The sequence below is a fragment of the Symphodus melops genome (assembly GCF_947650265.1).
Source record: "Symphodus melops genome assembly, chromosome: 13".
NCBI lineage: Eukaryota > Metazoa > Chordata > Actinopteri > Labriformes > Labridae > Symphodus > Symphodus melops.
In genome coordinates, this window is record NC_136703.1 from 16329318 (window position 1) to 16400102 (window position 70785).

The 70785-nt window shown below is 38.5% G+C and overlaps 6 protein-coding genes across 7 annotated transcripts; 3 read left to right on the plus strand and 3 right to left on the minus strand.

The window, feature by feature from the left end:
• Positions 1–4032: 4032 nt before the first annotated feature.
• On the plus strand, positions 4033–18268 carry LOC306834245 (deoxynucleoside triphosphate triphosphohydrolase SAMHD1-like; the record flags this gene model as incomplete). The annotated part of the gene is made up of 16 exons (XM_079360081.1): positions 4033–4070; positions 4415–4439; positions 4567–4582; positions 4735–4978; positions 5189–5304; positions 5977–6076; positions 10495–10714; positions 12616–12716; positions 12911–13022; positions 13114–13205; positions 13328–13437; positions 14048–14199; positions 14812–14907; positions 15043–15147; positions 15272–15378; positions 16814–18268. The coding sequence occupies 16 exons, from the start codon at positions 4033–4035 to the stop codon at positions 16857–16859; spliced, it is 1680 nt and encodes a 559-aa protein (XP_079216207.1). The 3' UTR covers positions 16860–18268.
• A 1831-nt stretch (positions 18269–20099) lies between these two features.
• On the plus strand, positions 20100–30647 carry samhd1 (SAM domain and HD domain 1). Its single transcript, XM_079360619.1, has 16 exons — positions 20100–20485; positions 20607–20673; positions 20819–20885; positions 21371–21531; positions 23195–23310; positions 23491–23561; positions 24798–24956; positions 25706–25806; positions 26148–26256; positions 26355–26446; positions 26533–26648; positions 27813–27952; positions 28213–28308; positions 28411–28515; positions 28714–28851; positions 29715–30647. Exons 1-16 carry the CDS (start codon positions 20305–20307, stop codon positions 29859–29861), a joined length of 1866 nt encoding a protein of 621 aa, XP_079216745.1. The 5' UTR covers positions 20100–20304; the 3' UTR covers positions 29862–30647.
• A 466-nt stretch (positions 30648–31113) lies between these two features.
• Positions 31114–43034, minus strand: LOC306834590 (NLR family CARD domain-containing protein 3-like). The gene is made up of 14 exons (XM_079360612.1): positions 43011–43034; positions 41797–41879; positions 40733–40852; positions 40274–40411; positions 39486–39623; positions 38757–38992; positions 36831–38619; positions 35650–35826; positions 35353–35529; positions 34612–34785; positions 33328–33501; positions 32559–32732; positions 31844–32017; positions 31114–31640 (listed from the first exon to the last, which is right to left on the minus strand). Exons 3-14 carry the CDS (start codon positions 40849–40851, stop codon positions 31622–31624), a joined length of 3489 nt encoding a protein of 1162 aa, XP_079216738.1. The 5' UTR covers position 40852; positions 41797–41879; positions 43011–43034; the 3' UTR covers positions 31114–31621.
• Positions 43035–43453: 419 nt separating this feature from the next.
• Positions 43454–45021, plus strand: mrps25 (mitochondrial ribosomal protein S25). Its single transcript, XM_079359634.1, has 4 exons — positions 43454–43720; positions 44011–44117; positions 44205–44292; positions 44723–45021. The coding sequence occupies exons 1-4, from the start codon at positions 43587–43589 to the stop codon at positions 44910–44912; spliced, it is 519 nt and encodes a 172-aa protein (XP_079215760.1). The 5' UTR covers positions 43454–43586; the 3' UTR covers positions 44913–45021.
• A 240-nt stretch (positions 45022–45261) lies between these two features.
• On the minus strand, positions 45262–52265 carry rbsn (rabenosyn, RAB effector). 2 transcript variants are annotated; one of them, XM_079359632.1, is made up of 12 exons: positions 52063–52265; positions 50976–51279; positions 50515–50649; positions 50268–50368; positions 50140–50185; positions 49887–50048; positions 49479–49756; positions 49319–49389; positions 49124–49210; positions 48931–49033; positions 48637–48741; positions 45262–48543 (listed from the first exon to the last, which is right to left on the minus strand). In XM_079359632.1, exons 2-12 carry the CDS (start codon positions 51136–51138, stop codon positions 47437–47439), a joined length of 2358 nt encoding a protein of 785 aa, XP_079215758.1. In that variant the 5' UTR covers positions 51139–51279; positions 52063–52265; the 3' UTR covers positions 45262–47436. The 2 variants fall into 2 exon arrangements, with proteins under 2 accessions (XP_079215758.1, XP_079215759.1); XM_079359633.1 differs by lacking the exon at positions 50976–51279.
• Positions 52266–55248: 2983 nt separating this feature from the next.
• trh (thyrotropin-releasing hormone) lies at positions 55249–57659 on the minus strand. The gene is made up of 3 exons (XM_079360322.1): positions 57518–57659; positions 56936–57143; positions 55249–56482 (listed from the first exon to the last, which is right to left on the minus strand). The coding sequence occupies exons 2-3, from the start codon at positions 57123–57125 to the stop codon at positions 55863–55865; spliced, it is 810 nt and encodes a 269-aa protein (XP_079216448.1). The 5' UTR covers positions 57126–57143; positions 57518–57659; the 3' UTR covers positions 55249–55862.
• Positions 57660–70785: the final 13126 nt, after the last annotated feature.

The following is a 70785-nucleotide window of genomic DNA, read 5'->3' on the forward strand; positions in this document are numbered from 1 at the left end:
GCTTGGTCTGGGCCGAGTGTGAATCTCGTCAGGAGGACCAATAACTGCCTTTCATAAAGATATCGCTGCTGCCTTGAACTAGAACATCACTATTGGTTATTAGGAGCGGTTAAAGAAATACACAGTTTTCAGTTTATCTTTAAAGTTATTGAGTTATTACAGTTTTGAAGTCATTCCCCTCTATGGTCAGATCATAGGCTGTTAATACTGGAAAGGCCTCCTTCGCAGCCGTTACCTGAAGGGGACTCTCCTTGGGTCTCTCACACCCTAGTGGGTCCTAACCACTTTAAAGCGGAGTGTCCCTCCCCAGTCTTCCCTCTCTGGTATTGGAACAATGGGGACAAAAAGCTTCTTACTTTAGTCTTCTATCCCTTTGGTCCGTCGTGGTCCAACAAGAAGAAAATATAAGATCTAAAAGGAAAAGAGTTTTTGTTGGAAAGTCCTTACAATGGAAGGTTTCCTTTTATTTTATAATAATACAATTGATTAAACACAGAGATTACAAAATAATACAAATCCTACAAAAGAGTGCTATTCTCACAGTGAGTGACTAGAGCTAAATAAAAGAAAATATAAGTCAGTTGATCACAGGTGCAGAACAAAAGTCAAGTCCCAAAAAGGAAGACCAAACCACCGAGAAGCTTGTGCTTCCCTCCTATATACTATGGTTGACTTTACATTTACGTCATGAAAATTTCAATATTCATTTTGGGTTACGTCAAAAATAATGTAGCAAAAACAAGACATATGGTTATGTGTGGGTTTCTCATGCAGCTGCAGGACACTCCCTTATCTCTAACAAGGCACTTGTACGCACCCCACTATGTGGGCAGTCCAGTACCCCCAATAAGATTTGCAGCCTGCACTCCCACAAGCGGTTTTATGACCGCCAACTATTCTAAAACATAATAATATGACACTCCTTACAATGTTATAAGTACACATTATGCATGTAATACATATCATTTTTTATGATAAGGTTTATAAAAGTAAAAAGATGACTATTGTGATTAGCTAAATTCAGCCTGAACTCAGCTTGAGTGAAAATTCTCCTGTGAGGGGGTAAAAGTGTCAGCCGAGCTTTCAGCTGTTGACGATGAGCAGTCTCCCTTGCTTCAGTGTGGTGTGGTGAGGTGAATCATCTGAGACCTTTCAACATATCTCAATACCCTGGCAGTGCAAGGCAAGGCCAGTTTACTTATATAGCACATTTCAACAACAAGGCAATTCAAAGTGCTTCACACGAGACATCAAAAGCATCATGACAGAGAAAAGAAAAGAAACATTAAAATAGAAAATGTAGAAAACTGAAATTATTAAAACGTAAAAATATGTTCATGTGAAAATAATTCAAATAAGATTAATTTTAGGAAAAATACAAAAAGAATTAAAAGTTACAGTGCAGAGTGTAAGATTAGAATCTTTGTTTAAATAGTTTAGGTAAAGGCAGCTGTAAACAGGTGTGTCTTTAAACTGGATTTATAAGAGCTGAAAGTTTCAGATGACCTGCAGTTTTCTGGGAGTTTGTTCCAGATATAAGGAGCATAGATACTGACGGCTGCTTTTCTTCTATAGTTCACTTATTCCAGTAAACTGAATATTTACGTACTGTTAAGATGACAGAACGACATGAATAAGAGATTTTTACAGGGTTCTGCAGAATAACATGAGATTGTTGGTGTGAAGACTATTTTAATCAATCATATTATTTCTTCAACTCCAGTAATACCATGAAAACTGTAAAGGCTAGAAAAAGGTCATGAGGACAGCTTACTTTGTCCACTTTAATATCCAAAATAAACATGTTTATTCTCCCCTCCTTCAATACTTATATTTTAAGCGTGCATTAAAAAGTGTGCTCTGATGTACTTAACTGTGAACATTTGTGATGGCTCCGTGCATAGATAGCGTTATGTTTGTTTGTTTGTTTTTTGTTATAGTATTCTGCACTCACTTTTTGTGAACCAGGACCCCCAATTCATAATGTATTACTGAGTGTAGGAGGTACTGTTTTGGCAGTGCTTATTTCAGGTACAGATTGATGAGGAATAGGACGTCTGAGTTTGAGATTTGATTTGATTTTTGGATAGAGGATTATCGAAAGGGGACTTATTTTGTAAAATTCACAGTATTGATCTGAGGCATATTTAAGCTCAGTTTTGAATCACCTAATTTCATGTTCTTGAATTAACTGGATGCTGGCAGATAGATTTGAGACAGAGCCAGGCTCCAGGTATCAATGGTCTTATCTTACACGATGGTAGAAAGAAATTTAACTTGATCTATTTCTTCTTCCAGCTGGACAAATACTGACACTTTGTCTGACGTGTCAAAGCATTATATGCCAGCTACTTCTCTGGACAAACCAACAACACAGTGTCAGTGAATGAACTTTCACAATCCAACATTAGGTGGAGTGTTCTTTACTGCTGCTCTGTGTTTTTGAAGGACAGGTGTGTCCACTCCTATGTTTTTTTTATTGTGTTCAGTCAGATGTCTAATGATTCTAATTGTATGTTTCAAGTTGAACTTGTTTACCTTCAGCTTTATAAGGTGCACTATAAAATGTGGGTGGAGAAATGTGAAAGTTGTAGAAGTGAAACAATTCAATGCTATATTTTCTGAACTAAATCCAGAACTTTACTCAAAGAAAAAAAGGGTCTCTTGAGCACTTTATAGAGCTTCAAAGCTACCGGAGTGACAGTGTCACTATGACGGGTGCCCCACCATAACTTCTCACGTAGCATTTTATCTTCAAACAGTGTTACAGGGACCACATTTAAGGACAATTTGTGTGTAGAGTTATGAACATATACCAATGAATCTGTACACTTCTCCAACTTTCCAAAAAAAAAAAAATGGATCCCAGGAACACTTTATAGAGCTTCAAAGTCAAGAAAAGAGTCAAGTCTCCTTCTTCTAGTGATACGAGTTTTGTTTGTGGCACCATAGAGTCCTGTCATTTCAGACTTTCAGTAGGTAAGGAGCCTCAATAAAACTTTTCTTCAAAATGTTTTTTGGGCCTTTTTGTCTTTATTAGATAGGACCACAGAAGAGAAACAGGAAATGTTGGGAGAAGAGAGTAGGGGGTGAAATACAGCAAAGGGCATCGGTCACATTGAAAACCCACGACTGCTGCGATGAGAACTATAGTCTCTGTACATGAAATGTGGGACATAGCCGCCAGGCCATAGAAGAGTGGTACAACAATCACATTACACAACTACAAAATACTTTTCAGTTTAAGTTTTACTTCTCTTTACCTTGAAGTGTAGGTTTAGGTTAGCATGAGACTATCTGAATCTATAAAGGCTATTTTTAGATTGTTTTCTAAATGGTTCACCAAACTGCAGTAGATGTTCACTGCTCGCATTTGACTTTTTTATTTTGGAGTAATTATTTCCACACGAATGTAAGCCTACATTTTGGTAGTGTGGGCTTACATTCGTCCTGGTAGCGTAGTTCACTTATTCCAGTAAACTGAATATTCTTGTAGATATTTTTACAGGGTTCTACAGAATAACATGAGATTTATGGGATGAAGACTATTTTTGATCAATCATATTTTTTCTTCAACTCCAGTAATACCATGAAAACTGTAAATGGCTAGAAAAAGGTCACGAGGACAGCTTACTTTGTCCACTTAAATATCCAAATTAAACATGTTTCGTCTCCTGGTTCAATTTAAAAAAAAGGAATAAGAACACACGTTTTGTTTTGAAATAAGTCAAATCTCTCCAACAAACCAGGCCATGGAGTTTTGTGTTCAAATGTCATTCATTTCATTTCTGTGAGACAGTGTTAGTCAAGATAAGATACAGGCACAAAAAAAATCTGTCATAATCCTTTATCAAAAATCTAAATGTTTCTCCAGCAATAACTTCTAATATTGATTTATTTCTAAGATCATGTAATTTCTTCACTTCCTTATTATGTTTTGATTTGTTAACATGCTTTAAGAAATTCTGATGCATTTTCAGTTTTGTTTTCTGAAACGTTTGTTATTCAGATCAATTACAGAAGAGGATCACTATGAGGGCGGTGACCAATGACATAGGTGTGGTGGAGATGTCAGATATTTTCAAACCCTAAGCGTCATATAAAAAAGCCTTAAGCAGCTATTTAAATGACATTTACCAGATCGTCATCAGAAACATTAGCTTGACGTAAATACAACATCTAACAGCTTTAAGACAATAAAGACGGCATAGATCGATTTTTTTCTTTAAGTCAAAGGGAGCTGAGGAAACTTGTTTGTACCTACGAAAAGGACTTGGACGATTAGAGGAAAATTTAGAGGTTTGTTTTCTAGTTATAGTCGTTTGCACTGTTATTTTAAATTATTTTGCCCTTTAACTTGAGTAAAACTGAGGTTACTTAATAAATGACTGTTTTTAACTTCTTCCTCTTTTAGCAAGTCGGAGCAAAATGGCAAATGCGTGAGTATCTCTCTCTTTGTTCAACCAGTTTTCAATATCCCAACATTATACAAATGTTTTTTTAAGTTGGAAGTTTCAAGTTTCACTTGTTCATACTGTGAATGTTCTTTTTCTTTAAATTCTACAGACCAATCACCACCAAGGTAAAATATTTTACACACTTTACTAAACATCACAGCACATTTCTGCGGCTGGTGAGAATAAACAGAACAATGAAGGCTTATAGAATACACACCACACAAACACACCTCCACAAAGTTAATATCTGTGTCTATGTATTATCCATTGCCCTCAGGCAAACTTGAGCTGGTCTTCCAGGTGTTGTTTTGTTCGAGGCATTTCATTGTTCTTAGCTTTTGCTTGTTTGTTTTCTTCCAGGTGTTTAATGATCCCATCCATGGTAGCATTGAGTTACCCCCACTCCTCATCAAGATCATTGACACTCCTCAGTTCCAGAGACTTCGCTTCATAAAGCAGCTTGGAGGTGTCTACTTTGTTTATCCAGGAGCGTCTCACAACCGCTTTGAACACTCGATCGGGCAAGTCAGCAAGTTTTCAGATTTCAGCTCACAGGGGACCTCAGTCCAAATAAGGAGAAGACTCATGGTGGTTTTAATTAAAGCCCTTTGTAAACAGTGCATTTCTTAGTATGGATCTAATACAAACTATGATAAAACATATTTTCACATTTGTAGCTTTCTATTGAGATAATTGTGTTACAACTTAAAAAATATTTCTCTGGTGTAAAGGGTGGCATACTTAGCAGGAGAGCTGGCTACAGCTCTAAAGACAAGGCAGCCGGAGCTCGACATCACTGACAGAGACATCCTGTGTGTTCAGATTGCTGGCCTCTGTCATGACCTGGGTGAGTAATGCACCCCTTTTCAATATTATACTAACGTTTTCTGAATTTTAATTATTGGGTATGTAAAGAGTGAATTAAAGGTGAATTTAAAAAAAAAAGAAAAAAATGTATATACTTTATTAATCCCACGAGGGGAAATTCGGTTTTTCACTCTGCATTAATGGAGAGGTCTCAGAGTGAGGGGGCTGCCCACAGCGAGCGCTCCAGAGCAGTTTTTGGGGTTCGGTGCCTTGCTCAGGGACACCTCAGCAGTGCTCAGGAAATGGACTGGCACCTCTCCAGCTACCAGACCAGTTTCCGGACTTGGTCCGTGCCGGGACTTGAATCGGCGACCCTCCGGTTCCCAACCCAAGTCCCTACAGACTGAGCTACTGCCACCCTTGATGCAGAAATAACCTTTCCATCTTTCAAATAAACAATAGCTGCTTCATAAATAAATGAAATATTTGAAGGTGGTGTGGTAGTAGCTCAGTCTGTAAAGGGACTGTGATAAGAACTTTTAAAAATACTTCCAAATGAATGTCTTTCTTGTAAGAAATACCATCAAGCTGAGATTCAGGAATAATATTTCCTAAACTCAAACAGCTTTATTAAAACATATTAAAAAATGACAGGCTGTATAAGCTGCACAGTATCAGTGAATTACTCATCTATGTATCCATCTATTTCAAGGTCATGGACCCTTTTCCCATCTGTATGATGACATGTTCCTCCCCAAAGCATGGGAATTGGAATTGAAGAAACTGGAGGAACAGAAGAAACTGGAGGAACAGAAGAAACTGGAGGAACAGAAGAAACTGGAGGAACCGAAGAAACTGGAGGAACAGAAGAAACTGGAGGAACCGAAGAAACTGGAGGAACAGAAGAAACTGGAGGAACCGAAGAAACTGGAGGAACAGAAGAAACTGGAGGAACCGAAGAAACTGGAGGAACAGAAGAAACTGGAGGAACCGAAGAAACTGGAGGAACAGAAGAAACTGGAGGAACTGAAGAAATGGAAGGTAAGAAGAAATATTTTTGTTGTATCAAACAAATGAGATACTGAGTAACAGTGAAACTGAAGCACATGTACACTTTACACTGACTTTGTTCCTTTAAAACACAATCCAGCATGTTCTTTTTTTGTTTGCCTCCTCAAATAAAATATGACAACACACATTTCCTAGATTGTTAAACTGCTTCCTCAATAAAAATGAACTAGTTTGTGTTGCTAAATGACCCAAACACTTTACTCTTTGGTTTTATTATGGCAACTTTTTATCTGACATGTTACTGCTTTACAGAAGCTCCATGAAATTTAATATTATTTATAAATATATATTTTTTTTACATTTATTTAATGTTTGTTTTATGACCCTTAATCCTGGTGATTCCGAGATATAGATACACCAAAGCAAAATAATAATTGAATTCATGGTTAATGAGAAATATTTCTTCAGGCAGGGACATCTTTAAAAAGCAGATCTAGATCTGTTTGTCTATTCATCACATACGAGAAGAAACCTTTATTCAACTTACAACGGGCAGCAATGAGCAAGGATAGCCAAAAAACTCAATCCAAGCCAACTCAATGAATAATAGATCAAAGAGTGTGATTGCTGTGTTCACAAACACACCGGACTAAAGGTGAAATCCCCCTTTGTTTCAGAACAACTTTTCAAAACAATCCAGTGTGAAAAAACCTTATCGTAAGGGAATATAGAAAAAACATTGGCATAAATTCCTTACCAAGACATTTTTTCACAAATGTGTTCATAAAGGTGTCTTAGAACACATGTACAAATATTTAAATATAACTCCTGCAGGAACATTTGTGACAGCTGCTCAAAGTCAGGGTACTTGGAACCTTATAGGTGATTTTTTAAAATTTGGACTGACAACATTAAATAAAGAAATAGTCAGGTGATGTGTGTATTTTCATTGGTGGAGCAACATACATCAACATTGTTTCACTTATCTGAAAACTTACATTTAAAGGTTTTTTTAATCATCACTTTTATTTCTGCATCAATCTTATATAGTTGTATTTAAAGTCAGCTATTTTGCACGTTTATTTCACAATAATGGATAAAATATGCAATTGATAAAATATGCAACATTAGATCAATCAACTTTATTATTTGGTACTGGAAGGCATCATGTTATCCCCTTCTCAGTGTCTCATGAGTCACGAGCCCCAAGGGGTCCCAATCCCCACTTTAAGAACAGTATAGAGTTTGGAGAAGACTCAGACCTGGACCCTGAGACATTTGAAAATGTGGTGCAATATTAAACTAGTATTAGAGAGATTGCAATCAACCTAATAAGCTACTTTAAATGTATTTTCTAGTTTACCTTTATTTATCCAGGAAAAGTCCCATTGAAATTAAAAACCTCTTTTTCAAGGGAGTTCTGCAGAAGTTGGATTTAAATCTTTTGACATGTTAGAAGCCACTTTTATTAACACATTTGTGAAGAACTTTCTTGGTGAGGAATTTACTTAACTGAGCTGCAGTATCACCGTCTTTGACAAAAACTCTTGTGCTTAGCACCAGTTCGATTCTGGGTTAGGTTCAGCGAGCTAAATAACCCTGATAAAGACTGTTAGGATGCTGTATACAGTAAAGTCAACAATAAATTGGCTGATATTAAGTTGCACGTCAAATTCTAAGGAACTTTAGGAACATTTACATTTACATCTATTGTACGTGCTACACGTTTTGAGCTCTTGTCTGCAAATGTAGGGGAAATTAAAGTATGTGGAATTATTATATTTAAGTTTTGAATGTTGTGTTTGTACATTTATGAGTCTGTGTGTCTTGCAGCATGAAAAGGGCTCTTGTGACATGCTTGACCACCTGCTGGAAAAGAACAATCTTGAAAAGGAGGCAAGTTCACCCCCTTATGTTATTCAGAAATCAGATAACATACTGTATGTATGTGTGTGTGGGGGGGGGGGTTATTCTTTTAGAATAAAAGAATATAAAACACTTCATGACGTCACCATATTTAACTAAATATGAGCATTCTTAGTTGAGACATTGTCAGAGTCCTCTTCATCAAGTGATGAGGGAGTATGGACTGACACTTGACGATCAGACATTGATTAAGGAGATGATTGATATCAAGGAATCTCCAGGCCAGGAGGCAAGTTCAGCCATTTATGTTTTTCAGAAGTCAGATAACATACTGTATGACTATAAGATAAGAGAAGATAAATCTTCATTCATAACACAACGGGCAGCAATAGAGCACGGATAGCCAAATTCTAAGGAACTTTAGGAACTCTGAAGCGTTTTGATTGATTAAGATATTAACATTTTCCTCGGGGCACCAACTTCTGGTTTAATGGAAGAAAATGATTAATTAATCAGTTTCATATTCAGAAGGTTGTTTATATACTGTATCTATGAGTGCAAGGGGCTCAACAGCTGAAGGAGAGTGTTGTCTCAGCAGCCCCAAGTGGATCAAAAATTCAATTACACTCTTGCAAAATTTATCTAACTCGAAATTAAACTTGTTGGCCAAACAAAGTTAGATTGAGTCAGAAAAGATTAATTAATGAAAATACTTAACAAAAACGATGTGAAGTTACGTGTGGCTTAAAAAAAAAAGACTGATATCTTGAAAGAAGGGATCAGACCAGCAGATCACTTTCTTAAGAATCAGAAAGACGAGAAAATAAAGAAGACTCAAACAAAATGCAACACACCTCAACAAAAACTTAGACGGAAAAGAAGTGAACTCAACTCCTCTTGTCTCATCCCTTGTAGTGGAGGGGTTTATATTATTTTAGAATTATATTATTTTTAGAATAAAAGAATATAAAACACTTTATGACGTCACCATATTTAACTAAATATGAGCATTCTTAGTTGAGACATTGTCAGAGTCATCTCTGAACATTCAGGAAAATATTCTTAAAAACTGTCATTCAAATGATTGATGATGATGATTAATTTACTGTGATTGTTGTTTTCACGTCTGACGTTAAGTTGCTCCTCAAATTCTAAGGAACTTTAGGAACGCTGACATTTAATATGTCTTTACATACACAAGTTTTGAGATCTCCTCTCCAAATGTGAGGAAATGAAAGTATGCGAGATTATTTTATTTATGTTTTGAATCTTGTGTTGATATATTTATGATTTAAAATGGCTCTTCTGACGGGCAGGACCAGGAGGAGAAAAAGTATGGACTGACACCTGAGGATGTGACATTCATTAAGGAGATGATGGCTGGACCTTTGACGGTGGTAAGTTAACCCAATTACGTTATTCAGAAGACTGATAAGATGCTTTATGAATATAAGATAAGAGAAGATAAATCTTTATTCTCCGCACATCAGGCAGAAATATATATATATATATATATATATATATATATATATATATATATATATATATATATATATATATATATATATATATATATATATATATATATATATATTTATTCTTTTTTTCCTTAAAAAATATTTTTATTGAATTTTTCACACATTTACACAACGGGAGTACAAATATTCAGAAGTAGACAGCGGATGTGTATAAACTGTGTAAATCAGCAGTATATATATATATATATATATTGGTATGCATATATCTTTTACATACACAAGTTTTGAGATGTTCTCTGAAAATGTGGGGAAATGAAAGTATGTGGGATTATTATATTTATGTTTTCAATCTTGTGTTGATATATTTATGAGTCTGTGTGTCTTGCAACATGAAAATGGCTCTTCTGACGAGGGGAAACAGAAGGAGAAACTGAAAAGACTTGATCGAGCGATGGACAAGAAGAGACTGACTGAAGTGAATGTGAAATTCATTAAGGAGTTGATTGCCCAAGACCAGAAGGCAAGTTCAGCCATTTATGTTATTCAGAAGACTGATAAGATGCTTTATGAATATAAGAGAAGATAAATCTTTATTCACCGCACATCAGGCAGAAAAGAGCACACAGTGCACAAATTAATAAAAATTCGATCAAAAAAGTTGAGGAACCAAAAGATTAAGTGATTGTTGTGATCTTGTGTCTGAAATTTAATCTTTCGTCAAATTTTAAGGAACTCTGACATTTATATATATATATATATATATATATATATATATATATATATATATATATATATATATATATATATATAAATAAATAGGTACGCATATATTTTTTACATACACAAGTTTTGAGATGTTCTCTGAAAATGTGGAGAAATGAAAGTATGTGGGATTATTATATTTATGTTTTCAATCTTGTGTTGATATATTTATGTGCCTTGCAACATGAAAATGGCTCTTCTGACGGGCAGGACCAGAAGAAGAAAAAGGAAGAACTTGATCAAGTGATGAAAAAGGATAGACTGACACCTGAGGATGTGACAATCATTAAGAAAATGATTGCTGGACCTTTGAAGGCATCTCAAAACCAGGAGGTAAGTTAACCCAATTACGTTATTCAGAAGACTGATAAGATGCTTTATGAATATAAGATAAGAGAAGATAAATCTTTATTCACCGCACATCAGGCAGAAATATATATATATATATATATTTATTTATTTATTTTTTTTTTATTTTCCATTTTTTCCCTCAAAAATAGTTTTATTGAATTTTTCACACATTTACACAACGGGAGTACAAATATTCAGAAGTAGACAGCGGATGTGTATAAACTGTGTAAATCAGCAGTATATATATATATATATATACGCATATATTTTTTACATACACAAGTTTTGAGATGTTCTCTGAAAATGTGGGGAAATGAAAGTATGTGGGATTATTATATTTATGTTTTCAATCTTGTGTTGATATATTTATGTGTCTTGCAACATGAAAAGGGCTCTTCTGACAAGCGGAAACAGAAGGAGGAACTGGATAAACTTGATCAAGTGATGAGGGAGTATGGACTGACACTTGACGACGTGCCATTCATTATTGCTCAAGACCAAGAGGCAAGTTCAGCCATTTATGTTATTCAGAAGTCAGAAAAGATACTGTATGAATATAAGATTAGAGATGATAAATCTGTATTCATTACACAACAGGCAGCAATAGAGCACAGATTGCCAAAAAAGAGCACACAGTGCACAAATTAATAAAATTAGATCAAAAAAGTTGAAGAACCAAAAGATTGAGTGATTGTTGTGATCTTGTGTCTGAAATTTAATCTTTCGTCAAATTTTAAGGAACTTTAGGAACTCTGACATTTTATATGTCTTTACATACACAAGTTTTGAGATCTCCTCTCCAAATGTGGGGAAATGAAAGTATGTGGGATTTTTTTATTTATGTTTTGAATCTTGTGTTGATATATTTATGTGTGTGTGTCTTTCAACATGAAAAGGGCTCTGCTGATGGGCAGGACGAGGAGAAACCGGAGAAACTGGAGAAACTGAAAAGACTTGAACAATTGAAGATAACAGCTGAACACATGCAATTGATTGAGAACACGATTTACAAGGTAGGAAGTTCACCCAATTATGTTATTTAGAATTCAGACAAGATACTGTATGAATAAAAGATAAGATACATTTTTATCCATTGCAGAACGGGCAGCAGAGAGCAAGGATAGCCAAAGAAAGAGCACAAAATTCACCATTCAATAAAAACTATAAAAAGATTTTTAAAAAAGTTGAGGAGCTAAAAGAATGTGATTGCTATGTTCACAAACAGTATGTCTAAAAAAAAAATGGGCTAAGGCTTCAGAACAACTTTTTTTAAATGATCCAGATGTGAAAAAAGCCTCACTGAGAAAACTGAGATGCAGTATCACCTTCTCAGGAAAAATCTCTTATTACCAGTAAGACTCTGGGTTAGATTCAGCTAGTTAATAACCCTGATAACTACTGACATGACAGAACATGATATTCATTGAGGAGATGATTGCTGAAGACCAGATAATTATTGAATATTATCAATTGATATGAGATTTTTTATCGTGATAACATATTTTTGTCAGATCGCCCAGGCTTTAAGAGAAGGCAAGTTCACCAAATCTGTGCAAAAACCAGTCTGTGTCCTCGACAGAAATGTCACTAATACCACTACTGTTTAACATCTCGTCAGTATGAAGGCGGACGAGACGAGTCCTTTTTTTTTTTTTTTATCGTGAAAAAAAAATATTTCTTCTTCCTTGAACTCAGATCTTGAAATTGGAGCTGCTCTTTATTTTGTCATGTACATTAGTTGTACATTGTTATTTGGTCTATATTTTAGCTTTATTATTTCTGTAATGTGAAATGGTCCTTTTCTTTGCAGTGTAAATTCATTGACGACAACATACACGTCAATAAAACTGGTCCTGATTCACTTTGTGTTGTCATCCCTGCAGTGGCCGTACGAAGGGCGTCTAAAAGAAAAGGCCTTCCTCTACGAAATTGTGTCCAACAAAAACACCGGCATTGATGTGGACAAGTTTGACTACTTGGCCAGGTCAGGTCTTAATGTTGGGATGTCTGCTTGAATATCTATCTATCTCTATCTCTCTCTCTGTGTAGAGCAATTCTAAACCCTGAACAGTGCATTATTCTCCAGGTTATTTTAAAATGACACAGCATTCTCCAGTAAATTCAGCTTCACTTTATACACCGATTGTCTTCACATTGTCTTAATCTGCCTCTCCTCAGGGACTCTTACCACTTGGGGATCAAGAACAACTTTGACTATCATCGCTTCAAGAAGTTTGCCAGGGTGTGTGAATTGCTATCAGGCAGGAAAACCATCTGCACCAGAGACAAGGTGCTGATAACCTTGAGCTTGTAATCAGATAATTAAAACCAATCTGATAATGTCATTATTTATGACTAAACTACAGTCCTAACCTCAACAGGAGGAGGACCAGATGTACCACTTGTTCTACACAAGACACCGTCTCCACAAAAGAGCCTGTCAGCACAGAGTAAGCCAAATCATACAAGAAATGTAAGTACCTTCGGATGTTAGTCCTCCAAATATAAAACGGGTCTCCTTCTGATTTAGCTTCTTTAATCTGCATCATGATTCACTATCTCATCAGTAATGATATGTTTGATATTAACAAACAGGATCGCAGAGGCTTTTTTGGAAGCAGACGATCACATTAAGTTTGAAGGATCAGAAGGGTTCACTCTCTCTACAGCCTTTAAGGACATGGAGGCCTACACACAGCTCACAGGTGTGTAGATCTGAATGTGTGCTGTTAGGTTTTTTTTAAAGCCAATTCAGACTACAGTATCAAGAATGTATCTTTCAAATAATGAACTACACCCAACAATCTGAAAAGGAAGTTGATGTTGTCACTTGGTCGGTTTTGAATTAATTACTTAACTAGTTTGACCGAAGTTAGTTTGAGGAGTTTACAAATCCAGTCTTAAACATCCTGAACAACTGGCTGTCCTGATCCCAATATTTAGGTTATATCTGTTTTTATGCCACTATAAAGAATCCTACATTTGCAGAACAGAGTAGCTAGCTATACAATAATTTATGAAAAGTCTGACATATTTCAACATTTTTTGGAAAAACACTGTTAACTGAAGCTTTCTGTCAGGTTAGAGGCTCTGTTGCTAGGTCATTTATTGCACATTGTACAAGTTTTTTTCCCCCATATGCACATGTTAAAGGATAAATAAGTTAAGTAATAAGTTGTATAATTTAGTTGTAATTATTTATAAATTAACATGCCAAGTCTTACAATTTATTGAGTGTTTTTTAATTAAAATTCACACATTGTTGTGCGTTTAAGTTATTTAGTATTATTATTTGCTTGTCTGTTACTCTATTAGACAACGTGTTTGAGAAAATACTCAACTCCCCTGACGACCTAAAAGCAAAGGAGATTCTGAAAAACATTATTACTCGAAAGATCTACAAGTTTGTTGGTGAGACGAGGCCAAAACCAAAACCAGAGGACACAGTGAGCGGAGAGGAATGGGAGGTAAGTCACTGTTTCATTTCATCACAAAGCTGGATACTGTGTTTACATTGCATTCTTTACTGTCTCCAGCATTTTATCTTGCCTGACTTGTTATTATTCAACATGAACAGAAACACTATTGAACAGTTGTTCTTTTTGAAACGTAATGTGGATTAGATAGCTTGAAAAGTCAGACAATATCACGTATGAGTCAAATAAAGCTGCATGATATCGGGAAAACTGAATTATCTTGTCATGTTCATACAATTACAATTTGTATTATCATTTGGATCTTTAAGTCTATTTTCTTCTTCAAATAAGAACCCTTATACGTTGAAGCCCTGTGACAGTAACTTCTAAGCAATGAACAGTTCATCATCATACACTGCATGTGATCACTTCAACCCTACACCTTATGAGCACATAGACTAATGCACGTCCTGGGATGTTACCATGGCACTTCTGCACAAAGCAAAAATGATGCTTAAATCATATCATGCAGCTCTACAGTCAAAAATATGTAAACTAAGCAGGTGAAGTTTTTTGAGTGAATATTAACTGAATCCCAAGTTAATCACACTGTCAACTTAAAATGGAAAAAACCTTTAATCTATTCTTTCTCCACGTTCTCAGAAATTCTTTTCCACTGCCAGCAACGATCCTGACTGGAAAGAAACACTAGCTGCATGCTCACCTGCAAAACTGTTAGCAGATGACTTTGTAATCCTGGTGAGTTTTTTTTTTTTTTTTTTACTTTCTTTGATCTCGCTTTTTGTAATCTTGGGTTTTGCTGATCTTTTTATTTGTACAATTTTGCAGAATTTGTTATGGCACACATCATTTTACTCTGAACCTTCTTTTTAGGTCATTAACATGAACTATGGCAAGAAAGACAAGGATCCGATCGAACAAATGCACTTCTACAGCAAATTTAAACCTGATGAGGCAAAATCAATGCCCAAAGATCAGGTCATAACTAAATGTTGATAATAACATTTTTTATCACAATCTTTCTCCTGTTTATTTGGTTAAATATTTGTAAGGCAGCTTATGTCACCATAACTCAAATTCAAGTTGCTGTCCTTCTTTACAGGCATCCAGGATTCGCACAACCTGCTTTTCTGAGCAGCTGATCAGAGTCTTCTGTAAGAAGACTGATGAAGAGAGTGTGGAGGCTGCCAGACAGCACTTTGACCAGTGGTACAATGATTTTCAATCCTTAATAATCTTCAGATCTTAAAGGATAAATTAGCACTAATATATAAAATATTAGCTGTACTGGCATCTTCAGCCTCCAGTCTTCCTTTCAGGTTAGCGTGTGCTTACCTGTGCTGGTTAAGCTCTGCTCTCATTGATTTGCTATTTTAACTTGACACAGCCTACACACATTTATCAAATCAAAACACTGCCAAACTGAGCCACACTATAACATGCTATTGGTCCTCTGTCCTGATTAGCATCCAAGTTAGTCAGCAAGTCTCTATACTCGGTCAAGTTTCTGTACTGAGCCTTACAGGTCTGTAAAGTTGGACGTGTGTATGACTCTGGTTTGGGCCCCTCAGGTTAAGACAGGTAACACCTGCCTGAAAGTGAAGACAAAAGATTTAGCACTCCCCACGCTGACTGTCTGTATTCATAAACCAGCCTCCTCCATTTGAACAAATAGGAGATGGGTTTGAATTCACATTAGAATTTTTTGAATGGCAGCACATATTTACACCTGCTGCCTGGTCTGATTGTCATTTAAAGTAAATAAAATGGAAATTTGACCCAATTCTGTGTCACACCTTTAGTGACAACTTCATTCAAACACATGAACACCATTTCTTTATTCCATTTGAAAATAAAAGGCCAATAAGAGCTCATTTACATGTCTGCATGTGAGGCCAGGTCTGTGCAAATGTACATGCATTGCATCTCTGGCAAACTTTAGATGTTTTGAGATCACTCTGGCGAGGGCAGAATCTGCACCTCTTTTTTGGAGGAGCAGCAAGGCGAGGGGGAGCTGCTGCAGGGGCCAAAAAGACACCTGCTAGTTTTACTAGGGGACACTGAGACACTTATTTGTTTACTTGTAAACTGTATGGGGCTTTACTAGTAAACTAGGAAGGTAAAAACTAGAGTGCCTAGTTGACATTTTAGCTATTACTAGTTAACTAGTAGATATTGTTCACCTTACTAGTGAACATGTACTCGTAAACTAGAGCAGTCCTCACTAGTGCAGAAAACTGAGCTTTGTTGTTGTTGTTGTTGTTGTTGTCATAACTATTGCTTAATCCCACACATCAAAGGTGTTTTGTAAAGCATATGCTGTGACAGTTTGCTCCATTGCCCAACTTTTTGCTGCGGTGTCTAGCTGACCCCAGAGAAGAACAGGAGTTAGACAATTCATTAAAACACCAATACTTTAATCAAATTGCTTTAAATTTAATCATGAAGAGCACAGTATCGAACACGAAAGGGAAATGTAAAAAAAATGAAACCTGTACAATTAAAAACAGACTTATAACAGAATGAGTTCAATGGTAGATTGTTTGTTAAATAGAACAATTTCTGCTTCAGTTTATCTCTCACTAGGTTTACTCTTCACTGCTTTCTTTAAAATGGATGTACTTGTCTCTTCATTAACGTGCAGGTTAGAGACGAAGAAGAAGTTTCTGGTTGGACCTGAGGGTAATTAGACCGATCCTCCTGAAGCTGATGGAAATGGCTCAACACCATGAATAACATACATGCTGTTCTGTTGTTTTAAATTGATCGTTTAAAATTAAACTTTCATGTTGACTAAGGGGGAGTGTGTTTGTTACACTTTGCCAACGTTGTCACACTTCTATTGACTCTCTCACACACACACACACACACACACACACACACACACACACACACACACACACACACACACACACACACACACACACACACACACACACACACACACACACACACACACACTTTCTCTCCAGCCATTTTTGAAGCGTTGGATTTTTTCAATCCGCAGACAAACCAGCGTGGAGACAGATTCACTCACACACACACACACACACACACACACACACACACACACACACACACACACACACACACACACACACACACACACACACACACACACACACACACACACACACACACACACACACACACATTTAAAATTTGATGGAGAAAAAAGTGGATGCATTTTTTAACATTTCTATGTAGTTGTATTCTTCTTTGTTGGGGAACATGTAAAGCACTTTCAACATGTGTAACGGATTAAATATTTGACTTGTGGTTTTATTCAGGGATGAAGGATACTCAGTGGTGTTTTAGTTTTGATTGAGACATGAGATTAGATTATTTGTCTTTGAGTGTTTAATGATATATGATCATGAGTGATGTTTTGGTGACTGGTATTATATAATATTATGTTTATTATTACTATACAATTGTAATCTGTTTTTAATTATCTTATTTTGGGAATGTTTTATAATGTCTCAGTTTATAATGATTCTGACTTTAAAAACGGGAACTTGTTAAAAATTGTATTTGCAACTAAAAACCTGAAATTAAAATTTAACAAAATCTTTTTAAGTGTATGACACAGATTAAGTAGGCCTTTATGTGACGCTGTAATTGTTATGCGATTGGTTCTTACATAACGCATCTATTAGAAACTTTCAAGTGTATTCCTGTTGTGATGGGTTAATATCTGATAACATGTGCATGTATTCAAAATAAACAGAGGAAATCCTAATGTGTTCAACATTGAATAATCTAACTACATATGGGTTGTTGACAAAACAGGGCTTAAGAATATTTTTTGGGAAAAGAAAAAATGTACAAAAAATGATACATATTGAGAGTAGTCTTGTATTTTCGAAAATATAAATAAGTTCCACTTTTTGAAGGTTCTTCAACAGCTTTATGAAAACTTTTTGAATCGCCCAATAATGTGTCCTACGGTGTGACATTCAAGGGTTTTAAATAATCAATAACCAGATAACCTTAAAACAGAAGTAGACAGATGTGTCTTGATTGTACTATCCTTTTATCTCACAAAGGTTTTAATTTAATTTGAATTATAAAACAGATCTCAACATGATCTGTTGGAGCTGTTGATGTTGTTTGAAATGAGACCCGTTTTCATGCAGCTAAAATTAAAATGTCCCTTTATACAACTCTTCACAGCCTTTTGGGGTATTTTCATGCAAAAGTGAATTTTGGGAAATTCTATGTGTCACACTGCTGGACAAAATGTAGGTTTTATCATAAATTTATGAAATTGTTATTTGTAACTAGGTTTTATAACTCAAGGAAAAAAAACACAAAGAATAGCTCTTGAAAACAATTCAAACACATCTAATATTACAAACTAAAAACCTAATATCAGCGTGGTTCTGTGAACAGGTTTGATTTAAAGGACAATAATCCAAATACATCATGTATCAAACTACATGATATCCCTACACTGACAAACACCATATTATCTATTAATAAAGAACAGTTAACTTCAATTTCCTTTCTCTCTGACTTATGTATAATCCTTATTTCACTCAATTTCGAAAAAAGTGTAAAGAATAACATTTTAAATAAACTTGTGTCATGATTTAACACGCTTCTGTTCTGTAGTTTACTCAGGTAGACTACAAGCTTTTAAGAGTTGACTACATAGGAAAGTAGAGCCTGCGGGTCGACATAAGGGCTTACTTATCGATTTACTGGTGGGTAGAGTATGTTTTAACATGTCCACCTGTGCTAAAATAACCTAAACAACTGTATTAGCAAAACGCTGAAATGAGCAGTTTAAAATCACCCGGCTTTGGAGTTCCTCGTCGTCGTCACTGACTGAGTGTTTCCGGGTTTGGACGTCAACGCTTCATCGTTAAGTTACACATGCGCAGCGAGTAATATACCGGAAATAACGTGCTTTCCACCAGAAATATAAAGACAAACACATTATGTCTGTGGATAAACATGTGTTCCTCTAATTATTAGAATATATTCTAAAGAAGAGCATTAAGAGAGCAAAATGAAGGGGAGAGGAACACAGGAGGAGAGGAAGGGAAGTACAGGGAGATGATGTGGAGGAGAGGAACAAGTGGAGAAGAAGACATGGATGGGGATGGGGAGAGCAAGAAGAGGAGGAGAATGGCCCTTATTGTTCTGTTCTACAATGTTTTGTAATAGACGTCAACATCGTCAGATACATGTCTTTGTTGATTTTTGATAAATACAGTTTGTTCTTTATTCAGTTTGTGTTTTCAATGTTATTTCAGACTGTCTTATCTACATCATCTTATGTCTTATTTATTGAAGAAAATTGTAATGGATGTTTTATAATACTAAAATTAAAAATAAATTTTGAAAGTGCAGATATTTAGAAATTGGGGTTTTCAAAATAGTGTGAAATCACAATAGAAGTTTATATATTATATTTTATGGCATATCAGAGTAACTAAACACTACAGCAATCTATTTCAGGACTTTGGATTTTTCTTGGACTAGAGGAGTTAAAATTCTTTACTTTTTAGTGTGTCTGACGGAGTTGACACGAATCAAGTTCCAAACTGCAACATGATAATTTTTATAAAAATATATTTTATTTCGGACCTGTTCCTTTACATGGTTAAATTGTTAAGACATTTCTCTACAAACATATGCACATACAATGAATGCAGTGTGCATTTAAAAAAAAAAAAACATTTTAAAACCTGTCTTGTCCCTTATCTCAAGAATGAGTGATATATATTAAGCCGAGCGTTGAGTGTAATGTAATGTTTGTATTTTGTTTGTTTCAGCTCAAGACATGTTTTCAATTCATTACAGATTGTTGTATGGTTTCATTGTCGCTATGTAAAGTCTATTGTGAAGACCACAGGTAGAATTACTGCTGCAATGTCGCAGCTAATGGGGAGCCAAATATACTAAAATAAACGGACTTTAATCTGAAGGGCTAAACCGGATGTCGTTTGCTTTATTTATGAGCTTGATGAAATCGGCGTGGAAACAAAACCCGGGTGTTTTCAGCTTTCAAAGTGTCTCTTGTGCAGAACTGCCCGATCAGCTGGTACAAGCGAAGTGGTTTTATTAACGGCTCCAATTCAGGTGGTTTCTTTTTTCTACTGATTTGTGTTTGTAGACCCAACAATGGCGAACCGTAAACGGCCGTTTGAGGAAGGCTTGAGCCCGGATGAAAGCTTCAAAACGCCGGAGAAGAGAGTGTCAGCGGTCCGGCTGCAGGAATCGGACTACATGCAATGGGGAGTCGAGGAAACCTGTCGATACCTGCGTAGAGAAGGTCTCAGAGAGTGGGAAGATACTTTTAGAGGTTGGTTTGCTGGTTGTGGTCGCTTTAATCGATGTTTTCATCGTGTGAGATCACTGTTGATATAAAGTAAAGACCGATAGGTCAACGCTGTGTGAACATTTATGTTTCCTCTGTCATCCAGCACAAAAAATCACCGGAGTCGGCCTGAGTTATCTCAATGACAGCCATCTGGAGAAGATTGGCATCGAGTAAGTGTTTCCTCTTCGACTTTAATAATATTCAAATAGTGCCTGGTGCACTTTCTTTAGGAGGAAATGTGACAGGCAAGACCACATGGCTGTCCGAATGTGCTTACTTCTATGTTTGCCTGTCTGTCGATTTACACTTTTGAAGGCGTCTTGGTGACCGGCTGCAGATCCTTCACAGCCTCAGGAAGCTAATAACAGCAGAGCCAAACAAGGTATGATATGTGTCACCAAGCTGAACTCTCAAGGCTTACAGATCAGGAAGACATAATAAAGCAACAAAAAAAAAGGAAGCATGATGGATGAGCAGCAGGGACGTGTGAATATAAAGGAGGAGAGTGAAGGGGAAAACATATGATGGTTCATTTCATTCTCGTAAAAATGGAAAATGTGAAATTAAATTGTGAGGTGAAAGTCTTTCCTAGATTCTGTGAAAGTGACATTTTGTCCATGATTATAAAAAGCCCAAGACTGTTGAAAATAAACTTTTTAAGCCTCCTTTAGAATCAAGATCCTGTAGTGAATAACATTTCATATTAAAGGGCTTTACGACCCAGCATTATGATAGCAACATCACAATTTTAGTGTTCACATTTTAAAATGCATTAAAGCAAGCCGGGACTATTAGATCGACACATTTATTTTGCTAAATTGAAGTATGAATGAACACGTAAAGAGTCTATGTTGTCTCTTCTGCCAGGTGTTTAATGATCCCATTCATGGTCACGTGGAGTTACACCCGCTACTCATCCAAATCATTGACACGCCTCAGTTCCAGAGACTACGAAACCTCAAGCAGCTTGGAGGAACCTACTTAGTTTTTCCTGGAGCGTCTCACAACCGCTTTGAGCACTCGATTGGGTGAGCATTCAGATACAATGGTTGTTGATCACGGTGTGTCTTGACACATCGTAAAGCAGCCCTGCTTTCTTGTTAGACGCGCAATAAGGAAAGTGGATCCTTGAGGGGACAAAAAAAATCTAAGCCTAATCCTCATAACGTTCATTGTTTGCTTAAGCCAAACACTTCGTCGCCATTGGAGGTGTTCAACTCGAATACCATTAGCACATTACCATAAATTAGGTGGAAAAGAATCTTCTCGAACAGTGAGTCTGCAGAGAAAGCTCAAAGGGGAAACATGGCTCCATACAGTGTATCAAAGGGGAGGGGTGGAGATAGATAAACTCAGTTTCATGGCAAATTAAGAGTTTGGTGCTAAACAAAGTCTACACCGTTTCTGTACCTTTATTCAGAGAGAAGCAAAAGGTCAGTGCAGAGGCCTCTGGTCAACAGGGTGTGTGGCGGCTCGGAACAGCGTTCTTTAGCAAATGTCACAGACAACACATCGGCACAATACGTTTCCCATTACAACACACACACACACGCCATTAGGCTGTATATTTATCAACAAATGTATTGGATTTGTACCTGTGAATGGGTTATAGGCTGTTGCATTGAGAAAGTAGAGAGGTTTTAATAGAAAGCGATCAGAACTGTGGATAGCACACGCTCTGACACGCAGTAACGTTAAACAGACAAAGTGCAAACAGAACAGAGAACAGAACCCCAGTCTGTTTAACTGGTTCTGAAATGAACACTGACTTTAAGAACAAACATTTTTTTGCTGCTTTAAACTCACGAGTTTAAAGCAGCAACTAAGCAGCTTTTATTTAGGGCACAAGCTAATAGTAAAATAACAATGACACAGAAGATATATAGTGAATGGCACCATAAAATGATTAACTTGTGCTTCTCTGGACACAAGCCTATCTCTGACAGACAGTTTTACCCCACTGGCTGTACTGTTTATATTCACACCACTGAATCTGACACAAACACTAGTGTAACATATCTTTTAAAAAAAGTCTCTGAACCAACTTGAAACATACTCTCTCCTTGGCATAAATGTTTAGATGCTCATTAATCCTTATTATCATGTATCAGGACTTTGTTAACCTATTGTTGGCCTCTGCGCGCAAATTTAGCACCACATCCAAGGGGCAAGAACACACAGTCAACATATGAAGCTAATGCAGAAGTGCAAAACAAAATGTAGTTTCATGAGGTTTCCACTTGAGGCTTTCAGCAAAAGGCAAGTAATCCCCTGTAGTGATTAATGTTTGGCAAGAACACAGAAATAACTCTGTGTCAAAAATGTTGTTTTATTAATTGCTAATTTAGTGTCTTTAAGAGGCACCACCTCCTCTAAGGAGGACATTTAACAAATGAACATTTGTTTATAACCCATGCCATTTTCTAAACAAAAAGAAATACAATGACTTTGGCCATTTGATTTGAAATAAAGTAATCTTTTCTAAATGGATTGGTACGTCAGGAAACTCAGTTGACTAATGTGGGGGAACGGCTGTGATGTATTACACTACCATGTTCGTGTCTATTGAATGGTGAAATAGCAGATGTGGTATTTCACTCCTAAAAAAATCTTAATTAAAACTGTGAGTCATGTTTTTCCAGTGTGTACTTGTGTGTAATTATTATTTGTTTTTGTTGCATGTTGGTTCAGGGTAGGTCACTTGGCAGGACGACTTGTTCAAGCTTTGAATGAGAGGCAGCCTGAACTCCTTATCTCTCGCAGAGACATCCTGTGTGTGCAGATCGCTGGGCTCTGCCATGACCTGGGTGAGTAACACGGCAAACAGGTTTTAGACTGTCAGTGTTTGATGTTGGCAAGGGTGATAATGTAAATGAAACTCATTTAGTTTGCTTTTTCTCTCCCCACACACACACACACACACACACACACACACACACACACACACACACACACACACACACACACACACACACACACACACACAGGGCATGGACCATTTTCCCACATGTTTGATGGGATGTTCATCCCCAGGGCACGTCCAGGAATATCCTGGAAGGTAAGAAACCATGTGATTTACACTACCTCTGTAGTGTTAACTCCTATGTTATGCTGTTATGTTTTGGGTTTTTGGATTTATATTATTTGTTGTGGGATCATATTAAGAGGGTTGCGCGGTCACGTGTATGGGCAGAGGTGTGGAATTTATTTAACTCACCTGTTCACCTTTTATTCTTGTGGGAAGAGAGAGGGTGAGCTGGGTCGCCATATTTATTGTTGACTGCTATCTCTAACACTGTTGTTTGTATCACTGTGATTATGAGTTTAGACACTTTATCATAAGTTCATTATATTTTGTTTTTTGTTAATAAAAGGTCAAACTTATTATCACAGTATTTTTTGGACAGCAGTGAAGCTAGACTATACACACAATCTGCTATTGTTTCCTGATTTCTTCACATCCTTTGACTTAAAGAGTATGCATGTTGTGTTGTCATAAAGGTTTCAAACTTTTTAGCGTTTCATCAGAAAACTATCCGGCAATCAAGGAGATGCCAGTAAACAGCTTATGATTCATAACTTCAACCACTAGCTCAGACATGCACAGAGTCTAACCACAGGTATTTTGGCTGTTAAAGAGCATAAGTCTCTGAAAGAGGGGAAAGAAATAGTCAAGATGGTGTCATTCTGTATTTTTTTACTTTGAAATTTGTTTTGGACAGGCTGATTTAAAAAAAACAAAAAACAAAAACAAAAACAAAAAACAAGCAAGCCATTAAAGGCCTTGGGTTGTCTCTTCATAGCCCTTGTAGAGATTCTGTAATTTTCAGGCAAAATCTACCAAATCAGACACAATTTCACACATGTAATTTAAGAATTAATTAGTGAGTCTTTAAACTGACTTTTAACTCATCAAATCCTCCTAAGCACTAAACAGCATGGATGCAGTTTTTCCTCTTCCCCCTTGTTCACATAATTCTAGTAACCTGTTAAAAAGCATGAAGTACAGTTCTAAAGATCCGACTTTTGATTTCTACAATAAAATAAGTTGTTTATAGGAAGCTGTAAAACAAGGCTGTTGACGTCACATGGCTGATAAGAACAGCTGAGATCTGGGTTTTTATCTTCTTTATGACCCCTTACCTGCCACCTGGTAACCATTAGAGATAAGAGTGTAATAACTTTGTGCCCTGTTTAACGATACAGTGCTGAGATAAGCTTTCTGTTTGAGTCACTTTCACTTTCAAACCTGAAATATTTCCATGTATGTGAAAGGTGGTTGTTTCTGTTGCAGCATGAGACCGCCTCTCTGGCCATGTTTGACTACCTGGTGAATGACAATGACCTGAAGCCAGTGATGCAGCAGCATGGCCTGGTTCTGCCTGAGGACTTGGACTTTATAAAGGAACAGATCACTGGACCACTGGGCACTGAGGCAGCTAAGAGCCAGAAGGTGTGTGCAGGTTGTGCCGATGTGAAACAAGTCCTTTTGAGTCCTGCTGCAGGCAAAATTGATGGTTTTCTTACATGAGTCTGTCACCCCAGCTTTTAGGAGAGAATCTGTAACTGTGTTGATACTGTGAAATGCTTCTTCTTCTTTCTATCTTTTTTTAGCAGGTATACATTTTGGTCTGTAGCAAGATGACGCTGTTAACACAACTGATTCATAGCTTCATCATATCAGTGTTGTTCCAGTGCTATCAGATGTATCTCAGGGATCTCTTCCAAAAAAAAATAGGGTTTCCCATAAATCCTTAAAAAGTCTTGAGTACAATTGTTGCAATTAAAGGTAATCAATATGCCAGAATGTGAGTCCTCTCACAAGTCAAAATAAAACTGTCTGAATAATTGATCTAATCTACACTGCGTCGTAAACATTAGATGACTTGTTTGTAATGGGCAGTCTAAGTAAATGTGGATATAATTCTTTGTGGTCTGGACAGAAACCCACACTAGTTTAAAAATAGAATGTTAGTAAGGAAACATAACAAGCAGAGAGTCAGGGAGATATTTTTGGGGGAGTTGGCAGCTCACCATCGGCCTTGTGTTGACTGACAGCTCAGTATTTAGTGGTCAGTCCTGTGTCAAAAAACAGGAATGAATGGAACGTACTCGTATGTTTTATCTCTGTAAATTTATCAACAACATACGTGCCTGTCCATAACACTGTTTCTGTTTCGCTTTGTGTTGTCCTCCCTGCAGTGGCCGTACAAAGGGCGTTCAGAAGAAAAATCCTTCCTCTATGAAATCGTGGCCAACAAAAGAAACGGCATCGATGTGGACAAGTGGGACTACTTTGCCAGGTGTGTGTTGTTTTCCTGCTGTTTTCTTTCAATAATAAATTCAATAGCCTATAGTCAAAATAGATGCATATATATTTATATGCTATATTTTTTAGAAGTAATTTTTGGGGCTTTTTGCCTCTACTGGATAGGACAGCTGAAGAGAGACGTGGAATGTTGGGAGGAGAGAGTGTGGGAGGAAACGCATCAAAGGGCCATGGTCGTATTTGAACCCACGGCTGCTGCTACAAGAACTATAGCCTCTGTATATGGAGCGCGCAACATAACCGCTAGGCTATTGGCGCTCCCTTGATTATTTTATTTTATTTTTTTGTAAATTTCTTTGATCTGTCTCTTCTCAGGGACTGCTACCACCTAGGAATCCAAAACAACTTTGACTACCGCCGCTTCCTGAAGTTTGCCAGGGTGTGTGAAGTGGACGGGCAGAAGCACATCTGCACCAGAGACAAGGTGCCTATGTTACTGAGGCTTATTTATATACACCTAAAAAGCACAGCCCATGGTGGTGGTTTGTTGATGAGTAACATCCATGTCATTTCTTTGAACAGGAGGTGGGTAATCTGTATGACATGTTTCACACGAGGAACTGTCTCCACAGAAGAGCCTACCAGCACAAAGTGGGCCACATAATAGAGATTATGTGAGTAGGTCTTTGCTGTTTATGATCAACTCTCTTAAATGGTAAGAAAATGGTTGTTGAGATTTGTTTGATTCTATTGTTTTCAGGATCACAGAGGCCTTTTTAAAAGCAGACAAACACATCAAGGTGAAAGGCTCGGGAGGGAAGGAGTTCACTCTGTCTGAAGCCATAGATGACATGGAGGCCTACATGAAGCTGACAGGTCTGTGTCACGGCGTGCTGGTTTGTGTTTACTAAACTACTAAACTTAATTCTTCTTTATGTCTTTTTGACCCATGCGAGTAAATAAGAGTATGCAGTAATATCAACAAGGTTATAGTTGCATACATTTAACTGCATGTTTTAATATCTAGTTTATTATATTGACAAATACTTCATGTTTTCCCACCCTCTTAACAAACTCAAGGAACAAAGACCTATTCCGACGTTTAAATAAACAGTCTTGTACAAAGTCACCCTCGTACTGTATGTGATGAAGGGATCAGGAAGTGGACAGCCATTGATATTCCTAAAAAGGCACCACAAGCTTGACAACATGCATTACTTTATGCCTGTTGGTTAAAGATGTTTTAAAATAAACTATAGATAGATAGATAGATAGATACCGGTAGATACTTTATTGATCCCGAGGGAAATTCAATATAATTAAGAAATGACCGATAAGCAAAAATATTTTAAAGTTTAAAAAAAAAAATCGGCCCAGTGGCCCTGTGATGTGCTGAAGCCTCCCCTCCCCAGTACTCACACCGGACCAGAGCACAGTTACATCTGTACAGACTTGATCATGTCCAGCGTGCCTCAGGGCTATTTTCTCCAAGTAAGGAAATAGAAAATTTGCTGTTATTATCATCCGTTTGAAATTCATATAGGCTACGCTTTTTGGAGTCCTTAAAGGTCGGATCATCATCATCATTTAAGTGATGAGACGATACGACACTTTAAATGGATTGATTGATTCTCAACGTCGACTCATGCAAACACTCCACCTCAAAGCTGTCAAACAGTGCCCATAGGCTCCAGTATAGTCTCACAATGGAGATTACACAGACAACACCAGCCCCAGCCTTTTTTTCCCATCTTTGTTAGAAGTTGTGGGCATTACTTTATTTTTTGTTTGATTTTTGAAAATATACTGTATTTAAGAAATAGTTACTTAATGCACAGGTCAGTATGTTTTTAACAGTTACATTAGTGAAAATGAAACAATTCTTTTAACTCCTGCTGTTTTGATTTCTGTTTTTAATTTTCTCTTAATGTAAACTCGGAACCTTTAGATTCGATATGACAGATTAAAGATAATGATTTATTAAATATGGGCGTGTTCTGGTATCTGACCTCTCTCACTCACTTTCTGTTGGACTTGTAGATTACGTGTTTGAGCAAATACTCAACTCTTCCAGTGATGACCTGAAGGAGGCGAGGCAGATTCTACGCAACATTGTCTATCGACGCCTCTACAAGTGTGTGGGCCAAACTCAGGCACGCACACCGATAAAGGTGGACCAGGTGTGTATTCATGTGTTTACATTGCTGCATTCTAAAACAACACTGCTCATCACAGAATACAAACTGAGCAAATTCTTCTTTCTCGCCCCAGACATGGCGAGATGAGACGGAGAAAAAATTAAGCATTTGAAACAAAGTCCCTTTAGATAATGAACATGGATGACACAATGACAGCGAAAAAACTCACTCAACTTAGACTGAAGCCTTGCCAAGATGAGTAATGTTCATTGACTCCGTCATTTGTTGCTTTCGTCATCAAGGAGACACTTCATAAGTGGGAAGCAGACTTGGCTCAGTCCGTCCCCCAAAACAGCTCCCAGGAGGGCTGTCTGCAGCCAGAGGACTTTGTTGTTCGTGTGAGTTTGCAAACCAATTTTCTTTAAAGATATTCTAAATCTAAGCTCACTTAAGGTAAGGTAATGCCCTGCCCTTGTAATGGTGTCCCTCTTCTCTTGTAGGTCATTCACATGGACTATGGGATGAAGGAAAAGGACCCCATCAACAATGTGCGATTCTATTGCAAGGACGACCCTACCAAAGCATTCAAGATCCGCAAGAATCAGGTCAGAACTGAAACGGGAACAACAGAATCTAAGTGATAACCTTTCTGTTCGTGTGCTGGATACTCACTGAAATGTCTGTTTTCGCTTTCATCCATCGGCCGTTCTCTGCTACATGCATACTGTAGAAGCCATTTGTTCCAGCCCCTTTCTCAACTCTGCGCATTAAAAATAAATTGTGCTGCCCTGTTTATTTTTCAGGTGTCTAAACTTCTCCCTGAGCAGTTTGCCGAGCAGTATATCCGGGCCTACTGCAAGAAGACGGACAAAATAAGTCTGGAAGCTGCCAAGAAGCACTTTGTCCAGTGGTGCATGAACATGAACTTCTCAAAGCCTCAGGTAACATTGGTCTGCCAGTCAGAAGAATTTCACAGTCACATGGGGCGACAGTATCTACCTTGATCATTGGACCCCGGGATCAGTTAAAAAAAACCTGTTTTAAAAACTCTTGGCATGGTAGACAACCTTTCCTAGTACAAGTTTTTATATGACATCCACTGAGGCGCTTCCACACTCTTGTGGCCAGACCCTGTCTTTCAGTATCATTCACATAAATTCACAGCCTGGTTGTTCAAAAATAATCCAACAGGGTTAAAGCCATCAAACTGGGTTGTTCCAGATAATCAAACCCTGGTTCTAATCCAGATAATACTCACACCTCTAGTTTGTGTTGAAAAAAAAGGTTCCTAAGTAGCATTAGGATTTCTTTCACTTAAATAGTTTTTTTTAAATGTGAAATATCAAATTTGAAGCAACTGTGAGGCTCTTTAAGTTTGTGTGAATTTTGGCGACCCCTTGTGGACAAAGTATGTAGTGTTTTGTTCCCCTTTTAACACTGGAAATCTGGATTTGATAAACTAATAAAGTTAGTCTGTACCTACAGTATATCAGGTTGATGTAGTTTTTCTAGTTTTAGTCTTGTTTAGTTTTTCTTTGAACAACCGGGGGGAAAGTGAAACCTGATCCTTCCTTGACGGAAAATGGATTACAAAATCTCTCATTTTTATCGTGATAAAAATGTACTTAACTGGTTAATGTTTCCCCTCTTCTTTAGCTTCAAAGTACTGTGCATGAACCAAAAATCAATGGTCACTGTATTGGAGATGTATGCCACCCAGCAGTTCTGGCAATGTCTTTCTACAATATGTACTCAACACTGCTCTGGTTAACAAGCATCTCTAATGTTTTGAATTCACACACAGGACGGTGACATAACAGCCCCCGAGCTGACTCCTCTGAAGAAGAGCTGGTCAGACAACAACAACGAGGGCGAGGATGGTGGAGGTGGTAGTTCCAGTCAAGGACGCAGTGCTTTAGCACAAAACAAAGCCAAAACTAAGCTTTTTTAAGAAAGAGGAGGAGCACAAATACCCTTCTGTTACATCTGGTAGTTGGTGGATTTGGAGTGAAAATAATATGTTTCTATGGCGCGTGTGTGTAGATTGGCACAGCAAATAATAATAGCAACACTTCTATTGAAAGCTCAATGTTTACACCAAAAAGGAATGTTTTCATAAATGGGATTCATAAATGTATGTTCAGGGCTTGTACTCAGGTTGTTTTTTTTTTTTTGAAAGATCCTTCAACATTTAACGTTTTAGTTTGATAATTTTATCCCGATTTTTATTTTTTATTTTTAGCTGCATCTGTCACATATTGATATATTCATTATACATAATGTACAATCATGTATTTGCACTACAAACAATACATCATGGTAAATCTAAATGTACTCTAAACATGAGCACAGTGTATTTCAGGGCAGTGTTGTTTTTACAGCTGATGCACGTCGAGCCGGTATTTAAGTTTGCTTTTTAAAAGTGTCTACATCCCAAACAAAGTTTCTGAAACTGAAAGTGTAATATCATATCATAGTGTGATGGTGTTGTTGTTGTTTTACATTCGGGATCTGTGCAACATTGATGAATGTTTTGGATACTATTTAAAACGTTTGCTCTCTCCAAAACATGATGTCAACCCCATCAGACGTCTCGTTTCAGGTTGTTTGGCTTTTCTTATATAACAATATATCTATTTTTGAAGAATGTAAAAGGGAAACCAAAGTGTTTTGTAGAAGTCCTGTAAATAGTATAACTATTGAAAGGATTTGAAAATAAAACTCTTTGTCCTTGTTATTTCCTCCTTTTATCAAAGTTCACCAGCACAGGGTTTCTTTCTCACCATGGACAAATGTCTCATGAAGTGTTAGTTTGATTCGTCTCTCTGATAAGCACAGGTGTTGAACCTCCACGTGTATAATTATTGATGTACCGTACTGTCACCTTTTTCTCCCCCAGAAATCGTCTCCTGTGCTGCTTTACATATCAGATTTGTTTTGCATGTTTAAAAGAAACAACCTGCACACCAAGGGCTTAGATCACTGGGTCATTTGCCAGTGTTGTCAGGAAACTAACAGTAAGTAAACAACACAGGCTGAACAGTTTTTTTTTCTTTCTTTTGGTGTGTTGGTTAGCCTTTATGGCATTGGCAACAGTTTTTTTTTACCCAGTCTGCATAAGCATTGGTGCCATTTATGTACATACTTGAGTTCCTCTCTGCACCCACAGAGAGAAAGAGAAGACATTTCAGATTCTAAAACAGTGGATACCAGTAAACTTTAATGTCCAGTTGTACAATTTGTGTGAATTCCTAACTATATAACATAACTTGGTTTATTTCTTTGAGAGTGGTTGTGTTGTGTTCGGGATACACTCGACTGTTTTAACTTGGCAGGAGATTTTTGATCAATAAACATAACTTACACAAGTAAAGGACAAGATCAGCAAAGAGATAAAAGGTCAAACTTTGTCTGCATGGGAAGTTAAGTGTGACACAAAAGTTTTTAGTTTTGCGGTGTTAGCACCCAGGTTCAGGTTCAGTCAAATTCATCCTTTAAGCATTTAAAATCCAATTTTATGATACTTAATGAGGTAAAATAAGTGTTTAAACAAGGTGCTTATAAAAATGTTTTATTATTCTAATTCACCTCGCACATAAACGCCATCATAAGACTTGTTTTGTGTGGCAGATAGTGGTGGAGCAGTGAAGTGGTTATCCTTGCAGCCTCCGCCACAACAGCACACGGCCCATGACGTGGTATACCCGCAGTTTACTGTATTTCTTCCACTCTGTAGGGAAAATGAAAGCAAACTTCTTTACCTGCTGCATTTGTGCAATCTATAAATCTATATTCTTTCTGCAGATGTTCACCAGGCAAGACAATCATTTATATATTTGGGAGTTTAAAAGACAATGCGGAATCTTTGATTTTTTTTTATTATTAAAAATTATTACTACTGAAGCTATGTACTGATTGAAACACAGTGCTCACCTGAGAGTCTCCAGTCGGCAATGTGGACTCTTTAGGACCTCAGACAACAGGTTCACATCTGATTCTTGCAGGTTGTTTTTACTCAGATCCAGGTCCTGCAGATGGGACGGGTTGGCCTTCAGAGCTGCTGCCAGGAAATCACAACCTTCACCCGTGATCTTACAGCGTCTCAACCTGCAGAGATGAGAGGATTACCATTAGGTACTTTCAAATTTTTGTTACCTTCAGTATGACAACTATCATTAAAGCACATCAGTCAATGTATTGCGTAAAATCTGAAGTAATTAATGTCAATGTAGGGCAAAGAAGATGTTAGCTTGTCTTCATTTAGCAAAGTAGCTCAGTTGCAATTCATCATGGCAAAAAAATGTGAAGCATTGAGATGTATAGGCATGATGCCCTGAAAGCAGGAAACATTTCTTTATTTTAAATGTTTTTGGCCTTAGAGAGATAAAGTGGATCGGGACAGAAATCAGGGAGAGAGAGAGGGGATTGACATGCGGGAAAGAGGCCACAGGCTGGAGTTGAACCCCGGCACCTGTGTGAGGACTGTAGGCTTCATACGTGGGGGCGTGTGTGCTGCCACTGTGCTACTGGCGCCTCCATAGCAAGAAATATTTCTAACTGTAAAATCCACCATTATAGAATACTCTACTTACTCTCCCGAACATCCTTTGAAAAAACGTTTACTTAAGAGGAAAAGGGGATTTCTTACTTCAGGGTCTCCAGTCTACAACATGTCCTCTCCAATCCAGCAGACAGCTGCTTTATCCCAGAATCCTGTAGGTCGTTATCACACAGGTCCAGCTCTCTTAGACTGGATGAGTTGGACATTAAAGCTGAGGCCAAAGAAGCACAGCAGTTTTCTGACAACCAGCAGCCCCTCAATCTGAATAAAATGATAAAGCATGTCAAAAGAAACAATGTTATTCCTGGATCACAATGATGCTTTCAAACATCCAGGCTTCCATGTTTGAAAAAAAAATACATCAGTGTGGTGAAGGGTTAAATGCATGCTCCTTTACCCCAGGTTCTCCACAACAGAACAGTTCAATTATCTGCTTTACCTGAAATAATGGTCATGTGTCAAGTGTAGCACACATTTTCTGTTTGCTGTTTTGATCTTGACATGAAATGAAAAGTGTGCTCTGGACATCCCTAAATGGCATGAGTTATAGATTGCTCCCATTTTTCACTTTAGTGCAGAGTGTCGACTTTTTTTTTTAAACGTTTTAAATTTAAATAATGATGATGATAATAATGAGAAGAAGAACACGTAGAGGAAGAAGTGTCTGGAAAGGTCCTTTTGTAATGCTGTTTATCCCTTTTTCATCTTACCTTTTTCAAGTTGTATCTCTAAAAACCCTTTAACATTTCAAATTTAATATCTAATTATGGAATTGTGCCAAAGACACACAACAACTTTCAGCTTCCCTGTTTTGTGTGATTGAAAAAAAAAAATGAAAAAAAGATGAATGACTGACCTCAGAGCCTCCAGTCCACAATGTTGACCCTGCAGTCCAACACACAGCAGCTTCACTCCTGAGTCCTGCAAATCATTATTACTCATTTCCAACTCTCTCAAGCAGGAGGGGTTGGACTTGAGAGCCGAGGACAGGGCAGTACAGCAGTCCTCCGTAAGGCCACATTTATCAATCCTGTAATGGAAGCATTAATATTAAATAGAGACTTGTTGCTTTTTCAGTGGGTTTGGATGAGGTACTTTTGAATAGGAAGTGTATTCCCCACAGGAGGTGTGGGTCAGCAGTGGGTCTCTTAAATGAGAAACCAGCTGGAGTGCTAAGCTAACACATTACTGCAGATTTGAATTTGAAAATCTTTAACGTCCCCGAAGGGCAATTCGGTTTGCAGCAGGAGTCCAACACACATTAAGAAAAAAAAACCCTCACAATAAAAGCATACAGCCGACAGTTCAACAGAATAAGATCAATACTCTAATGCAATTGTCATCACGAATTCATGAAGCTTCCATAAGATCTCATGTCTTATTCAAAAATCTGATGGCAGTTGGGATAAAAGATGGGGCCATTTGAACCATGTAATTTAGTTACATTGAAGAAAGAGCAACCTTAAACTCATGTTGATTAAAGTGTATGCTATATTTAGAAAATGTTCAGCATTTAACTTTTCCATCAACAAGCCTTTTTTGTGTGCAACTTAAGCGCGCCACATAAAAGAGAGGCAATAAAACATGTACTGTACCTCCTATACCTAATCTTTTTTTTAAAAAAAGCGAACTTTCCTTAAGCTATACCTTTACATCTAAAATGGAGAATTAAAAAAAACCTGCCACATCCTTCTTTGGGACAATATTTTCCTGTCATCATAAAAGGAAGGAACTACATTGTCAGCATATTGGTGGTAAATTGGGATCAATCACCATTGTCATCGCTACATATGAACATTTCCTTAAAATTCTGAAGCACATGACCAGTGCTAAAACACTTCTTTCTGGTGTCTCCAAGTAGGAGATGATAGGTTAAAACACCAAGGAAAACGGTGGTGTAATAGTAAAAAAGTATCAATCAATCTTTTAATGTATATTTAAATAGCCTCAAATCATAACAACACTTATCTGAGGACACTTTGAAAAGAGCAGGCTGAGAATATCTCCAGAAGTCTGCTGAGCTGATCTTAGGGTTTAAGTAAAGTTGAACTGTTTTACTTCATTCACTAAAAGTACAATAAAAATTGTTATGAAACTGCTGGAAAAAGGTTCAGGTTGCCATTAGGAGGAAAACACTCACCTCAGAAGTTTCATCTTACATTGAGGAGACTCCAGTGCAGCAGACATCCGAATGACTCCTTGATCCTTAACTTTGTTTTTACTCAGATCGATCTCTTTCATATATGAGGGGTTGGACTTTATAGCTGAGACCAAATGCCCACAGCTGATTTCTGACAGCCTGCAGCAACTTAATCTAAACAAAGAAGCAAAAAAGTGTACAACATATTTGAAGTATTTTTAATTTATTTAGACCACAAAAAAATCTAAATGTTTAAGTTTCTTCAGTCTCCTGTCTTGTTGTGGTCATTAAGTCACCAGTGACTAAAGCGAAATCCTGAAATCCTACAACAAGCCTTTGATAAACTGCAATCGAAACACATCTTTTGATTTATTTTATGGAGGCAAAGAAGACTCAATTAATACATTTGCCCAGAAGTAAGTAGTTAGGCATTTTCTTTGATTAAGATTGTACTATTCAATATCTATACTAACTCTCATAAAAAAGATATCTTTACAGGTGCAGGGCTTAATTTCTCTGCAGTGATGCTGATTACCGCTCTTCTTGTTTATTCTGGATTAAAGAGATGTTTGCTCTAGAAAAATCGCTAGATTGGCTTAGATCAGTAAACCAAATTAGAGCACAGTGCCAAATTGGCAGAAAGACCCCAACAGCACACCTCAACATACTATCCTCAGAGTGAAACAAATACTGACAGATCAGTCTCCTGAAGGTGCTAAAGTTGATGAAGTGTGGTCTTACCTCAGAGTTTCCAGTCGACAGTTTGGACTCTCCAGTCCAGTGGAAAGCATCTTAACCCCTGAATCCTTCAGGTAGTTGTTGTTACTTAAGTCCAGCTCTCTCAGACAAGAAGAGGTAGACTTCAGTGCTGATGCCAAAGGCTCACAACAACTTTCGGACAAACTGCAACTCTTCAAGCTGCAAAAATTCCAATAAAGAAAAAGTCACTTCTTTGTCATTATCTGTAGATCAACATTGCATGCCCTTATACAAAGACAATAATGTGTGACTCAAAGTGTTCTGTGACGATCATCTGACCTTAAAATCTCCAGTCTACAGTTTGGACTTTTTAGTCCGACACACAGCATCTTCACTCCTGAATCTAGCAGGTAATCATTTTCACTCAGGTCCAGCTCCCGCAGGTGGGAGGGATTGGACATCAGAGCTGAGGACAAAACTTCACAATGCCACTCGGAGAGTCCAGAACAAGAGAGCCTGCAAATACAATGAGTTTACTGTTAGTATGCTAACTGTTCCAGCAAAGGCACTGAGCATCACTAAATTTCAATTTGGTTCGAATATATTACTACTAGTAACTGTAATACTACCAGTTGTTATAAAATAATTATAAATGCTTACTGCCAAAGCTATCCAGAGGTACAGACAGAATGTAATGTACTACTGAGTTGAAAAACCTTCAATATTCATTATTAAGAGATAATGTGCCACCTAGTGTTCAGATTTGTTACATTGTGTTTTAAATGGTGCATATTTGGACTTGCAACTCAAATACTTTTTTTTGCATGCAAAAAGTAGACCATGTATTTTCTTTCAATGTATATCTTAAAGGTCACATATTGTGCAAAATACACTTTCCCATGTGTTTCTAACACGACACTCCCTAGCCTGAAATCAAACCCTGAAATTATGAGGAAAAGTCCATCCTCTCAGTCTTTTGCCTGTTTCACTTTTCAGAAAATGTGTGCTTAAACAGGCTGCTCTGATATTTTCCCTTCATGACATCACAAAGGTCAGTAACCCCTCCCCCAGCTAGGTGTTTGTTCTGCCTCTTAGTCTGCCTTCTCTTCTGTAAACATTTGGGCATGGTGTAAGAAAACCAAAGCCCCTCCAGAGGTGGGCGAGCATGGTCAGACACAGCTCACTTGGATTTAAAGCTACCGACACAGAAACAGCCTGTTCTGAGAAGGCCTGAAATAGAGGGATTTATAGGCATGCTAAAATACAGGATCAGAGAGGATTTTTAGAGAAAAACTTCACAGTCATGTTTTGGGGACCTCTGAGACTTATTTGAACATGTCAAAACCTTTAACTTATTTCCACAGTTAGCAAAGTCTTTGATAGAAAAAATATCAAAATTCTTCTCAGTCTTTTAAGATCACATTTATATTCCATGAGAAAAGTTTAATATAACTTTTGCACATATGGCAATAAGCAAGCATCAAAATAACTAAACTACTGATATGTGTATCCCGACTTACTGAGCATGTCTGCAGTTTCTCACAGCTGGGAGCAATCTCCGTCTTCCATCGCCAGATGAATTATATTTCTTCAGGTCCAAAACATCAAGAACCTCTTCTGACATCTGCAGCATGTAGGCAAGAGCAGAGCAATGGGTCTTGGTAAGTTTTTTCTCCGATCTGTTCTCGGACTGCAGGTACTCTTGAATCTCCTGATGCACGGAGTGATCGTTCATCTCCATCAAACAGTGGAAGATGTTGATGCATCTGTCAGGAGAAGTATCATAAGCATTCATCCTCTTCAGGTTGCTTATCGCATTCTGGATGCTCTCTGGACTGCTTGCCGTCCAGCCTACCACACTCTCAAGGAGACGATGATTGGACTCCAATAGCAGGCCATGAAGGAAGCGAACAAAGAGATCCAGATGGCCATTTCCACTGTTCAGAGATTTGTTCACAACTCTGCTGAGAAAGGTATCCACACCGAGGTCATTGCTATTTTTGTCCCAGTCTTCTCCCAAGAAAGTCACCAGAACTTCCACATCCTTGTTGAGATAACAGTTAATCATATAGACAGCTGCAAGATACTCCTGAATACTTAAATGAACAAAACAGTAAATCATTTTCTGAAAGAGTACACACTCTCGTTTAAATATCTCTGTGCAGAGTCCGGAGAAAACCAAGGCGTCTCCGACATCGAGACCACATCGATCCAAGTCTTCCTGGTAGAACATGATGTTCCCTTTTTCCAGATTTTCAAAGGCTAGTCTGCCCAACTTCAGGAGGATTTCCTTGTCAGTCTGCTCCTGTTTGATGAATTCATGCTTGGTTTTATACTTCTGTGTTTTCCTCTTGGTCTGCACCAGCAGAAAGTGTGTGTACATCTCAGTAAGAGTCTTTGGCAGCTCTTTTTGGTCGACAGTCAACATGTGCTGCAGGACTGTGGCAGTGATCCAACAGAAAACAGGGATGTGACACATAATATAGAGGCTCCTGGACGCCTTGATGTGTGAGACCACTCTGCTGGACATAGACTCATCAGTGAATCTCTTCCTGAAGTACTCCTCTTTCTGAGTGTCTGTAAATCCTCTTACTTCTGTCATCCTATCAATATACGAAGGGGGGATCTGATTGGCGGCTGCTGGTCTGGAAGTTATCCACAAGAGGGCTGAGGGAAGCAGATTGCCCTTGATGAGATTTGTTAACAGCAAGTTGACCGATGATTTCTGGTTGACATCTGACACAACCTCTTCGTTCTGGAAATCCAACAAAAGTCTGCTCTCGTCCAAGCCGTCAAAGATGAACAAAACTTTACAGAGAGCGAGCTCCTGCGCTGTGACCAAGTGTAGTGTCGGATGAAAATCGTGAAGCATTCTCAGGAGACTGTACTGCTCCTCTTTGATCAAGTTCAGTTCCCTGAAAGAAAGCAGAATCACAAGGCTGACATCTTGATTTTCCAGGCCCTCTGCCCAATCAAGAGTGAACTTCTTCACTGAGAAGGTTTTTCCAATGCCAGCAATGCCATTTGTCAGGACTACTCTGACAAATCCCTTTTGGCCGGGTAAGACCTTGAAGATGTCATGGCACTTGATTGGAGTTTCACATAGATTCTCATTTTTGGATATTGTCTCAAGTTGCCACACTTCGTGTTGGATATTAACTCCATCAGATTGTCCTTCAGTGATGTAAAGCTCAGTGTAGATACTGTTCAGTTGGATACAAGTTCCTCTTTCAGCAGTCCCTTCGATTGCAAATTCACATCTTCTTCTGAGACATATCCTGTGAGAGTCTAAAATCTCCTGCAGACTGCCTGAAAGATAAGCAAAAAAAGAAAAGAATATATAAGTAAACCAGATGTTGTTAAATCCACAAGCTGATGATGTGAAATTGCATGAAAAATGTGAGCGAGACAGAGCGACAGACAAGCTTCAATAAAATAAAAGATACCTTCTTCAATGCTTTTTTGAATGACTGTCTGTGGTCTAGGACTGTAATTGCATCTTTTTCCACATTGAGCACAAGGTGGATCTCCTGTTGAACTGCAGTCTCCCCAGTGTAAAGCTATACACTGTTTGCAGATGCAGTGTCCACAGCTGGTATATTGGGACGGCCTCAGGACTTCATTGCACAAAGCACAGCAGGGCAGCCTGTTCTCGATGGTAGCATAAGTCCTTTTCCTCTTTCTGTGATGATAAAGACAAGTATTTTTAGATTCCCTACATTATATCCCAGAGGGCAACATTTGTTTGTGATTTTTGGTCTTATGTGTACTGGTGATCAGTATAAACACTTTATCCTGATTGGATCAGTTCTTAAAATATCCACTTACAGATCCATTACGGAGAATCCGACAGTCACTAAAAAACATTTAAGATCCACTGAGCAATTAGTTTTGCCTAAGGAGATTTAAAAAAAAAAGGATGGAGCCCAATACCTGAAAAAAGAAGTCACTGTTTCTTTAATGTTTGTTAATATCCATAATAAAAATGTTCATCTCTTTTCTGTTGACAAAGTAAAGGTCCTTTAGGTAGAAGATATTTTACAATGTCTTCCCTGACAGAGTTTTCCTTCAATTTGCATATAACAATCCAAAAAGGCCATTTAGAGATTAGACAGGGAACACAAAATGGCACATGATATATTCCACAGGGCAGAAAGCTAAAGTAGAACTCTTACTTTGTGTCAAACAGTCCAGGTTCTTTATTGAAGGCGAGAGGAACGTCTTTGGAGTGGTCACTCTTTAGAGACAGACAGGTGGAAACTGAAGAGCCTGCTCTGTCCTCTCCGTGTGTCCTTCCAGACCATGTCTTTGGTCTAAGATTCAAATTAGTAAAACACAATGAAAACGGTTAACTACTGAGTCCATGTAGAAGAGAAATCTGACTCAGACAAGAACACTGCCAGGGGGATTCCCGCTGCTCACTCATTCCAGATAGTCATGACTCACAGTTGTTCACAGTTAAACTGGATTTCTATTATGTGTAAAATCTTGCACATTGTTCCTTTAACTTTCACAGAAACCCGCAGGGCCTGTTTAGGTGTATATCGACAGAGCTACACTGTTATGTGTAGGGGTCGACCAATATGATTTTTTAAGGGCCTTTAACTACCATAGGAGCGATAGGGCCATTACGTATTATTACGGATTATTAAGTACTTTATGAGACCAGTAACCAATATTTGGAACAGATGTGCATTTACAGTAAAAAATAATATCTTTCTGTCAAAATGTGGAATTTGAAGTTGTAGTTGATCACAGAGTTTTTAAAGAGCCATCAACCACTGATTTAGAAATGTTGTACAGACCGTAAGGCCTTCCTAACAAGTACTGTATAAGTGATGGTTTATCAGTTGGTAATTACTCTATATTGTAATCCTTTTCAAAATATTTTTCCTCTATCACTACAGGATTCAGAGAAAGATGACAAACAAGAAGTCAATGCGACCTTAACTAGAACTCTTACTTTGTGTCAAACAGTCCAGGTTCATTGTTGAAGGCGAGAGGGACGTCTTTGGACTGGTCACTCTTTAGAGACAGACAGGTGGAAACTGAAGAGCCTGCTCTGTCCTCCTCATGCTGCTCACCAAAGCTCCTCTTTGGTCTTAAAAATCAGTATAACACACATAGAACAATTTACTACAGAATCCATGTACTGTAAATGTGAAAGTAAACGTAAACATACAGTTCATACCCTTGAAAGTTTTGTCAATTGCAGTTACATCCAGTTAACAAGGAAATTGAGCCTTTCCTTTCATATTAAATCTATATATAGTCTACATATATATTATGTCAGCCATGTGAATATGGTCAACGTTATCTATATGGTCAATATCAGGTATAACATCAAGACCCCATCGCCTCTCACGCAGCTGGTTTCTTGATGTATTCCAAAAGGCTGAGAGAAGAAGAAAACCACCCTTACTTTGAGTTGGGTTGTTGAGGTTTATTTCTGAAGGTGAGAGGAACGTCTTTGGAGTGGTAACTGTTCAGAGACAGACAGGTGGATACTGGAGACTCAGGTCTCTGGACCGTCTCGTCCATCCTACAAACATTCATCTTTGGTTAAGAGGGACACAATAGGAAGAGCAAAGCAGCCAACACAACTAAAAAAGTAACCTGATAATACAGTCGTTGTTGTTATAGTGATCTTATTGAACGAGAGGAATTCACCGAGTGCTGATATTGAGTAGCCTATGTAACTATGTGCACCCTGTGCCACTCCGTCTCAATAAAGGAAATATTATTATATATTCAGTAAAATGCCTCACCACAGCAGATGGTCTGTGTGTCTTGATTTATCAAGCTGGAATACAAACAGAATACTTGTGACTAGATGGTCAGCTTTTACATTACGCCAAGACACAGAAAAATAAAATACAGGGTTTTTTTGGGGGGGTTGATTTGGGTTCATTGTCAAGTTCCAGACAAGTTCAAGAAATAGGCCCTAGTTGTGTTGGTGGAGCAAAATAAAAGATTACACATTCAAATGAATAATGATTTGCAGTCGCTCGTTATTTTTCACTAACATGTGCTTCTGGTAGAGTTGTTGTAACCATATAAAACAAGATGCCATTTGAGGCGAGGTAACGTGTCTATGACCGAAACATTTTATCAGGAAATCAGTTCCTCTCCTGGGATATTGCTCAACAGAAGTAGGCCTATATCCCAGGCTATACTGTAAACTGTCTCTAAAGACCAGACACTTTATTACACAGTCATATACGCCACTCTTTGAAGCCTATAATGACGTTTGAATAATTTGTTTTTTAACAATAGGCCTATAGGCTAAATGTACTTATTTATGCTGTGTTTCACATTACACATTTCCGTTTACAATCATCACATTACATCTCAGTTAATTTAACCTTAGCCCTTACATGTGGTTAATAGGTCCAATAGTATATGATGTGGTTTTATAATACAACAGTCTTCCATTCACATGTGAAGCAGCTTCTTTACACTTCGGCCTGGTTTACAGTCACATACCTGTCATAGGAGAACGGTTTGATATCCTTACTGCGTAGTCAACCGTGGTGTCTTGTGTTCCTGTTCCCCAGTTATGTTCACAACTTTTTCAGAGAGAAAAGGGGGGACAAAACATTGCCCACGTTATTTAAAAATATCGTACAGTTTGTCCTTATTTCTTCCACCCTATCTTTACGGTAAGCAGAGCAGGTCTCGGTTGGAGGCGCGCACACACACTCTTGGTGACTTCTAAATAATACCGTAATGATGAGAATATTCCATCTTGACGATGTGAAGACACTCCTTATAGTTAGTTTCTGTTCGCTGTTTTTACTTCCTGGATATTTGTTTCCCTGATTGGACGAGTCTATCCATTTAGGTTATTTTAAATAAAATAAAAACGGGTAAAGCTGTAGTTCAATATATCCCTCTTACAGTCGTCTAATGTGGCCAAACGACAACGCAAATGCACAGGAATCCGTGTACACTGTCGGCTACAGTAATGTTGCATCTTTTTTTTCTTGCTGTCATACTCACATTTTCCATCAGGCAAGGCAAGGCAAGTTTATTTATATAGCACTGTTCAGACACAAGGCAATTCACAGTGCTTTACAGACATAAAAACATAAAAACATTCAAACAGAGCTTAAGGAAAGAATGCAAAATAAAAGACGGGGATGAAAGTGAAAATACTCGATAAAGGAACAACTGTTAAACAACTATTAAAAAATGAAGAATGTGTTGCAGTAAGGCAGACAGTATATTTCTAATTGAAAGCCTGAGTGAATAATAATGTTTTAAGGCCTGATATAAAGGAGTTGAGTGTACCGGCAGTCCTCAGGTGTTCAGGGAGTTTGTTCCACAGGTGAGGAGCGTAGTGACTAAACGCTGCTTCACCTTGTTTGCTTCTGACTCTGGGAACACTGAGTCAGAGTTCCTGAGGACCTGAGCGGTCTGGATGTTTTATATTGTACAAGTAGATCTGACATGTACTTAGGGCCAAGACAATTTAATGCTTCATAGACCAGTAGTAAGATTTTAAAGTCGATCCTCTGACACACAGGCAGCCAGTGCAGTGATTGAAGCACAGGTGTAATGTGCTCTACCCTCTTAGTGTTGGTGAGGACTCTGGGTGTTTTCCTAGAGCCAGCCTACTTCTGAGACAACAATTCCCCAGTCTCAATCTGGTTAAAATAGCTGAATCTGTTGTATTGCTGGTGAAGGGAAGTTCCCACTTGACAACCTCAGTGACGTCCTGGCTCTTGCTGCCCATCAGGCTTCAGGCCAAGCCATGTACAGGGGAAAGAAGTCATTCTCGCGGTTGAAAGCTAATGTACTTATAAATCAACCTTTGAAACCTTTATATTAAAGTGAAACAGTTACATAGGCTAGTGTTGCTTTAACTATTAAAACTGTAACTATTAAAGCAACAGGCGATGGGTCCTTCTCTGCTGCTGCTGCTCCAAGATTGTGGAGCGTCCTCCATGACCCCTTGAAGGCCCCACAGACTACATCTTGTTTTTTTAAAGGTTAATTTCTCTCTTGTATGTTTTATACTTTTTTTCCCACAATTCCTTTATTCTTTTAAACTCTGCAGCACTTTCCCTACACATAAAATGTATTATTATAATTTATTATTAAAGCCGTAGGGTGGCGGTAGCGCTCCTGAAGCGACGCTGATTGCCAGAAACTCCAACGCAGAAGAAGAAGAAGAAGTTACGTCATCTAAAGGCGTCTCAGAGAGCTTGTACTGTTCGGGGCTACAGCTGCCTAATGTTTTTAATATTTTCTTAATCTAAAAACATCTAAAAATGCCTATGAAAGGGAGGTTCCCGATCAGGAGGACTCTGGATTATCTCCAGAAGGGTGACATAATCTTTAAAAACAGAGTAAAGATCATGACTGTGAACTACAACACACATGGAGAGCTGAGCGAAGGAGCAAGGTCAGAGCAAACAGCAGCTCATATATGATTTATAGTGTGAAAATACTGTGAAATACTCCTCATACTTTATCATAAAATCGAGTGGCTTTAAAAAAACACAAAAACAGGCTTGCAAGGTCCTTACTGTGTCGTATGAGTGCTTGTCTGCTCATAATAAAACCTGTGAAGACTATCATGTTTAGACTTTGAATGGTTATACTTCATGTCTTACAGGTCTTACTGTAAGTCAAACCATCAGTTTTTTTTAATGCTGTTTAGTGTGTTATCTTTACTCTCTCCTTCTTTTGCAGGAAGTTTGTGTTCTTCAATATTCCTCAGATTCAGTACAGAAACCCCTGGGTCCAAATAATGATGTTCAAAAATATGACACCAGCTCCCTTCTTAAAGTTCTACCTGGGTGTGTAGCCTTGCACTGTTTTTTTGAAATGGTATTAATGTAGCTATTATTGTGTTGTTCCTGAGCTGATCTCCTGTTCTTGTTCAGATGATGGGGAGCAAGTTCTGATGGATGTGGAGGGAAAGGACCACAAAAATATCTCTGAGCATGTGAAGAAGATTCTGGGCAAATCCGAGTAAGTTATTTCTGTAATCAGTTAAATTGATGTAGCTGATATGACTACAGGTGTTTGTTGTTACTGTTAGAAAAAAGATATGTTCATTATGTGTTGTAAACTTGATATTACTGTTGCTTGGCGGTATATGGTATTTGCAGTAAACAATGTTTAGAGTATTAGTAATTTGGACTTCATTATTTATTTAGTTCACAAGATCAAATTACAGACGAATGCTGTAAAACATCCAGTTTAAGATAAATGCCAGAAAATGTCTGACAGTAAAAAAAAAAAAAAAAGGAATCCCGTATTAACAATTAAGGTGCAACTTAATGAAATATTTTACCCGAGTACTTTTGAAAATGTCTTTCTGTTAAAGGATCCATTCTGCAGGGAACATAATATCCATAACTGTATTTAAATTGTCTAATTCTATTTTTTCTATTTGCAGAGAAGTGTTAAAAGGAGAAGCTCAAGCAAAGATGCAGGCCTCCAACCCAGCCAACTTTGGGCCAAAAAAGTACTGTCTGAGGGAGTGTATCTGTGAGGTGGAGGGCCAAGTGCCGTGTCCCGGCACCACACCGCTGCCCAAAGAAATGACGGGCAAATATCGGGCAAAAATGGCAGCATCGCAAGAATGAGAAGCTGAGGAGGAGGTGTGACTATTGTACACAAACTGGACATTCAAGTGTTTTCATGTTGTATTTGATTTTGTACCATTACATAAAGGGAATATCCCATTGCATATTTCCTTTGCATACATTTTGCCTCAATAGACTGAACTGAACTTTGTTAGTATCTGTAAGACCTTCCAGTCCACTTTACGCAGCGCGAACTTACAAACACTGGACTTGTTCCAGCAGCCAGAACATGATCTAGGTTTGGATAACTTGACCTGATATGACATACTGTAGCTCCTCAATAATCATACTGCAACATTTCTATGCAAGATCACGTTGAGTTGAGATCTACAAAAAAGAAACGCCAAACTTTTTACAGAGACAATTTTTATTGGCGCAGAGATGACATGAACAAAAAGATTTTTAGTTTTGCAATGATTTAACCTGCATTAGCGTTACTAGCTCAAATCAACTGCTAACACACATCAAGAAGCTTCTCAAGTAAATCCAAGATATCACAAAACATGTACAGCGTCAAATTTGCTCAACATTTAATGTGGATGTTTAAAATAATCACTGTGAGATCGATAGACTTCACAAAGCACATTTTGACTAATTTGTGTCCGGATTTAGCAGCACTATTAGTGATAATACTTGCTGGCATTTATGTATGTAGTGTTAATTTATAACCTTTAACCCCTATAACTTGACAATGTTGCTTTGACCTAAATATCTTGATCTTTACAAAGATGGAAAATCATCTGGACGCAGGATTTTACTTGAAGTTGCTAACTATGTGTCTCAGAAAATAGTATTGTGTATCCATGGCGACAGGTGGGTGACTGAACTTCAACATACTTCTGAAACACACAGATCCTGTAAGACAACGTGGAACAAGCGCTATCAGCTTTTACCAAAATATAAAAGAAAACAAAAAAAGCAGGAGGAAACACTGGGCCGTTTGTTCAATATAAAGACCGGCATGAAACAGCACTTCAACTACAGATACATGAATCATGCAACACAAGTGCTCTACAGGGTCAGTAGTTCTGCTGTAAACATTTGGAGGCTGCACAGTAGGGCATGGATGATAACGCTTTGTTTACTTGGCTAACTGCAGTATAGAAAAGTGGAAGTGCAACCATGCCAACATTACATAGACAAAATGCACAGACAAGATTATTCAGCAGAATCAATAGAGAACTAAACCATGCAGATGGTCGAAAAGGTTAAGTTCATTAGCTTTTTTTTTTTTACCAAGACAAAATAAACTGCCTTAAGGACAGATACTTATCCAAATGCTGTCATGAAAATAAGGTCGCTGATATACTTGGTAATAAACTGTAGGATTAAAACATTTCCCTGGTGATAAATTCATGTCAGTGTTAAGGAAAGATGCATCACAGGAGCAACAAGAATGGCTTGATTCTGTGTAACGTGCCTTTAATTTCGCTTCTATGTCGCTTTACGTCCACATGTGCTCTGCAACAAGCAGCACGAGTCATGTGACTAAGTTCATCATTTAAGCCTGCGGTTACTTTTAAATCAATTTATTGAAACGAGATCGTCCAAACACGAGTTTACTTTTAGTTTCTTATTAAATGATCAGATGTTTGTAGTGTCTGAGTGGTTAAGGCTCAGCTGGGATCAGTAATGTGTGGTTTTGTTCTTTGGCTCAATGAACAGCAAAAACGTCTAGTGTCACAAATTGTGAGTACATCATTATGACTTCATTAGATTTAGAATTTAAAAAAGGAAATCACATGGATTTTCATTAATTTAAAGAGCCTGATCCGGAAGTACTGCAACATATTTGTACAACGTATTGGCTCTTTAGAAAGTTGTGCTTAACCTAAAGAATGGCCTTATACAATGTCATAGAGTCACTGACATCATGTCCGTGCTGCATTTTATAAAGTGCATGTGTTGGGCACTTATAACTTCCTTTCATTATTTAAAAAAAAAAAATCATCTAGGAATAATTTGCTATGGAAACACGGAGTTCGGAATGTGCAACAATTGCTTCTTGGCTTCATTTTGTGTTACATTCCTTTTTTCTTTCACAGCTTGTGCCAGAGATCCAAAGCACAAGTTGTGACTTCCAACAGGCCAGAGCCAAACTCAACTCAAACAAACATCTGACTGTCCCATAAAGTAAACATAAGTGGCATTGTTCATGGTTGTAGATTCAAAAGGGTTAATATGTTTGGCAACCTGCCGGCCTGGTTTCATAGATTTTCACTTGCAGTGCTTTTGAATTGTGCATGCTGGGTTAGGTACCAGCCCTCTGCAGTTCTGAACAGAATAAGTGGTTTAGGAAGATTTTTTTTTATTTATTTTTTTTATACAGAAATGTATTAAAAGAGTCCTCTCAGGCTGCCAGGCTCCAAAACATGTTTCATGTAGGGAACAAACCTTTTCTTTTGTAGTGCAGCACACCTCATCCACACAAGGATCAGTGGGCTCATTACACATGAAAAGTGAGTTAGCCTTGCTAGACTTAGTAAGTAGCTGGGTATTTAAGGGGGGCTCTGGAGGAAAGGTGTCAGTGCTTTTTTCTCTTCTGTTCCTGTAGAGTGTGCTGTAGCTCTCTCAGGTTCTCTGACAAGAGCTCAACCTCGTCCAGACGACCGCTGAGCTTTGCGTCGAAAATGTAGGCTCTAATGTTGTCAATCTGCTGCAGCAGCAGCTCCTCCTCTATCATGTCCACATCGGGCAAAACCTCTTCGTCATCCTCCTTGTCGAATGGGTTGGTTGAGACTTCTGGGGAGTCTGCAGAGGCCTCCAGGAAAGGGTTTCCTGTATCCGTGTCCTCCTCCTCTTCGAAGGGGTTGCCTGGTCCGACATTACCCGGGTTTTCCTCTTCTACATCTTCATCTTCGTCAAATGGGTTGTATTCTTTCTTCCCGTTAGTTTCATCTTTGTGGCCCCTATTGGTATCCTCAAAGAAAGGGTTGGGCGGATCCTCCTCAATGGGAGTACAGTCCTCCTCATCGAAAGGGTTAAGGGATGCGCTGTTCTGTTCTTCACCACCAGGGGGGGTTACATGCCCTCCCAAGCTCCTCAACCTGGGAGGCGACTCCTCCTGGCTCGTGAGTGCAGGGAATGCTCTCAGGGAGGATGGACTCCTCTCAGCTTTAGGAGTGAGCTCCTCTGCTGCAGTGTCATCTTCTCCTTGGAAGCCGCCTGCTGGACTGATATCCAGAGACCTCTCCCAGGTGGACGGCTGGCTGGAGCCCACTGCTGGCCCCCAGTGCTCCCTCTCCTCTTTTTCTCGGGCTTCCAGACGATGGAACTCCCCCTGCTGCAAGCTCTCCTCCTCAGCGAGTTTCTGAGAAAGCGTGATGGCAAGGCTGGTCTGCTGCTGGTCGTACTCATCCTGCAGCTGACGCAAGTTCTCCTCCAACATTGCTACCTCGTCTGCTCTCTGGGCTTCCTGTGCCTGGCGAAGGAATGACTGGATGTTCTCGATCTGCTGCAGGAGGGGGTCCTCCAGCTCAGTGCGTGCATGGCCAGAGTCTGCAGAGGGCAGCCAGCCACCAGCTTTTGTCATGCGTGGAGCTCTAGAGGCCTGAGGAAGTTCTCCATTTGTGTTGGGAAACGGACGGTGTCGCTCAGACTCCTGCCTCTTTTTCTGAGACTCCTTGGACGCCTGTTTAGCAGAAAAAACACCACAAGTGTAAAATTTAGAAGCCGGTTACATTTATGAAAGATCAAAATAAAACTAATGGTTTTAAAATCTCACCAGTCTTTCCTGTTGGAGTCTCTTCTCTTGTTCTTGTTTCCTCATTTCTTTCAGCTCTTCATATTTGTCCTTTGTGGGTAAAGACATCAGACCTAAAAGCTTCTCCTGAAACAGATAAAACACAAGCAATGAGGGAAGGACATATTAGTAGTTTTAAACTAAGTTGCAGAAACAAATGCATCAAAAAGTTTGTGTAATTAAGAAGTGGCTGAAATGCAGATGTGTACTATTTATTCTCTCCATGTATCACGTACGTCTTTGGCCATGCTGAGAATTCTCTGAACTTGGTCTCACCTGGACGAATAGTGTCGCCGTATAGCGGATCATCTTCTGCAGCTGGAGGGCCTTCGGATGCGGTGGCGGATCATCTTTTGCGTGTAGTGTTAAAATCTTCTTACTGAGAAGAAAACAAACTCCATTTAACTTTAAAAACATCGCAGAAGACTTCTGCTCAATTTGGCAGCACTTGTTCAAAACTGGCATCTACCTCAGGGCATCAATGAGTTCGTAGTATTTCTGTACTTCCATTCTCATTCCACCGGCCGTGTCGAGATTGTACGTGGTTTCACCAGCACTGTGAGAGCGTGCATTCGAGAGGGTAAGTGTCAGTGCGTAAAACCAAAGTTACAGAAAGTATACCACACCAATACTTCAACTTGAATACTTTATTTTTTTCTCCTACTTGAGGGACTCTGCCATTCTGATGTACTCTGGAGCCTTTTCATCCACTTTCTCCATGCACATCCTCAGCCTCTGACAGAAAGGGAACACAAGGTCATCTGCATTTCTAGTCAGCAGTGATACTTTTTTACTTCAATAATAAGACTGTTTGATGTACCAACCTCATAAAGTTTGACTATATCTGGTACGTGGTCCTTCTCTTCCAGCTTCTGCTGTCTCTTCAGCAGTGTGTCCATACAGTGATGACAGCAGCGAATTTTCTCGTCATCCTTTTCCTCCAGCATGGAGGTGACACTGCTCAGACTGCTGATGCTGCCTCTCCTGGAGCCCATCCCCCCACCGCCGCCGCCGCCGCCGCCGCCCACTGCTGGGGGAGACTGGTAGTGACCCGGGCTTCCGGTTACACACAAGGCATCTCTTGTTCCACTGATCAGCTTTTCTGGAGAGAGAAAAAAGGCATCATTTTACAGAACTGATAGCGGACCTGACTTAAGCTAAATACATGACAGTTTCCTAAAGATGGAAAGGTTGTTTTTTGTTTGTTTGTTTTTGTATGTGTGCATACGTACGAGCCAAAGGTAAGGGGACAAACTCCATGCACCTCCTACACATGATGGACCCACAGAGACGACAGTGGTGTCGCCGGTTCCGGATGTTGAATTTGTTTCCGCAGTCAGGACAGAACGGGACATCTGAGTCATTCACCCACGACACCACCGACTTCTCAATGGCTAGAAAGTTAGATCATTTGTTATCAACAGTTTATACTTTCAAATACATCTTATTAATATCAAATAAGGTCAATCAGACTTATGGACAAACCTCTGATTCTGGCTGCGTCCGAGTTGATCCTATCAAACGATGTCAACTGAAAAACAAGTTGGGACAGTTAAGATCATTTTAAGCGGGATTCCAAATGAAAAACAACTTCTTTTTTTTTTCAAGCATACCTTTTCCAGTCTGATGATTAGCTTGTTGACTTCAATAACATAGTGATCTATCCTGGCTGCCCGGTGCTTCTTAAACAAATCCACATGACTTCTGGTTGCCCCTACAAAAGTGAGAGTGATGTGTTGGTGAACCGTGGTGAAGTTATGTAATTGTATTTGTAGAATATTAGAAAGCATACCAGCAAATAAAAAAAAAAAAAAAAAAAAAAAGGGGAAGATTTACATCCACGCATTGTCTTAGTCTCACCTAATTCTTGAGGCTCCCACATGTACGGGTCCACTCCACCATAGTAGAAGGACTCATAACTGCCTGTATCGGGTCTGTCGTCACCATCCCTTTTCAAAAGCTTGTCCTTTGCTTTCTTTGCCTTCTGAACCAAACCTGTGAAAAGAGAAAATAACGCCACAGTTTTATCCTTGTGCAGAACAACGACATCAGAGAGCTAACCTTCTGGCAGGCCTGTCTCCCTTCAACCAACATCCTCACTCTCTTTATTTCAACATCTTCCATGCATATCTTCTGACCCTCCTTCCAAACTGCAGCAGAAAAGCTGCCACACCAGCATGACGTAACTGTTTCCCACCCCAACACTGACATCTTATTGAAAATGTCCACCTTAAACTGCCCTCGCAGTCAAACTGAATCTTAACTAAACCAAACAGTCAAGAGCAATTATTGTTGAAAAAGTAAACAGAAGAAGAGCTGACTTTTGATCTGCCCCCTCACATGGCGGTCATCCCCCGAGTGCTCTTCTTCGTAGTGGTCTTGGAGTTGGTAGAATGACTGAAGATCCTTCAGACACAGTGGGCAAAGGAAGCCCTCCTTCACTTCGCCAGTGCCCTCAAAGGGGGACGGATAACTTGAGGCCATGACAGTGGTTGACTGTGTTTTTGTTTAAAAAAAGATAAGAGGCTGAAGATTCCTGCTGTGGTGCACAATTCACGGGTTGTGCAACCCATCCCATATCAGTGCCATCATGCCGGGGAGAGCGAGAGAGAGAGTCCTTGGACACTGCAGAGCAGAGTGAACCAGATTTAGCTCAGTTATACTTCACACAATGTATACATGCACTACCAGATACCTCAAGATTACAGTGTGAACCAACACATGTTTAAAAACGTTTTTGGCTTAGTAAATCATTCATGCACTCCAATACAGAGCAAGTCACAATAATAAACAGCACTAATACCTGGTTGACGCATTTGTTGAATATATTATCTTCTAGTGTGTATTAACAAACCTTTTCTACACCTTATAGCACTCAAGACTAAGTAGGCTCAAAATTTGAACCCAATCAAGTAAGAGCTGAAAGTCCTTTTATAAAGGGTAGCTAACAAGCTAACTTACAAGCAGACACTTTCAAAAATGCCAATGATTGAAATTATTAAAAATGAAACACAGTTTAGGAATCGTATGAATGCAAAAAAAAGAAAGAAAGAAAGAAAGAAAGAAAGAAAAGAAAATAGACCAAACCAAGACTTTAGAGGCTCCATTTCATCACCAGAGCAAGTCAGCTCAGATAATACAAACCGAGCCCCTCATTAAGAGACATGCAAACCAAGTTAGGACTCACTTTCTGACTCCAAGCGAGTATTGTTTAACATGAATTATTACTTGAGCATTATTTATCCAAAGGAAAGAGTTATCTTGTTTATCATTGAGCTAACGATAGCCGCCGTTTTATTGAACGAATGCTAACAGCAGGTCTCGCCTCTTTAGCTATCATTTCTCCAAATTCATGTTTCAAAACATTGGTTATAAACCACTTCAAACTGCACAATAACACATTCTTACCTAATCATCAACGTGTGGTGTCGATTAAAGCAACACATGAATTAAAAAAAAAACATTGTGGGTTACAGAAGGACTTCTTCTTTGACAGCTCGACAACAGCACCAGCTGCAGAAGCAGCAGCCCAACCTGGTCATGTGATTAGCATCATCCAGTCGGTACGAGGCGGGATGAGGGACAAACTTCACGGAACACACAACCTGATGCACGACATGTCATACGGTATTGTTATTTGTTCTTTTTCTTTGCTGTTTCAATATCCTGAAAGGGCATTTCCATTTTAGTGTCATAAATAAACGTGTAATAATGTCCCTTTTGAAAGATATACAACCAGCCCAGACGCTTTTAAACAAAATTAAAAAAATGTGTGACCTATCGATTCTCTTAAATACTCTTCTACAAATGAAGGTCTATAAAATATATATGCCAATTACACATACAGTGTTTACTCCCATTTAGCTCTTTTGAAGTCCTGTTATCTTCTGTTCTTAGTCTTTTTAAGAGTAGCCAACTGACATAACAATAACCTGTTTGTTGAGCTCTATTAATAAAAAAAACAATAATATGAAACTATTTCTGTCATTTGCAGTGATACCTAAATATACTGCATACACGCAAATGTAATATTTAATTTGTGGCATATGCCACTCATAGACGGAAACAAAATGAGAAATAAATATAACAGCAATCTATTTGTGCAGAGAACACTATGACCTGGTTTAAGCTTGATTTCATTTTTTTAAAGTCATATGTTACTTAAGTGGAATATGATTGTTATTAGCCATTTTGGTCGACTTAAGTGCCATGGCATATGCCACATAAGAGTGGCATATGCCACACCACACGATTGGTGCAATCCTTCTCGGGGTCACTAACGAATGCTCGGATCTCTCTTCCGACTTTTCTCTGTAACTTTCTATTTTCTCTAGTGTTCTCTTTGCCGTAAATGCTGGCACCAGGAACAGTTGGCCATGCTGGTTAGGCTGTGTTGGCCCTGTGGTAGGGTATGGGTTTATTTATCGATGTGTGAGTGTGGTGGGCAGTAAAGGGAGGTTCAATCCCAATGATGTCTTAGCTCTTGATGTCCATCAGCCTATAGGGTTGAGTTGTGGGTTGATGTAGTAGAGTATAGGTAATATTGTCAATACCTTTGTAGATGGAACTTCCATCTACAAAGCCTTGGTCAGTTGAAGATGGCATTGCTATTTTGGTTCTGGTGGCAACTAAGAGCTATAGGGTTAGTTATGTGACTTAATTGCGTGTTGGATGTCTTCACTAAGCCCTTATCATTTCATTAGTGCACAAGTACATTAGGTTTATTTTAGAGTGTGCAAATAAGGAAACTTCTCAGGGAACTTGCTTTTGCTGATTTGACACTTGGTTTATGGCGCAAGTACTTTTTTGAGAAATATGTTTAATATTTTTTTCACCAAAGTTGTTTACAGTCTGGTTAAAAAAGTGTGTTCTTTGAAAGTTAAGTTGTGCCCCCTAAACTAACATTACTCTTGTGAAAGGCAAAAAGGTCATAATGAATTCCATGCCACAATTGCTTGATAAGGAACTCTCCTTTGAATTAAACTGTTTCTACTGGAAACAAAAACGACCCTCTGACTGAATAGAGTAATTATGTCTTACAAAAAAAAGTAAAAAATAATAACAATAATAATAATAATAATAACTTTAATATTGTGTTTTAACCTGTACACCACATTGGTCAACTGAGATTGTTTTAAATGTGCTCAAATAAACTCTGACTTTGACTTTTTAATAAAACTCACTAAAGAAAAATGTCACCTACTTTTCACACTGAACCAGCCCTAACCATTAGTCATTAAACTAAATCTTGTTCCATATGTCCATTGAAGACCCGTGCAGACAATTTTTTTTAATCAAAAAGCAAGGCATTAACTTCCCGCAGTTCCTTGCAGCAGCCATGCTTTGGCCTATTTTTAATCATCAACTGATCAATTTCGCTATATATACAGACACTTTACTCCTTAATAACTTTGATGCTTTTGCCTGTTTACTATCTGTAACTCCCAAGTACAAATACTGCATGTTGAGCCTAGTACTAACATTATGTATATTCAATGTTGATAACCTGTTTGTTGACCCTAACGCAGTCTTCATTTTTATATTTCTTTTAATAAGTCTTTTGGTGCTTTTTATTCCTTTTTTCAGAGAAACATGACAGTGGAGAGCATCGGAAATTGTGGGAGACTGAGTAGAGACTGACATGCAGGAAAGGAGCCACAGGCCAGATTTCAACCAGAGCTGCCTGCTTCAAGGACTAAGGTGTTTGTGCTGAATTGTACATTGTGTCATAGCATAATTCTACTAAGTTTCAGGTTACAGTTTAATAGGTCAGGGCTGTATAGCAGACTACAATTAAGATGGCATGTGTAGTGTTGTCGGGCACTTAATGGCAACATGGTGCTTTGTCTGCATATACAACTCCCAGAATAACTGAAATAGCAGGTCATCATACTCAAAACTCTCATATGCTTGTCTCACAGGCAAAAATCATATGAATTGCATCAACTTGTGCAATGTCGTCAAATTCTTTCATTTGTTTTGTCATATCCTTTGGGTAAACATTTCTAGACCTCTAAAAACAAAGTCAAATGAAACAGTCTCAAAAGATATCACTATATTAATTACATTGTTAAAAATTCACATCCATAATAGACATTTATGTTTTTATTACTTTGTTTACATCTGAAGAAGATCAAATCTTAGAGACCATTAGATTATCTAAAGGATGTGTCTGTGTTTAGGTGAGTGCATTTAACAGATTTAGTTTTTTTGCAATAATATTTTTATTATCATTGTTGTTGTATTAACATAACAGACACTGTACATTTTAAAAAGAATGCAGTGTGTGTGTGTTTGTGTGTGTCTGAGAGAGAGTGTGTGCCTGTGTGTCTTCATCTCTAAGTCATATTTGAAGCATCCTTTGCATATTGATAAGGCATGTCTTGCTCTGATGGAATGAGCCCAATTAAACGGAGAGGAAGAAACCCAGCACACACTCTGCCCACTATTGAGTTGTGTTAATCATTTAAGAGCAGAAAACGACTGCTTAGTCTGAACGCTAATGAGTTGGGCTGTATAAACAGTTTAAGAGTGACATAATAGTAGTGACATAGGCAAACCATGATTTTTAACCAATGCTTTTTATTATTCATTAAAAACATTGGTGGTTGACTGTAAGGCAAAATTTAGCTTTTAATGTACAACATTAAAGTAAAATAAACTCAAACATTGCAATAATGAAAAATAAGTAATCAATGATACATTTCATTATATGTGATAATCATTGTGTTTTACATGAAAAATGAAACAAATCCATCTCTAATTCTTAACTGTTAACTTTAGCCAATTGGATCAGTTTTATGTACTGGCAAGCGAGTGTTGCCTCACAGAGGCGACATCGCAAAAGCAAGGAGACTAATGCTTTCATATGTGCACTTAATTTTATTATGAGTGGTTTGGCTAAAGAACATCAAGATGTAATAATAACTCCCTAATAAAGGTTAACACAGTGCAAGCGCTCTTCTGAGATCCTTATTTTCAACGATATAGTTAGGTGGACGTTTACGCAAAAGCTCTCCATAGAAACATACAGCAGATACACGTTTTATGGAAAAGGTACAGTGACAGTGTGCCAAAGCAAACCCGTTGCGCGAGAGGTTAAATGATGAAATTTATTTTTTCGTTTACAATAATTTATTATGGTGACATAATTTACACATTTATTCGTTTACATTACAGAAGTATCGCACACCAGACTTCAGTTTAACCTACTCTCCTTCAACTAAATCCTCCTCGGGTGCAAACCTTTTACCCGGGTGTTGTCTCTTCTCCTCGGCATGGCTCTTGTTAATGTTGTCTAAAAAGTCGAGCAGTAAACTGGTCTTGCTGCAGCTCGTAGGTTCCAATACATCACACGGACTGTTTGTGCCTATATCCGGGGTGGAGTTTTCCCAAAACCGTTTTCCAGGGTGCTGGCGCTTTTCTAACTCAGCAAGGTCTTCGTCTCCATCTGTATCAGCATCCCAGTCCCCTTCGCTGTCCTCATCCGCGGGTTGGCGCTTGCCTGGGTGCTGGCGTTTGCTGTGAAGCACCAGGTAGCGCTTACCCGGGTGCTGTCGTTTTGAAAGTTCACTCAGCAGCATCACGGGGTTTTCTGAATTGTGTCCTGTGGTGAAGCGCTTTCCGGGGTGCTGTCTTTTCTGGAGCTCTATCAATGAGTGCATTACTTCTTCGCGTTTCCCTGGGTGCTGTCTCCTTTGAACATCCAAGTACTGTTCATCGTCTTCTTCTCTCCTCCCCGGATGCTGCCGCTTCTCAAAGTCCTCTATGTACCTCTTGCCTGGATGCTGTCGTTTTGACACCCACACTGTCTGAGAGGAAGATCCCTCTGCAAAATAAATTAAATTGTTTATATAACTTTAAGAAATACTTGAGTAAGTTTCCATATACTGCAAATAAGTGTTTCCACAGCTTGATCTGCCGTGCGTAAATTACGCACAAAAAGAGTGAACATGTTGTGATTGCTTCGTAGCTAATTGGAGGATTTTTTTTCTTTTTTCCGAGAATAACGGAACATGCATTTCCTGAAAAGTATCCAAAAGAATATGTGAAGATGACACGTGCTTCAACATTTCCATCACAAATTAATCTTCCAGTTCGAAATATAAGACAAATATATCCAATAAATGATATCATATTATGGAAATAAAAATGTACTGACGGGGTTTAAAACTAAGTAATGAAATTATTGAAATTACGTCATTGTTTTTTTTTTTTTTTTAACAAATTATTCGTTCGTGGGTTTTTTGTGAAACTAATTAAAGGCACAGCGTTTACGCACCGTTTCTGCCATCTTCTTCCTGCATCTTATTGAGAATGGACCTCAACAGTAGACTCTCTGCTCTCTGTAGGATTATGTCGTCTATGGTCACTCGGTCTGTCTCGTCCTCAGCGGGGAGACCTTGTCCTACACACACAGTCAAGTTGTAGACAACTAGAGAAGCCAAGATGAGCAGGCAAGTCGACTTCATGGTAGATTAGTTGTTCGTCTGTTGGAGAAATAATCATCATCAATGGCACATTTCTGGCAGACTTTGTGCCTCTACAAATCTACTATATTACACAATTCTGATAACAATTAATTCAGGTGAATTGACAGCTTGATTTTAATCAAGTGCCTTTTCCTAAATCTTCGAGCTGTTCTTTGATCAGTTACCTAGAATACTCTTGAATTTATTTTCAGGGGGAAAAGGTGTAAACTGAAAGTAGTGCTGTCAGAAAACCTCAGTCAAATCTGGTTTACACATGCTACAGTTGACCCAAACATAGTCCCATAGAAAGCGAGGAAAAAAACACAAAGAGGAGAAAAACAGACAGACATTAAACAAGCATGACATTTGAAAGTTAAGTGCGCCATACCCACCTGAGAAGTATGCGTATCCTCCTCCCGCTCAGTCTCAGTCCTCTCAGCTCTGAATGCTCGCAGTCTCTCGCAGCGGTTGCTGACCCGTAAAAAGGCCAAGCCTAGAGGTATGAGCGGATAACTTTCGCTCTCAGCATTTATACTTCTGCTCACTGTCGTCACAACAACGCTGGAGTCATTTTTCAGGATCCCTCGTACCCAATGATGTCACAAAGTCGTGCGCAACTAGATGTTGTGAATGATCGCCCTACAGGGGCCGCTGCCCATTTTGTCATTTGAAAAACAAATAAACGTCTGAATAGCAGACAGCGCAGGAGATGCTAAACGATGACTGGATGAATTCACAGATGAAGTCTTTGGTTTTGTTTTAAGTCATTCATATCAAGTTTTCTCTTCAAATATGTCTTTAAGCAAATTTGGTGTGTCGTCTGTATACTTATTTATTAACTCAGTTTGTAGCCTATAGCATATTATAGTAAGCATATTTTTACATTAATAGGGTGGTAATGATTTTATTAAACGAACTAAATCATCAGGTCTCCAATTGGGCACCAGCCTGCAGAGCGGTGTATTCTTATCTTCTTATTTTCATCATGGCCATATGACCCAGAATCCCTGTAGTTCTCCTGAGCAAAACTAAAGCACTCTGGTCTTGATGAAACCCGACTCAGTAAAAGAAGGGTTGAATTTAACTTTGACTTTGAGGCACAACAAGTAAAAACGTTTGAAGTTCTGTGGCCATTTAAGTCATACCTACATCAATCTCTACATACTGTATGTAAATCTTTGAAATATGTGCATAATTACTTTCCATATCTTTTGACAACTTTTATCCTAAATCTTTTATGTTTGACTGTTGTGTATCTAATAGCAGGATGGTTTTCAGAATGAATATTCCAAGCAATTTACGACTTATACACTAAATATTGGTTATTGTTATCCAAGATAAATTCACATCTAGCTATTGTCATGAATCATTTCTTTGTCTGTTATGCTAAAGAAAAAACAACATTTTAGCTACTCATTTGGCAAAATTATTTATAAAGTGTCTCTCTCTATGCCAAAAAAAGTGAGAATATAAGTTTTGTCTATTTGACCTAAACTTAATCATTTCGATGAATGTAGGAATTTCAGATTTAGTAAATCTAAAGAAGCCACAATGGGCTCAGATGTACTTGGAGGACTTTCTTCGCTAGTTTTTAAAGAATAATTGATGGAAGTATACATCGATCTATCAGTTCTAGCTCCACTTAAGCAAGTTAGCTTAGAATATCACAACAAAAAAAATGCTGTTGTGTAGTAAATTGTTTGCTTTTATTTTTGTGACTTCACTTGAGTAACGTTTTTACGTCTAAGTAGCAAATAAAGATGTTTAGAACAACAAAGACGTTTTTCTCAGTTGTAAGGTCAGTATTGGATGTTCCATTTTCAGACTTTAACCACTGAGGTAAACTTCATGAGCAGTTAGCAGTTTACTGGTGACAAAGACTTCTTCTGACATGAGTCACTATGGATGTGGATACAGATCATGTTCTATTTGCTTGTCATGACCCTCTTACTTCTGAGCACCACTGAACCTACGCAGAAGACTTAAAGCTAGCAGAATGAAACTATGCCGAGTCAAACCACTGTGTATGAACTTCTGTCCAGTCACACTTAGCTAGTGGTGAATGTTGAATTGACCGTGTAATCCTTTAATTACATGCTTTCAACACGCTGTCATGTCGAATATTTCAACCAACTCTCTCCGAGCCTGCAGTTCAGAAAACGTCAATAGCGAGTTGGAAATCATTACAAATGTTTGCAGAATTTTAGAGACCATCTTCACTGTATTTTCTTTTTCCTTTTGTGAGGAAAAAGTGTATTCTCTAATATCTTAAAATGCTCCTTTTCATTCCTCTGTTGAACTCTTTGTTAAGAAGGAAGAATAATTCCTTTTGAGCCAACACTCTGTAATGATTTCTTTTTGTCTGCACAGCCTGAGGAACATTAAACGCAGAGTTTCTCGATGTAGACATATTTGACCAGTATGGTAAGCCACCTTTTGACACGTGACACGTGTCATGTACACTATGCTCCCTTGTGTGTAATGAAATTCCAAAGGAACCAATTACATACAGATGAAACCATGTTAGTTGGATTTTAACGCCTTCAAAAGGACAGCATGTGGAAATCTTGTGAATCTGTCAAAAACGTGTTTGGTGAATGTTGTGCCCTGATTTAGAACAATAAAAGCAGATGAAATGCAGCATTTAAGATGTCACTTTCTGCCTTCCCCCCCATATCAGATTTAGAGTGTGATTAAAAAAATCAACCCTGATTACTTTTGATACTATCTTCCTGCATCCTGCACTTAAAAGCTTGCTAGCAAACACTTTGAAAGATGGATAAACATATCAGTAAGTATTCTGGTCAGGGCCTCATGTACTGAGGAAGAAGACGGGTTAACTATACATCCTGTGCAGTAGGTCAAAATAATGAGACTCATTAGCGTCTCTTCTCTATTTACTCTTGATGCTGGTAATTAGATATCTTTCAAAGCTTTGCTGAACTTCTGAAGTGTGTAAAGGAAGTTTCGTTACATATCATGCTGTATAAATAACCCATATTAATACTTGATCAGGGGCATGAATCACATACTGGGGTTAATGGGTTGGCAGTTATCTTAAAGCTTAACTCAGGTTTCCTTAGATCACAGTGGTAATATTTGTTGCGCAGTGATCCTGCTCCAGACTCCGTTTAAAACTAGGATGCTTACAAATCAATGGATTTTCACACTTGAGAGAGTTGTTTTATAAATGCATTTAGTTTCATTGGTTTCTCACAGAATTAGTGACGAAAAACTTCTTCATTCAGTCATTAAAACTTCAGGAAAATAATCACACCTATCAATGTTCAGTGAAATATTAGATCCTTGTGATGTCGTGTAAGGCAACATTTAGGAGCTGAAAAATATACATTCATAAACAAAAAATAAAATCTTGGTTTGTGGTTTTTTTTTCCACCCCAGGAAGCTTACCAGACCAACAGCTCACATACCATTGTAAAAGCCGGAGCTTTCCAATGTTGGACCAGATTCTGAAGTGTTACATATGATCTTCGCCTGGCGTACCGGTATGCGATTAACATAAGCCTGTTTTGACTGAAGGGGATCAAAAAGACACCCACCTCTATCACAAGAACAACATTACAAATTGAGAAGAGTACATTTATAACCCCCTATGCTATACCAGTCATCCAGGATCAAGACTATCTGGCTCTGTGAAATAAGGTAACACAAATACAGCCAGATTAAGTTCAACTTGTGGAACTCTAAGGCGTGCAGCTAATGAGTCCAAAACTTTCCCTCAGTTATTCAGCACTAAGTGGTGCCTGCAGCCTTCTGTGTAATCCTGTGTTTTAGTAAGGGGAAGTTAAAGGTCGCTTTGAAGAAGATATGCCCTTAAAAAAATCACAGTATAACACAAATCAGAGCTTCAAACACACCACTGTTTAACCAGAGAGCAGCATTATGAGACAACTGACTGAACATGCTGGAACAAAATCAAATGATACATAAAAAAAGAAGGAAGGAATGGACTCTATGCATTATTGTTAAACTCACCTTAAATTGCTTTGAACGATATCTCCAAAGAGACTATTTAGTGTATTATTATTCTGATCTTCTCAAGTGATATCATCATATCTTTGCTCATTAATGGACCCAGTTCTGAATTGGACTGACACAAATTCCCTCAGCTGGGCATTTTATCAGGTGTCAGGTTGACCTGGATATCAAAGCATGATATGTAACTGATGTGGTTCAGTGCATATGTTTTATGTATATATATATATATATATATATATATATATATATATATATATATATATATATACAATATATATGTGTGTGTGTGTGTGTGTGTGTATACATATATATATATATATATACATATATATATACATACATATATTCAAAAGCTAGTTGCTAACTATACTAGTTGGATGTAATGGTAACAGTATGGATTAATTCAACTCTACTTTTAAAACCATAACTATTAGCTAAATGATGCCTACATGTAAGACTGCACTTATTTGGAGCCTTTCATTGCATTTACACACTACATTTTCATTGAGGGTTCAGAATCAGAATCAGCTTTATTGACCAGGTATCTTTAACACACAAGGAATTTAACTTGGGTAGACTGTGCTACTGTATCTCTGTACAATGTAAGCATTAAATAATAACAGTTAAAATATAAACAAGTAATTAAAGATTAATGTGTACAAGACTAAATAAGATAACAGTGCAGTGATGAGTAGTGCAAAAGGATGATGAAGTAAACATGGGGTAGTTATCGTTACAGTATTTACATAATCATTTATATTAAATAATACATGTACATTCACAGTAACAGTTTAGTTCCAGGGTTATTTCACAGCAGCAGGTCTGACACTCTGTGACTGTTTAGTGTTCATCAGAGTAACACTTTGGGGCAAGAAACTTTTCTTATGACGGGTTGTTTTGGCGTACAGTGTTCTGTAACACCTGCCGGAGTTTGAACAGTTTGTGTCCAGGGTCTGCTACCTGCCCGTTTCCTGACCCTGGACCGGTATAAGTGGTGGATGAGGGGAAGGTCGACACCAATTCTTGTCCATTGCTTTTTTTTTTTTTTTTTTTCAAACTTTTGTTTTATCCCCATGGGGCAATTCAAAGGCACAGAGAAGCACCAAGCACCGCTGACGCATGGGGGAGTAATTCAGGGAAGGAAAGGAAACATCACACATATTGCTCGCTTGCCCGCTTGAGAGACGATGATTATACCAACTGAGCCACAGCTGTCCGCAGTTGGATACAGTTCCAAACCAGACAATGATGGAGGTGTGCAGAATGGGACCAAAGAAACTTTGACTTGAAAGTCCCTGAGAGACTTCATAATTAAATGTGAGTGTGTTACTAAGAATGACCTCTTTTAGTTAACGGGCAGTCAACTGATCAATTGCATCTGGGATTGATGACCACCATTTTGAGGCTTCCTTTTCCATGTGTTATCTTCATTCACAGTTCGACTAAGTTGAAAAGTGAGAACGGTTTTATTTGCAAACAGAGTAAAAGAAAATCTCTTCTAATTTCAATGAAACTCACGAAAGGTAGAGAGTGGTTATTTAACACCTCTGTGTTCATCGACACCTCAGACAGAGAAGTCAGTAGCGGAACTTTATAAGACAAGACATCAGACGGTGACAAAGAGGATGTGTTAGAGTCGAGCTCCAGAACTGACAGCATGAAAGCCAGGAAACAAAGCAACACACAAATAAATAAACAAATGGGGAAAGCAGGATGGCAGATAACCCCGTCACCAAAAGTGACACAGGCCTGACAGGGGTCACAGCGGTGGGGAGTGAGTGACAGCACACACAGGGTGAGCCTGTGGACATGGTTGAATGGAAGTGTTTTGTGTGTGTGTGTGCATATGTGTGTATGTGTACGTGTGTGAGTGTGGAAAGGGAGTTTGTCAAGAATCAGGAAGCTAGTTTCTGCTTCAGGGGCCAGCTTGTTTTCTTTCTCTAGCATATTCATTTCATGTAGAATGTCAAAGGGAAGTTTTCTGGACTCTTCTTTGCACTTCAAATCTTAATCATTCAAAAGACATAATTATACATCATCTCTATGTTAAAAGTTGTGTGTGTGTATACAGTATATAAATATTGAAACAAAACAAAAAAGGGCACAAATAAAACACAGGTCAGGGGGAATCGCAGTAAAAACAGTCACACATTGTGGTAAAGTGTGTTGAGATTATTGCCTTAATTTGTCCCAATAGAAACAAGAGTTTCACTTTTGAGAGAGTATTGTGAATGATTCCACATTTTTGGAGCAAAAAAGCTAAATGCAGATTTTCCAAGTCCAGAGAAAACTCATTTTAATAGGTGAAGCTCAGGATCCTTGAGCTGCAGTGCTTGGTGGGTGATCAGATGTAAATCACTCGCAAAGGGGGAACGAGGGACAGGGGCAATTTGCGTCACAGAGTGTAGATTCTCAAGCAGGATACTCAAAGCTAGTATCAAGATGAGTTCGTAAAGGGCTCACACAGTGGGTGATTTTACAGCAGAGCCTGCAGCTGTTTATGAAATAAAAATATCACAAGCTGCACACTGCAGCTTTTAAATGGCTTTAGATCGAGCTGTGACTTTAAATAAAACTATATCAATCCACTACAGTTGTTCCTGATGTGACACCCAGGTGATAAAACCATCTCTTTATTTAAGGTGCATTTCAGCATTTTCACAATGCTCCAGTTACTGTACATCTACAGTATATAAACCACTGACTCTATATATATTTAAAACCTATCATGCATGCCTTTTAAGTGCGCATGATTTAAAAAATAAATCAAAAATAGCCGTGCATATGTGTGTCAAATCAGTGTGTGCAGTAGCTTCCACTCATGAATTTTATTGCGTTATTACAGTATTCAAATCTGAAAGCTTCTGCCATTTGTACTTTGCATTATTCCTTCATTTTTCTTCAAACAAACAGTTACTTCGTCACGATGTACACACACAGCAGAGGAGAAATAGGATTTTTGCATTATTTATTTCCAAACTTCCTCTCTGTCTTTAGCCGTGTGTCTGTTGCTTTGAGAATCCCATTATCTCTCAATAACCTGTGAGGCGCCTGTGTGTTTCTTCAGCCGGAGATCATGATTAGTGCGCTACTACCACATGGTACAGCTCACTTATCATCGCGCTCCCTCTTTCTTCTTCCATACCTGTCGTCCTTCGTTCTCACATACCTCCATCAAAGCCAGGTAGTGTCTGGGACCAGCAGTAATTGTGGTAGATTGAACTGATCTTTCAGTCTCATGCCTGGCTGGAATGGCAGATATGAGGATTTAAATATTTCATTCTTTAGGAGTGATGAAAGGGAAAATGATTTCATGAAGAAATGTTCCAGAAAGAGTTCCTAAGCAGAGCACTGTAGAAGGAAAATCTCTGTCGTATAAAAGCTATTTTTGTTTCAAATTGCTACATGCTAAAAGTGGTTTGTTTAAGGTTTAAGAGAGGGGTTTCTGTTTTCCATGGAAATTATCTTACAAAGTAATTTTATATCATCTAGAAGTTTAGATTTATGTTTGTTTAAAACAGTGGTTCTCAACTGGATGACCCTCAGGACCCACCCCGACTACTAAATGAAAAATCGTGACCCAAATTTGATATTTTTCAATCAGTCAGATTTTATTTAATGAAAAAGTGTGCAGTTTGGACCTCAGCTGGTACAAAGTGTGACGGAATAAAGAAATTGAACAAGCCCTCCTTGTTAAAGATAAAAAGAAACAAGGTTGAGATCTTTTTTTCGGGCTGTGACTGAGGTTTGTCAGGATGAGGATGAGGAAAAATGTAGGGTGTGAGTCAACGCTAAAAAAGGAAAGCCCCTTTGTGATCAATAACTTTAAATGATACTGCACTAAATGATACTTAAAAGTGCCAACAAACTCCCTTTTTTAAATGCATTTCAGAGATCGGCTGTTTGAGCTAAATTAACTCAACCATTTCCAGCCCTAAATGGCTCTGTAGCAATGTTAGAAGTTATATCAGAATAGTGTTACCACTGTATCACTACCAGCATTATGTAAAAAGCTGCAGCTGCAGGTGTTTATCCATCATGCATATTGTGTAGTTATCCAGAGAGAAACTAAGACACACACAGAGTCCTTCTGCAGTATCCCATTCTGCTCATCCTCCAGTCTATTAATTTAATTTAGAGTAATAGTTGGTGGCTGCAAAGCTTATTAAAAGCAAACTTATCTCCAAATGTGAATGCCACAACATGCAAATGTGTTTATCTTCCTCACTGACAGCTTCCCCTGCACTGGATGGAGCAGTAATGCCATAATCAGTGCACACTCTGATAAAGAATACTTCAACTGCATTTTCATGGATGGCTCATCAGCAAGGCAATGAGCCTGGTAAATATTTCTGCTTGGAATAATGTATGAAAGTCTGTTTTGGAAACACAGTTGCCAGCATCACATCCTCTCTGAGGTTTTTTTTTTTTTAAGTTAAAAGGGGATGAATGTGCTGGTAAAATGTGGCAATAAAATAAAACATGTCAGTCAAAAACAAGTTGAACTACAATTATAACCATTCCTTTTCCTAAAGCAGGAACTTCAGCTATTAAAAAAAACAAGCCAATGTGGAAGTGCAAAGAACTGCAGTTCCTCCAGTGTCCATTTGAGACTTGCTGCCAAAGTTTAGGATTACCCATTAGATCCAATAATATATTGCCATTTACTTCATTAAAAACATGAATGAAAAAAAACTGTTTGGTCTCAATAGCTAATTTCTTTGTTCATAGAACAGAACGGATGGTAATATTTTTGTACAAACTTATCAGTTTTTGCATACCTTTGCATCAATGTGGATTTGGTTAATGGGTTGACTGACCAGTGGTCAGCATTTTGCCAGAAGGAACCATGCATGCATCAGTTCCAGCGCTTTGCCTGTTTCTTGATTGATGGGTTAGGTGGCGATCACATTTTTAACATTGTGAACGCTATCTTTGGGCTCTTTCGAAACCAATGCTTGACCTTAATAAGACTATGTCCATGTTTTACACACTTTGTGCTTCTATTGCACTGCTAATAAAACCACCATGAATCTGTATATGACTACTACCGTTTACTATAACATCAGTTGCTGTCAGCTATGTCAAGTCTGGCTGCCATGCTAATAGAAAATGTGAGGAACCCCAGATTTCCTGATTTACAAGCCATGGTTACTCGCTCTGGAAATCACAAGATGTTCTCAAGCCAGTTTGGATAGCTTATTATTGCAGCGTATTAGGAGTGATTGATTGATTTCAATACCACTCACTGAGATGTTATTAGAATAAATAGATACCCATCCAGAGGTACCCATACATCATACCATCACACAATGAGAAATGTGCTCTTACTCCTTGGATTTGACCATCCAAATGTATTTCAAGTAGTGAACATGTTGGTTTGGATTGGTGTGCAGGGGAAGCACAAATTGTGACTTGCTGGAGCTTGTGAATCTTTGCAGGGGGGAAAGAAAAATGACACCACTCAGTTTCTTGCTGTTATAAAAATGAATAACATGAAGCGTATACAAGTTGTACTAGTACTAATAAAAAACAAAAAGCTAAGAAGGGTTGGATTTACATGAGTGACACATATCTACTTCCTGCCAGATTAACTTTATAACTATCACAGTAAACACACAATTGGTCGCTTCATTATTTGTGACACAGCCGTAACACTTATACAGTACCCACTTTAAGAAATTAAGTTGAGGACACTGAGTAAAATGTTTCAAAGAAATAGTGTAAATAATAGAGAAAACAGAGTAAAACCAATTTAACATGAGATGCAAAGTGCTTTAAGACTAAGTGGCTGTTGCTGCACAATTGTGCGTCAGCAAGGGGCGGCAGGGCTCCTGGCTGTATCTGATCTTACCAAAAAACGGCACACAATAGGCTGCTGTTTTTCACCAGTTCTAATCGAATCACTACTAAAAAGCTTTAGCTGAAAATAGAGGAAAGGGTTGCTGTCATGATTATGGATATTTTTTTCGAAGTTGTAGAATACATAATAGAAGTAGAGGGAACCTAATAATTTATTTATGGCAGGAGTCAGACTGTTTGAGGTCATGTTTTGTTTTTTCATTTATTTAGGTCATGTTTTCATTATGTGTTACTTACCCTTGTCTTCTCCTTGTGTGTTAAGCCCCGCCCCTGATTACCCACACCTGTGTCTCGTTGCTCCCTAATTGTCTGTGCTATTTAAGCCCAGTGTTTCCTCCCTCACGTTGCCAGTTTGTAGTGTTTCTTTGTGTACCTAGTCCTAGCGTTTCTTGTTCCTGTTCTCGTGCATGACTCGTGCCTGTTCTTTGTTTTCGATCGTAGCCCGCTCCTCTGGATTTGTTTGCATGTCTGACTACCCGTGTACCGAACCTGCTAGCAATAAAGGACTAATTATTGAACTCTCCTCCTGGGTCTGCGTTTGCCTCCATACCTTGTGTCAGTAGGCCTACGAACTGGCCACAAGATGGACGCGGAAGACTTTTCTCTTTGTGCCGTTTTTGGTTGTGTTCACAAACTCCCAAGCGGCTTGAAGGGTTCCAAGCGACCACTGGATCACAGGTGGATATGTTGAACTCTCAATTTCAACATTTACTTACCCGGTTAGATGCCCTTGTTCCTCCTGTATCTACTCCATTTACAGCCTCAACAGTGACAGCCCCAACTGTGCCTGTCTCTAATCACACATGGCTGAGAGTTTCTTGGAGGACTCCAAGAAATGTAGAGCCTACCTGGTCCAGTGTGGGCTTCACATCACGCTCCAGGCTGCCACCTTCCCCACGGAGAGGTCCAAGATCGCCTTTATTTTCACTTACCTGTTGGGCAGAGCTGAAGCCTGGGCTACGGCAGAGTGGGCGCGTGATTCTCCGGTGTGTCAGACCGTCACGCTGTTCATGGAGGCTCTAAAGAAGATATTCGACCACTCGGCTTATGGAAGAGAGGCCGCCCGGTCCCGGATTTCCTGCACGCAAGGTACACGCAGAGTAGCAGATTATGCTATTAACTTTCGCACCTTAGCCGCTGATAATGGTTGGAACAATCCAGCTCTGTTGGATGCTTTTTGTTAGGGGTTATCTGACCCTATTAAGGATCAGTTAGCACCTTTAACTCTTCCCACGGACTTAGATTCATTGATTTCCCTGGCTATCCGGTTGGATTCTCAGGAGAGAGAGAGGGAAAAACGGTCGGACATCATGGGTAACATTGGCCAGTGGAGACAGTCTGGAGTTATCCTGTCGCCACAACAGCCACCGGAGCCTCAACATCCCCAGGGATGTGGTTTCCGTGGACCCCAGTTTATCTCCAGGTTCTGGAAGGAGTTCTGCACACTGTTGAAGGCCATTTTCAGCCTATCTTCCGGTTATCACCCCCAATCCAATGGACACACTGAGCGCCTCAACCAGGAGCTGGAGACCGGTCTTCGCTGCCTGGAGGCGCAAAATCCCGCTTCCTGAAGTCAACTGCTCATCTGGGTGGAGTATGCACTCAATACGTTGCCATGTTTATCCTCTCGTCTGTCTCCTTTCCAGTGTGCGTATGGTTATCAACCAACATTGTTCACGGACTTGGAGAAGGAAGTTTCGTTTCCATTGGCTCACACTCTGGTTCGTTGCTGTCAGCGGGTTTGAAGGGGGGCTCGTCAAATGCTCCTCCTCCTGGGTCTGCATTTGCCTCTATACATTACCTGTCCTCCTGTCAGAAATTAAGTCTTCAGGCAGAGTTTAAAGGCAGGGTAGGTAATTTCCTCTAGATACACTTTTGAAGTTTTTTGATGAATTTGACTTTATGCCCTCACAGTATTTAAGAACTTTTGTGCTCTGAAAAAGGAGCAAAGAAAATCTGTCATCTGTAGCAGCCGTAGGCCAGTAAAAACTTCGACCAATGTCGGATGATGGTTCGTTTTTTATAAACCCATCAAGCCTCTCTACCCCATGCATGCACGAGCCCACACTCAAAGCAAGAGCTGAAATCCGCTCAGGGACGGGACTTTTGAGAGGGCACAGAGGGGAGGGGGTGAGTGAATACGGAGAACGGAGGGGGTTGCTACTTTCAAAATCATGCTAGTTTTCGAAAGTTACCAACGTGATTGATTTGCGAGTCTGTGAGACTGATTGGCTGAATGAGCAAACCATAGATCCCACATCACAATCCACAAACTCATTTCCATGTAGGGGATAAAGATGGCTAAGGTCAGCAGAGCTGAACTGAAGTCTTACTAGGTAATGTCTCGTTTAGACGGCAATGAGGATGGTCTGGTTTGAATCATTCCATGTTGATAAATGACCTCACAAACAACAAGAATAGAAAGTCCTACTTTGTCACACGTTCTTGTTTTTTTTCTCTTTTTTTGCCTTATTCTGCTGACCTGTTCAGGGTTTTCATGTATGCTGGGATGACCTGGGGAGTCAATGCAATTGCAGAAGAACTCCCAAGATACGAGGCAGCAGCAGCAGGTGGTGATTCTCCCTTTTGACCTATTCCCTGGAGACAACAGGGGATATTTGTGTCTGCTCTGTCAGTTTTGGTGAGGCTGTGGCTGGGAAACAATACTCACATTTTCTTTTGTTGTCACTCCTTAGAAAAATGCAGCCATACCAATATCTAATAATGTTGTTTGAATTACACAAGGGTCTAATGACACCCCCTTTAACTTGCCACAACTATTGTACTTCTGCTTTGTCTTTGCTAATGAGGTCGTGTTCAATTTGGCAAGGCTGTCAGTTCCATCAGCTTTTGTCATTCCAACTGAATCTGGACCATATTGTATCACTCTGACATATGACAAGACCATATTCTCTTGGGACTGATGATTACCGTAAAGCATAGCACTGACAGGTTAATCTATTCCACCAACTTAATTGTCTGCAGGATGAAGATACACAATATCTCTTCCATGTATAAAGACGCTGTAAAGGTCAGACTGCAAATACTAATAGTTGATGTAAGGTCCAGACAAATGTGGTCTGCTTTGATTGAACTGTTGTCACAGCTCCTTAAGATGCCCACAGAGTTGTAAAGCTTGGAGGTCGGAGTCAAGGCAGACGAGTATTAATCCGAAGTTTAATACTGCTTCAATTGAGCCATCCTCTATGAAGGGAAGCTTTGCATGTTGAATTAAAGGGGCTCTAGTGCAAAAAACACTTTTTTCAGACATCCAATGTTTATTTTTTTTTACCACGAAGCTCTTAGTACATCAATGGCATATACGTATTTTGTCAGCAGAAGGAAATGTCCTGTATTTTTTAATGTCAACTAATCCCATTAAACACTGACCCGACTTTGAAACTTAGCCAAGATTATTGATTTCTTCCAAAGAAGTATACTTTTCAAAAAGATGACACTTCTTGGCTGCTGATTTAGTTGTATTTTAAACAGACAGCTGTCCACATAAATCATAATAATTACATCTCCAAATTTCACTTATCCAGGGAAATGTTTAGAAATATGTCAGGTTTTCAGGGGACTTGGTGGTTGTTGGTCATGAATAACATTTATAAATTGTTGGATGTATTAATTGCTGTGAAATCGGGGACATTCAACCCCTTCCTTTTCAGTCTGGGCTGAAAATGGCAAAATTCACATTTTCAAAGACTCTTCTCTCTTCTCAATAGAGAAACATGTGACTGAGGAGTATGAATAGCTCATTGAAGTGTTTTAAAATATTTTTTTATTTGAGCAAAAT

Bases quoted from the DNA above. Each gene is read 5' to 3' on its own strand.
- samhd1 (XM_079360619.1), top strand. From the start codon at position 20,305: ATGGCGAACCGTAAACGGCCGTTTGAGGAAGGCTTGAGCCCGGATGAA. The intron at 24,957-25,705 runs GTGTGTGCAGGT...TCCTCCCTGCAG, and splicing joins AGGCAGCTAAGAGCCAGAAG to TGGCCGTACAAAGGGCGTTC. The intron at 26,447-26,532 runs GTGAGTAGGTCT...TATTGTTTTCAG, and splicing joins GGCCACATAATAGAGATTAT to GATCACAGAGGCCTTTTTAA.
- rbsn (XM_079359632.1), bottom strand. From the start codon at position 51,138: ATGGCCTCAAGTTATCCGTCCCCCTTTGAGGGCACTGGCGAAGTGAAG. The intron at 49,211-49,318 runs GTAGGAGAAAAA...ACGCTCTCACAG, and splicing joins AGAATGGCAGAGTCCCTCAA to TGCTGGTGAAACCACGTACA. The intron at 48,742-48,930 runs GTGAGACCAAGT...TATCTGTTTCAG, and splicing joins CGGCGACACTATTCGTCCAG to GAGAAGCTTTTAGGTCTGAT.
- mrps25 (XM_079359634.1), top strand. From the start codon at position 43,587: ATGCCTATGAAAGGGAGGTTCCCGATCAGGAGGACTCTGGATTATCTC. The intron at 43,721-44,010 runs GTCAGAGCAAAC...CTTCTTTTGCAG, and splicing joins GAGCTGAGCGAAGGAGCAAG to GAAGTTTGTGTTCTTCAATA. The intron at 44,118-44,204 runs GTGTGTAGCCTT...GTTCTTGTTCAG, and splicing joins CTTCTTAAAGTTCTACCTGG to ATGATGGGGAGCAAGTTCTG.
- trh (XM_079360322.1), bottom strand. From the start codon at position 57,125: ATGAAGTCGACTTGCCTGCTCATCTTGGCTTCTCTAGTTGTCTACAAC. The intron at 56,483-56,935 runs GTGCGTAAACGC...TTTATTTTGCAG, and splicing joins GGAAGAAGATGGCAGAAACG to AGGGATCTTCCTCTCAGACA.
- LOC306834590 (XM_079360612.1), bottom strand. From the start codon at position 40,851: ATGGACGAGACGGTCCAGAGACCTGAGTCTCCAGTATCCACCTGTCTG. The intron at 39,624-40,273 runs GTAAGAGTTCTA...TTTGAATCTTAG, and splicing joins CCTGGACTGTTTGACACAAA to ACCAAAGACATGGTCTGGAA. The intron at 32,733-33,327 runs GTCAGTCATTCA...CATTTTATTCAG, and splicing joins TGTGGACTGGAGGCTCTGAG to ATTGAGGGGCTGCTGGTTGT.